Here is a 72089-nt window from a genome sequence, read left to right as displayed (position 1 = left end):
GGTATCCAACCTTATCCATATACTACAAAATATTTAGGTTATCACTTAAACACAATCCACCTGTATGTCTCCACGTACATGTTTAAGTTACAGCAATAAAATTGGATGTTAGTTTATTGGTCTGTGGTTAATGAAATTAAAATATCATATATTTAATAGACAAAGTGAATAAAATATCAAATATTATTAATGACATACAAGTTTATTCATACAAAGTTTACAAAGTACATGACCCTACGAGATTTAGGGCATCAACCCCAACAATTTCGATTACGAGTCTCATCATCCTAGATGGGAGAAGTATTTTGACCATGGATACTCAGGATGGTAGCAGAACTTAGACAACTAAGATTTCACATCACCATACCAGTCGACTCATGCTCAATCTTTAGGGTCAAGTAAGTTTTTAGAGGCTTTGGTTATGAAGCTTGCTGACACTTTTGAGCTTTAGCAGAACAACCTCCGTAGGTAACATAAGTTTGAGTGCTTCCAACAGGAGAGCCTTTTCCTCGAGGCAGAGGCTAGAATTGGCTTGCAAAGTATGAGTGACCTTATTGCTCAACTTGTAACTTCAGTTAGGAGGCTGGACGAGCCTTTGCTAGACCATTCCTTGCATTTCACAGAGGTCCAGAAGCATGAGGTAGTCCACGTCGATGCGGTGGAGGAAGAGGAACCACTTCCTAGAGATTCGTGACCAGGTTGACTTTGAAGTTCCTAATTTCTAAACTTGCTAATAGCTCTCTTCTGTTTCAGCAGGACGTTCAAGCTCAGCTGCAATGCATGGCCAACCATGTTGCTTAGCTGACATAGGTCGTGCAAACATTGGAGAGCGTATCAGAGTAGCCCATCGTCCGTACCTCCAAGAATGAGTTCGATGTAGAGTTCTACTACTTCAGTGATGATAAGGATGTCACTCTATGCTTGCCATTTTGTGAGGTTAGGAGGATCTCGAGCCTAAATTCGACGAGATCCAAGTGATAGAGTTAGAGACCAAAAGACCTCGCCTTGTTCTGACTCCTGGTATTTCATATATATTCAAGTTTTGTTCCCCTCACGAGTTTGTTGTGTCTTTTCTTTCTTTAGACTCTTTTAGTCATTTTAGTCATTTGATTCTTTCTTTTTACCTTTTTTGCTATATTCCAAAAATCAAAATTTGACCTTTCTGGTTCTCTTAAAAAGATAAGGAGCTTTATAGTATTACCGGGCTATATCGACTCATTCAAGAAGGGACAAGAGAAATATGAAAATTTCTTTGCACCTTGACAGGGGACAGGCCACATCAAGCAATCAGCGTTAACAATTTGTCGTTCCTAGAGGGAGCCAGGTGATAAAATTTATTGCTTTCCTTTACTGTTTTGGTAGCCTAGCTTCTTCTTTTTCTTTTGTAGGTTCTCTTCCTTTGCCCTAAAAGAAGAAGAAGATCAATTCATGCACTAACCCTCATACCATTATCCCATGTGCGAAAACATCATCAGTGGAAGTTTTCTGTTCCCTTGACGCTTTTATTTTATTGGGCTTAGATTAGAGATACATTAGGGACAATGTATCATTTTAAGTTAGGGGTGGGGTACATTGTGATAGCTTGGGGTCCTTGAGTGTTGTGCTCGGATGATGTTTGTGTGCTTGAAATGCTTGCTTGCTCTCTTACTTTGTTCGATATGATGAGTAGTTGATGACACACTCTCTTTGTGATTAAGTTTGCATAAAATTATGTTTGAAGAGCATGATAATGATTTTTAGCCTGTTTTAAATTTTTTTTTATGTCTCATGCACGCCTAAGTCCTTTGTCTAGCTACATTAGGTCTTGCATGCTTAGAATTGTATTATGTAGCTTGTATATTTGTTGTCACCCCGAAAGGCCTAGGTGACAGGTGTTAAGTGACTGAAAGCTCAACCTAATGCATGTTTAAGTTTTTGCCAAGCTCTTGTTTTGTATTGTAAATTGCATTTGTTGTAGAAGTCTGTGTGAGATATCATGAAAATCCAAAAGCGAGTCATCTATTAAGTGCCAAATGGATCATTAAATATATTAATGGTACTTGTGAGTATGGTCTTTTGTATTCTTTTGATACTAACAACTCATTGGTTGGGTACTGTGATGTAGATTGGGCTGAAAGCTTAGAAGATTGAAAAAGCACTTCAGGTAGATGTTTCTTTTGGGAAACAACCGGGTTTCTTGGTTTTGTAAGAAGTAGAAATGTGTGTCTCTCTCCACTGCGAAAGCCGAATATGTTGTTGCTGAAAGCAGTTATACTCAACTTCTCTGGATGAAAAAAATGCTCAAAGAGTATGATGTCCCATAAAATGCATGACATTGTACTGTGATAACTTGAGTGCAATAGATATTTCTAAAAATCTTGCCCGACACAGTAGTACAAAACATATCAACATCATACATCACTTTTTCATTCATGAATTGGTTGAAAGTAGACATGTTGTCTTCCATCTGAGAATTAAAGTCCTGACATCTATACAAAAGCTTTTGATGTTAAATAGTTTGAGGACCTTCAAATTGATTTGGGCCTCTATATTATTTATTTGTAGCAACTAATTAAGCTGGTGAAGTGGACAATGAAGAAATTAAGGCCCATCTCACCAAGTCTGGACACGTGGATTTATGCATGCCATGAGGCAGATCAGTGTAAGTTGAAGTATATGTTGGGATTGGTGTCCTAATTCTCCTAGAGTCTCGTAGTTTGTAAACATTGCACACATTATTATGAATAAAATAAGAGTTATTTTATTTTGTATTTACACATATCTAATAAACAAAGCTCCATGGTTATTGTATATAAACTTAAGCATGTTTATGAGATATACAAGTAGGATCATGCCTTAAGTAATAATCTAAAAGGTCTGTAGTATATGGACTAAAAAAAGATACCTTATCCTGGTGACACTATAGATACATCATGCTTTGTAGAGGTTTACAAGTGTTGTGAACTACTACAGATGGTCTGATCCTGATCATTAATGTGGAGACATACGAGTGGGGTTTTCTATACAAAGAGTTTGTATAAGACTGGACCACAAGATGATTAGTCTCTTTATATAACGCCGTTGATACTTGAGACTTACATCTCACCTAAATGACCATAGGTGACACGACCTTAATCCTGAGTGTTTTGGGAACTCTTGCCTTTGAAGGTGGTCCTTTCATTAGTATGGGTGAGAGTGGTTAGATTGCTAACTCAACTAACCTACCTTTTTGGGGATTTGTCTGATTTGGGAGCTAGGAACTCAGTTACACAAGATGGAATTCACTCCTTCCCCAAAGTAGGAGTAAGTAGATAGATTGCTCCCTTTAAGGCTGATTCTGGGTCTTGAACATAGTGGCCACATCATCTCTTTAGTAGAGAGGACTCGATCATAGTAGGACTATGACTTATGTTCATTAGAGGAATCAGTAGTACTTAAGCAATTAGATGTAACTACAGAGGCAAAGCGGTAAATTGGCCAAGCTGTACTTAAGAGCGATCTGTGAAGGTTTATCGCACTATTGATTGGTCGATATGGACACAAATATATATATATCTGTAGTAAGAAGAGTGCAGCTGTTGGTCTTTAGTAGAGTGCTCGACAGTTAACGAATGGTGGATCCCATGACTAAAGAGTTTTGTTAGTCATTCACATATCGTTGGAGCTTCAAGCTACAAGTCCATATGATCCCCTTGGTAGCTTGATGGATTCATGTTGAGAATTATTTCTTGGGGTTGATTTGAAATGTTGAAATTGACAAGAGGAAATTCAATTATATATGATATAATTGGTGTGATGTATAAGATACATCAAGTGGAGGATTAATGTAAATATCATTAGCATTAAATACCATAAAATAGAAAAAAAAAAAAAAAAAACTATGGTTTGTATGTTTCATGAGATGAAATATTAAAACTATAGGTTATAAAAATAATATGGTAAGTTGGTTATCATATTTATTTAATTATCTCATTTTCTCTAATAACTAATTGAGTGAGAGGTTATTGGTAGTTTTATGGTAGCCGTGAAATAAAAGAAAAAATATTTTTCTAAAATTAGGAGTTACTTGATTCGGAAAAAAACTCACGGTAAAAGCTATTAGTGAAAGTGTTTCACTAAAAGATACCTAGTAGAGAGACTAAACGATTGTGGAGTTTAACTATATGATAGTTTACTCAGTTGATCGTAGCTAAACGATCGTGTGGCATTGTCTATACGATAGACTGCCATCTTCTCGACGATTGAGCACATTGTCTATACGATAGATAGCTCTTATCTCCCACTTGCTCAATCATCTACACGATTGTTGTCCTCCAGTCTCTTCCTCGAACTAAGATCATACAGAGCCCACAACTCCTTAATTCTCACACTGAGAATACCAAGGTAACCATTGTGGTGGCGTCCTCACTCAACTCGATTGATTTTGAGGTTCTGGAGGTCGTTCGTTGGGTTCGTGATCGTTGGTCGTTTGTTGTGTTCGTGCTGTTGTTCCGGTCGTTGCATTTGAGGGTTGTGTTGCTGTTTTTGGATGATTGGAGATTGATCGAAGGAATGAAGAATGGTTCTTCAAAAGTATGCATACTCTATCCCTTGACTATTTGTGTAAGCATGCTGTAATTTCTTGTTGTGTATGACCTGTTAATTCCATTGTTGTACTGTAATTGATTATGTTCAATTTCGAATGGAATTTGGAATGATCCTTCCGCTACTCATGGAAATCCACATGTATGATTTCCTTCAGTATATTTACTATTTGTGTTTATTCAATAACTTCCATCAATTGTGTTTTGGTAGGAAAGTTATTTTGAATTTTTACATGCCCACTTTCTTTCCAACTTCCTTTGTGGTTGTGTGTTCTCTGTGGTTGATTCCTATCAAAATGTTGAGTACCCGAAGGGGAAAACATACTTCCAAATAAAAAACTGTTCGTTATAAAGAAAAGGTAAACCAAAAAAAGGTTGATGTTTCTTTTGATGGAAATGTTTAGAAAAATGTTACAAAATCTTAGCCTGTTTCAGACCTTAATGCTAAGTCTTCAAAGAGTGTTACTGCATCTGTTACTAATCCTAAACGTTTGCATGCCCCGACAAGAGGTAAAAGTAAGAAGAAAAAGGGGGAGACCTCTCTGAGACCTCTCTTAGATTGACCATGGAGGACTTTATGGGTCCTAACATTGAAGTTGAATTGCCACGTTTTCCTTCTAAGCCTAAAAAATCCACAGGTACTGATCCTTCTCTTGTTGTCTCTAGGGATGAAAATGGTATGTTACTAGGGATGTGTTGCATGCTTCGAATGTTGATCAAACTCAAATTAATGAAGCTAGAGTTAACGATTCGGGGGTTTCCATCTTTAAGAAATTGTCAAGAGCTAGCCTGTCTGGAAGTCGTCCTTTTGCGGATAGTGAGGAATCTAACTAAAATAAAATTGTCCAAAATGATGAAATTTTTTAAACTGAAGCTTTAAATGCGTTATTAAATGCCATTTCATCTAGTGAGGTAAATGAATCAGAAGATGTTGATAAACAAGTGAGTAAGAGGTTTCTGATTAAGAGCATGAAAAGAGCATCTCAAGTAAAGAGGGTTTGGGGAATGAAGCTCAAAATGTTTTTTTTGATAAAAGCCAGGAGAGTGAAAATTCTTGTGAAAAGGAAGATGCAAAAGAGAACACATCTAACTCTATTAATGTCTTGTCTGATGACAATGTGCCTATTAGTATGTTAAAGCAAAAGGGAGAAAAAAAATTATTAATGAAGAGCCTAGTGCTTAGAATGTTTCTGTCTCTGCTAGTGAGGAAAAAGAAGAAGAGTTAGTGAAAGACTCTCAGTATGTGTCTGTTGAGAATGTTCAGAAACCTAAAATAAAAAGAAAAAGGGAGAAAAGAAGGATGTTTTTGTGGTGCCTTTGGACAATATATCTTTCCACTCTGTGGACAGTGCTAAAATGTGGAAGATGATTGTTAATTGAAGAATTGCTGTTGAAAGGGATTTTTCTAAGCAAGCTCAAGACTATTTACAGATTATGAGTCTTCTTGTGAAAGTTGATATTGTTTACACCTTGTTGAAGCTAGGGCCTTACTACCCTAATCTTGTATGATAATTCTATGTTACTCTTTCACATGAGTTTAACAATGTTGGTAACCCAGACTATTAAAAGTTCTATGTAAGAGCACAATGCTTTGTGTTTTCAGCTTCTGTCATTAACAAATACCTGAATTGCCAGCTACCTGAAGATGTTATTGAGCAACGTCCTTCTATGTTTGATTTGGTCTTTGAGCTTACAGGTGGTGTCAAATGTGCTTGGCCCAAGAAAGGTCAACTTCCTTGCTCTGATCTCAGTGTTAAGTATGTGCTGCTCCACAAGATTGGGATTGAACATTGGTGCCCGTTGTCTCATAAATCTGGTATCTTTACGACCTTGGCGAGTCTCTTGTATCAGATTGGCACAAGGGCTGAATTCAATTATGGTGTTTTCATTCTGAACAAATAAGACACCACATTGCGTCTAAAGCTATCAATGTCTCTTTGTGTTTCCCTAAACTTATCTGTAGGATTTCTCTTACTCAGAAACATGGCCTTCTCTTGGATTCAGATGTTCCTGATCCTCTTTCCCTGCTCTTTCTTTCAGTTATAGGCTGTATTAGGGGAAACATGTTTCTGATATTTTGTACACTGATGGTCCTGTTATTGAGAGTGGTCCTATAAGGAAATTTCTTCTGACTCCCTATGGGAAAAAAGTGATGCATGTGCTGGCAACCGAATCCAAAGATCTTTCTATTTTGGCTCAAAACATTTCTGCTTAGAAATCTAAAGTGGATGATATGCTGAATTTACTTTGTAGAGCTTTGGATGCTCCTTATTAAGGTGGAAGCTATGGTTCACAAGATGATGATGATTGATATAAGTGTTGTTGTTTCTGTTGATGTTGTTTTTCTAAAGTATGGCAAAAAAGGGGATTATAAGAAAAGACGTGGAGTTTGCTGCTTGTTGTTTTTTTTCCCTTACTACAACCTTGTGTTCTTCAGAATATTATGATCCTTTCTACATACTTTGTAACAATGACATTGTTATCTTGCTTGAAACACAAGATAGAAGAAGTACAACTACCACCATTCCTGCAAAGATTGAAAAAGAAACAGAATGATGAAGGAAAGAACGCTAGAGTGACAGTAACGCAAAATACTATGATCCCACAAAAAATGTACGACCCATGAAGCTTCACGATACCATGCTCAATAGGAGAGGTCTACATTGGTCAAGCACTATGCGATCTTAGGGCGAGTATAAACTTAATGCCACTATCAATCTTCAAAAGATTGAATATGGGCAAACTAATGCCTACGACAGAGACTCTCCTACTTGCGGACAGAACCTGAATACATCTCGAGGGAAGTTGAAAGATGTTGCAGTCTTAATTGACATATTCATCTTACCGACAGACTTCATCATTTTGGATTATAAAGCAGACGAAGATGCGCCCATCATATTGGGACGACCATTCCTCTCGACCGGTCGCAGTCAAATTGATGTGCACAAGGGGGAGATTGTGATGAATCTTAACGGGAAAAAGCTCCAGATTAAGGCAATCAAGATCCCGAAGAACGAGAAAAGAAGAGAAAGGCACCTTGGACGTAAGAAGCCCAGATTGAAATAAGCAATCCCTGCCTTACTATGCAACTTAACTCATCAGGGACACAATTCTATTGGAATATCCTTCTTTCTATCAATGATTCATGAACTTTCATTACCCTGCTTTTATCTGTTATCGTATATTTGTCTTTTTGCATTTCTACAAAAAAAAAAATGCGATCGTGGTAAACGATTTTGCAAACTCTGTTTTTTATTTCACCCTCTCAATATTTTCTTTGCAACGATCGTGGTGAACGATTGCGGAGGCACTACACGAAAGACGCAACTAGCTTATTCCGCCACCACAATCGAAGAGAGCAATTGGCCACAAAAAAGGATGTGTTCACAAATAATGCGAGCGACAGAGCAAATTTGGGGGTTGTATCTTTCCTTGACTTTGTTTGTTCCAAATTTTGCTCTATCGCATATCATTTTAACTTTGATAATTTTATCATCACATCCTCTTTAGTCGTCACAATCATTACACAATGACTAATTTAGTAAGTCACCATATTATTTCTCTTTGCCAATTATGATTTCAATGATGATGCATGCCTCTATTTTTTTCGTATATACTAGAGTCAACTTAATTTTAGAACAATCAAATCATGAAATATTTCTAGAACTTAGTGGTCTGTCAGCTTTCTTTAAAACTGACTTTTTACGAAACTTCCTAAGAGCATTGTATGACTTCTTTCAATCTTTCAGCAATGAGGACATTGTTGCATTTAAATTTTGAGGGTGCGGTATCCAATTTCAACCTTGCTATTTTTAGGCAGGACAAAAAAAAATCATAACGTTGTGATCGGATCCTACTCGTAGTTGGATGTCTGCATGACACCCATGGGGGCAAACCAAAACGAAGGTAGGAATCGTGATCAACGCATAAATAAAATGATCGCAACTTCGCTGCCAAAATAGGCATGACTTTAGACTGAGAAAGAGCGCTTTGCTCGTAGTTGGATGTCCGCATGACACACGTGGGGGCAAGCCAAAACGAAGGCTAGGCACTCGAATCAGCGCAAGGTCATAAGAAAAATATATATGTCTAAAATACGCAAGAATAAAAATCATTTGAAAATACCCCAGCTGAAAACAAAAAGTGTTTTTATGAAATAATCATGCGATGCCCTGGAAACAAGTAAAGTCTTTTTTAAGGTTAAACTTGCGGTCCCTAAATTTTAGAAATATTTTAAGAAAAGACCCAAATAAGAATTAAGGAGATTTTTGGTACATAGAATTTGAATAAGGCAACCTCGAGAAATCTAGGAAAGAATAAGGTGGTCGACTTTCTAAAGAAAATCTTTAGTCTATGCTTGAGGACAAGCATTGTTTTAAATTTGGAGGTGTGATAACGGGCAGAAATGCACGTTATTACAGCGCAAAGATATAAAACAATGCAGGATTGCGATGGTAAAAATATACAATATTGCGTCAAAAGAATTAAGTTCACAACATTGCGGTCGCATGCGTCTATCGTATTAAAACAGCTAAGTTATGTATTTTGTGCAGAAATTGCGTTGGCATAAGGCGGAAATGCAATCCGAAGAAATTAACATCCGAGCGCATTAAGAGATTGCGACCACAAGGCTATGCGATCATATGCGCTCGCGAAAATCTACTCAAGAGGGTGACCGCATAAAGCCGGCGCATCAAGTTGAAAGCTTAATAAATCACGATGGGACAGAAAGCTGATGACGATCGACTCCGAATTAAGTTGAAAAGCCATTAATGACATTGTTGCAAGTACACTCAACTTTTCGGTGACAATTATTTGGCGCATCAGATAGAGAATTAATACCATCCCATCAGTGCAATCATATGAGAGAAAAATCTTTTCACCCCGAAGCTCTATAAATACCGAAGATCACATTCATTGAAAGAGTTCGCTCAGTTTAGAGAGTTCACCAAATAGGCGATAGTTAGCCTTGTTCTTAGTTTTCTTATACTTAGAAGGTGGAAGCGAGAAAAGGGAGAAGATGTCGGAAGATTGTCCTGATCAGCTCGAGAGAGTGTCAGGGAGCGTGAAAAACAGAGAGAGGGCCGACTTTTGCGAGAGCAACAATATCTTTTGAGAAGAATAGAGAAGAATAGTGTAAAAGCCTTGGAAGCAAGAAATTGCTACCAGGCTCTTTATCTTTATTTCATAGTGTCATTCTGTACTTCGATTTCATATATAGAATGGAACTTGCATTTCTACATCTGTTCACTCTCTTTAAAATACGCATGAGTAGCTAAAACTGTCGAATGGGTTGAGAAGTACTTAGCTAACATGACCTAGGATCTGCATTGCATGCCATCATCTTGTCTTATGTTGCATCTATCACCCCTTTAGAGCTACTCAAGAGATAGTCTAAAGAAAGAACCTAAGACTTAAGAGAGCTAGATTAGAATCTATACTTGAGAAAGCAAGATTAGATTTGCATAAGCAAGAGTTAGAGACTTAGAGATAAGCTTTGTTTGCCAATATGCATCGCATGCACCATAGAGATAGGTTATGGTAGTATGCGGTCGCCTTGTATATGTGAGTGCCATTCATCATCGCATAGACCAGAATAGAGGCTTAGATGTAAGTCCTATAGACATTGTCGCATTCATTGCATGCGCTCTAAAACTAGAAGCCGTAGTATGTGCATTGAGAGATAACTTGCTGTTGTATGCATGTAACATGATCGCATAACATGAATGCAATCCTAGGAAGTGTTAGCTAAATCCCTTCTCAACCCGTTCCCCTGCATACTCATCGCATCTTTCGTATTATTAACTCTTTTCTCAGATCCACCGCACAAACTTTATACTTTAAAAAACACACCAATCGATGCACTGATTTATTCGTTACCAGAAAGTCATCAAAAATTCTGTGTTTGACCCTGGGCTTACCAGGCAACTCAGTAGGATTTATACTTGGGTCTTGCTGAGAAAACTTGCATGCACAATGCATATTTCACCACCGCATTCTACACCATTATTTCATCACATTAAACATGCATCAGTTTCATATTAACACCTAATATAGTTGCAAACAGAAAAAAAAGAAAAAAAAAAGGTTTGACATATAAGGTTACATAACCAAAACACTAAATCTATCCTAAAAAACAAACATTACAAAAAAGTTCAGACCGACTTCTAGTATGCTTGCCATGAATTGATCTTCATTGAAAGTTGGTCTTGAAAAAAAAATAACAAAATAAAATGTTAAACTCAGATATAGTTATAACAAAAGAGTATCAAAAACACATTCAATAAACTAAATGGCATAGAAACAACTTTACATATATATATATACACACAAAAACTTGATATATTATAAACATCTCAACTTATAATCATGAACTCTTCCATATAATTAAAACTATAACTTATAAAAAAAAATTAAATGAATATAAATAGATATTTATAATAACATGCATGTAAATTTATAAGCATCTCACCCTAACTTTAACACAAATAAAAAGCCATTGTCAACCCACATAGAAACAACGATTCTAAACATTCAAAGTGATTCTCACTCTAATGTTCAAAATCATTTCAACCTACATTTATCATCCTAAATTTAAGAAAAACAACATCTCAACTCACATTTCGTTCAACATTTAAGACAAAGATACAACATAGATCTATCAATGAACATCATTCCCCATTTTTCAGGCAAGTAACACATCCTAACCACATTTATCACCCTACATTTAAGACAAAATAATAACTTATAGATCTAAACTTATAAAATAAATCATAAAACATATCATCCCAACTTCCAACCCATATTTAAGATAAATGAATAACATAGATCTAAACTTATAAACAATCAAATGTCTCACATAATATTTAATATAAAGAACATCCTAGTTGCTACCGTAACTATAGGATAACAACAAATCTTAAACAAAGGTGTATGTAAGCACTCTCTAAAATATTAATGTATTACAATTGCTACATAAATGTACGATAGGAACAAACCTCGAACAATTTTAATATGTAAACACTTCCTAAATATTAGAAAATATATAAAAAATGATAGTTCATACCTATTTTAAAGTTCCTCCTTGTGAAGCTATAAATTGATTGATTAAATCTTTCAAGCCTTCTGCCTCTATCTTTATTGCCATAATTTCTACCTTCATTGCATTCCTTGCTTCTTTCTCTTCTTGAATATTTGCCTTTTGTACGTCAAGTTGCTCTTTTAATTTTATTTTTTTTTATCTCAATTTCTTGTTCCTTTTTTTTTTTTTTTTTTTTTTTTGCATAGATGAGATCCATGTTGACAGCTATGCTTTCTTGGCTTTGATTTTGGATCCCCTGGTCGTCTTTCTAACACCTTCTCATATATTTCTTCCTTTGAAAGTGGTTGACTCCCTTTTGAAGTTGACAACCCTTCCAATTTTATCATTCGATTATGTAATTATAATAAAATAAAAGAGTAATAGTATATAACATGTTTTTAAATGAACATATATTATAGGGGAAAAAAGTTTACACGTGCATCATGGACGATCTGATTCAACCAATTATCATCTCATGAGTGTTTTCTTAAATAGATCAATTAGTCCATACTACCAACCATCTTTCACACTCTATAATTCAAACCCCACAATAGTAAAGTTTATTAGTGATTAAATAACTAAAATATAGATAATTTTCTTGTGTAGCACGTCTCACCAGTTTTTGTTGTATGTTGATGAATGTCTTGGGTCCAACTCGATGATTATATTTTAGTTTTGTCTGATTCCTCTTATTAGTCTATGCAATTTTTTACTTAAAAAATAATAAGTCAATAAATTCAAAATTGTATAAAATGAAAAACTAATGAATGTCATTAAAAATATACCTTGAATTCAGGACTCTCAAACTTGTTGTATAAAAAATGTAAATTTTCAATGATAGATTTAACTTGCTTAGGTGGGTGTGCACGTGCCACTTCTTGAGTGTTATAATACTCGTAGTGTTTATGCAAATCTGACCTGTATTCTCTAAAGGATGTTTGGATTTATTGTTTGATGAATTTTGCCACACGATGTAAAGACATGTGAACCTAGAAATAATTTTGCATACAAAAAAGTATTACATTCTAAAGTTCATATTTATTAATTAAAAGAAAATTATACACTTACTTGAATTCGGCTTTTAAAAATCTCGATCATGTCTAACGACACATCCATCCACATGGCACAACATACTAGTAACCCTTTCCTTACAATAGTACCAATAGCGTTGCTGAATTTTGTAGCCCAAAGACCAATCGACTTCTTCAACTCAATCAGGATCTCGATAGGAATTCTCCCAAAACGTTTGACATGTTTGTCCAACTCAGTATTATGTGAGTACTCATATGATATACGAACCGTAGAATATCTATCTAAGAAAAATTAACCATAATTAATTGATATGATTTTGATAAAATGCATGTGTTTTGGGCCTACTAACCTAAAGTATCCCCTGTGGAAGATCCATACTAAGAGGCTCAACATGATGAAATTCATCTTCCACCTTGTGGTTATCATCCAACCAACCAACCATATATGTATATGTCTACAAGAAAACAAGAGTTGTAATAAAATACTGATAAATACTCGTAAAATAAAAAATTAATTTCTTCAAATTACTTAATTAGTCATAGTCTGGAATCGATTGATCATGATGTTCATCAGAACTTGAGCTAATGTCAGGAGATGAATGTGTATCCTCTGATTCATCGTTTATGAATCCATAATCGTCATCTTGATAATTAGTTTGTTGTTTCATGAGTGTAGGTTCAGTGTCATTTCTACAAAATGTACAATCATCAATGGATTCATCGACTCTAACTCCACCAACAACTTCTAGTTGGTCATTCCTAATATCATCAACTTCTGGCACATCACACAAGCGTTTACTTTTAACTATTTTTTGTGCCATATTTAGGGTCATTGAGATAAAAACATTGTTGTGCTTGCTTGGCAAGAATGAAAGAATCATCACCATATCAATAGTGAGATGTATTAATTGATATGAACCCTAAGTCTAGGTGCGATCTTTTCTTTCTAGGGTCAGTGTCAAACCATCTACACTTAAACATCATAACACACCTTCTTTTTGGATATTGAAAGTCTAACACCTCGTCTAAGACACCATAGAAATTAAATTGATCACCTTCACTTTCTCGAAGCACAAATATTCTATTATTTTGTGTCGTTCGATGATTATCACGATGTGTAGTATGAAACTGTACCCCATTAACTATACAACCACTATACGAACACATATCAGAATCCGATCCCATCACTAATGAATAAATATCATCTGATATATTTTCTCTCTACACCTGTTTAGTTGCATTAGAACATTAAAGTAGTGTATATATATANNTATATATATATGTATATGTATATAGATACCACAACCTGAAAATCAAGTTCTATATATCACATACCTGAGATTTCAACCAAATAGGAAATTGTTGTTTGTGCATTTGTTTGAGATTAGAGGGGTTTTGTGCTTTAAGCCAAATTTTTCTCAAATGTTACCTATGATAAGGTTTTAGGTGCGAACAATCGTTCAATATATATCAATGTGCAATTCGCTTCTCATTTATTGAAAAAGTCCTTAAAGTTGAGGCCTCTATCAATCGTGCATTTTGTGTAAACAGTTCAAATTCACTGCAAATATCACTAAGAATTCTATCATCATTTCATTCATCTTTATTAAATCCCATTAAAATTTCACATAGGTATAATGAACATAAATAAAGTGATTCATTCATTATAAATGCTTCTGCATTAGAACCCTCAAGATGTGCTTGGTTGCGTACGTATTGCTTTAGTGTCCGTAAGCTCTTTTCGATAGAGTACATCCAACTATAACTAATAGGGCCAACCACTTTTATTTCATAATATAAATGAACTAATAAAAGCACCATTATATAAAAGAATGCTGGTGGAAATATTTTTTTCCAAATTACAAAGTATAATTATAATATCTGCTTGTAATCTATCAAAGTCCCTTATGCGTATTTTTTTTGCGCATAAAACATAAAAAAATGTACATAACTGAATGGTAGCAGTTGATACATCCTTCCGTAAGTATGCTCGAATGCCGATAGAAAGAAGTCTTTGAAGTAAAAACATGAGAGTCATGAGTTTTTAACCCCCATATTTTTCCATCTTTCTCACTCACACATCGAGATATATTTGACACAAATCCATCAGACAATTTTACTGATTTCAAGAACTTAAAAAATTCAACCGTTTCATGAGTAGTCAGTGTATATGCAGCATGTCGCTTTACAAATTTAAACCCTTGTTGCAAATGCAAATCTTTTCGTATCTTTAAATCCTGTAAATCCAACCGGGTATTGGTCGTGTCTTTTTTTTTTCCATCAATATTTAACGATGTGCCAATCAAGTTGTCACAAATATTTTTTTGGATATGCATCATGTCCAATTTATGTCGCAACAATAGTCGTGACCAATACAAAAGTTGAAAAAAGATACCTTTCTTAGTCCAATTTAGACTTTGTTTCCTTCTCTTATCTTGTTTTTTTGGATGTTTGCTAAGCATGGAGGAATTTATCGTACTTAATTATTCTAACATCTCTTCTCCATTCATTGTAACTGGATAAGATGTATGTTAAATCATTCTATCATGTTGCTTAATTCTATATTAACTGTGATTTTTAGAAAGATAACGTCGATGCCCCATAAAAGAAATCTTTCCTCTTATCTGAAACGGTGATGTATCTTCCTTACAAATGGGGCATGCTTGGTAATCCTTAGTACTCCACCCAGACAAAGTACCATATGCGGGATTATTAGTCCATAACAAACTTGCACGTAGTTGAAAGTACTCACCACCCATACAATCATAAGTGCAAACACCACTATTCTATAATTCTTTCAACTCATCTATCTATGATTGCAAGTAAATGTTAATTTCTTTTCCAGGAGATTTCAAACCCAGTATAAGTAAAAACATGATGAAATTTTTTTCTTTCATGCATTTTCATGGTGGTAAATTATAAAGAATTAGCACAACAAGCCACATACTATATGAAGTACTCATATTTGCAAAAGGATTAAACCCATCTGAAGTTGATCATAAACGACTACTTCGTGAGTCTGAAGCAAACTCAGAAAGTTTACGATCAAAATGTTTCCACTAGTCTCCATTAGCCAGATGTCATAATGTATCATCTACTACAACACGCTTTTCTTTATGCGACCTCATTTTAGATGCAACGTGCCTCGATGAAAACAATCATTTCAATCTTGGAATCAATGGAAAGTGGTGTAAGACTTTATATGGGATCTTCTTACCTTTTCCATCATTAATTTTATATCGAGACTCATCACTGATAACACCGAAAATGTGTTATTTTCCTCTTTTTAATTTTAGGTTGTTACTACGTTTAATGTGTTTATTTAGTGTTTTATAGATATCGAGCATTTTTTAGGTGGAAGCAGTCGTTATGAGCTGTTCAGGACTAATTTGAGTAACCGGACTTCAAATGGATGTGAAATGATGAAAATGCCCCTGGACAAAGCGTTGCAATGCTACAAGGTAGTAGCAACTTGATGCTGGAAAACAGGGCAGCGTTGCAATGCTACATGTAATGTTGCAATGCTCCAATTATTGATGGAGACGCACGCGAGGCCGCAGCGTTGCCACGCTAGGTTGTAGCATTGCAACACAACGACTGCAGTTTATAGGTCTTCTCTTTGATTTAGGCCAGTTCATAGAAGAATCACCTCCCAATCGGCTCCTATGTCGATTTCCTCCTCTTCTCACCTCTCCATTTGAACTTTCTTCATTTTTTCCCCATTCATGTAATTAGTGAAGACATCACCAGGTTCTTCTCCTCTTAATCTTTATGGGAAGGTAAGATCTAGCTCTCTAGTTTAGGGATTTGGAATAATATAATTTTGGGAGTTTTGTTTGAATATAATTTCTAATGAATTTTGTGTTTATGAATTGCATAATTTCATTATTAATTGACAACTGATAATTTTTCTGTGTAATTTGAATGCTTAGAGATAGTTTATAATATGTGACATGTAATTATAAGCTAATATCAAAGGAAGCAATAGGTTAATTAGGCTTGCAATTCATTGTGTAAAATGAATAGTATTGCTTCCATCAACCTAAAGAGAAACCACATTGAATGCTTGATTAGACGGTGGAAGTCGAACACTCATCCTAGTGTTACCCTAAAACTTAATACGATTTGTCAATTTGTATGGAGTGGATTCGTTTTATGTGCATTTCGATTAATTAGGTAATTAGGTTCATTGATTGGGATTCCAATCAATTCAGCTTGGCATAGTCAAGAACCTAAAAATGTATTTAAATAACTCAATGAACAAGATTGCATTGGTCCATTCCATTTCCCCCCATTTTACCACTTTAACTAAAAATGTGCTTTGAGGAACGAATCTTCCGTGCTTCCCTGTGGTTCGACCCCGGACTTGCCACTTGTACTACCAGTTAGTATAAGTAGCTCGTTCAGTGATTTATGAATATTATTTGATTGACAATCTTTTGGGAGCGACACCAAAAAGATCTGTCCGTCAATCACATACTGACATTGTTGGCAATAAAAAAAAATCCAATATAATATGCAATTGTACTTGCATGTATGAGTTAAGTCATAACCAACCCTAAGTCATATAACTTCTTCTTAGCTTCATAATATGAACTAGATATAGATTCACCTGTTTGAAATGTGTTCTGTTACAATTGGAGTAGCATATCATATGACTTGTTACTTCAATCATTTAGAACTTTAATATGCATTAAAGAGGTGGGGTTAGAGGGGGTGGTGGTAAAATTGAAAGGGAGAAGACTGGGCTGGGGGACGGGTGGGGTGAAATCAAAGGGGAGAGGGCTAGGTTGGGCTGGGCGGTGGTGAAATCAACGGGGAGGGGGCAGGGCGACAGTGAAATTGAGGGCGAGGGAGGGTTGGGCAGAACAGAGAGAGAATTTGAGAGAGTGAGGGAGGGTGAGACGTTTGAGAGGAGAAGGATGGAAGAGAGAGTTTGAGAGAGGAGGCACAACTATTTTGAGGGTTTGGGGGAGGATGTTGGAAGAGGGAAAGGAAAATCTTAGGGTTAAAATTTTAGAACTGCTGACGCTTTAATTCCTCAATATGCTGACGGTGCATAATATGCCATCGATATTGGTCTACTTACGCCGATGACAATAATAAGCCGTCAGCAGAAACACTCCTATTTTGATGGTAAAATATAGGTCACTAGCAAAGACCCCTCTATACCAACGCTTAGATTTTTACAGTCAGCAAAGAAATTTTTTGACGATGGGGATACAACACGTCGGCAAAGACCATTTTTACCGATGAATTTTAATGGCATCGACATTTTTGTTGTTGACAGAGGCAAAATTTCTTGTAGTGTGAGTGACTGTATCGTGTTGACTTGGAAATTTTATTAAATTAATATTAAAATTTAAGGTTATATGTGGCCTATCTTTAATTTTCTTTCCCTCTCCTTGCTGCAATGCTTCTCATCTCAGACCAATGTAGATATCATGGAAGAAGATGGTTTGAAGATGAGTAGACTAAAAAGCGTTTATATAACTTCAATTTTTTATATTTATACTCCTAAGTAAAGTTTTTGCAACAATTTCATAATGGATATATACCAAAAACTAGAGAATGAAAATTTCATAAAACACTCGAGCAAAATGAACAGGGGAAGCAAGAACGTGGGATAGTGAGTTTTTGCTTATATTTTGAGTTCTTGGTTTTCTCTCTCTTTTTTTCCTTTGATTTTTTTGCTATCTAAAGAGGGGAGAATTAAAACTTCAAAAAAAACTAAAAGAAAAATATGGGACAAGAAGTAAAAATATTATTTTATTTTATTTTATTTTATTTTATCGATGGATAACTGTAACTAGAAGTGGTAGGATCTTTCAATGATAGTAGGCTATACCAGTAGTAGAAAAATATCAATGAGGACCTACTATCAGTGATAGATTCCAATCAATGCTAGAGTCTATTATCAATGATAGATACCTATCATTGTTCGAGTCTATCATATCTAGGTAGCAATCTTTCGATGATTTCTATCGATCATGAACTTTCAATCAATAAAGATATTTTACCTTAAATATTAATGATGTTTATATATCTATCGTTATTCTGTCATTCTCATGGTTTCATCTTAGAAAAAAATAAAATAAAAAAATCTTAGTTCATGAGGTAGAGAATAAGTTTAGGTTGGGAAAGAAAATGAAATTTTGGAAATATGCTAAAAAGTATGTGGCTTTTTGTGTTGGATATGAATACCTTATTTCCTACAAACATTTCTAAGACAAGTGAGAGAGAAAAAAAGTGGGGAGAACACCAAAATATTACAAATGCCACTTGCATCTCTTAACTATTGAGGTGTGGGTCTCCTCTCCATAAATTATTTATATAGACAAAAATGTCAATGCATGGTATTAATTTGAAAATCTTAACACTAATTAGATGATTAACTCTTTGAACTATCAACACTAATTAGATGATTAAATATTTATTAAAGAATATTTTTTGATTGAAAGGTCAGAGGTCAAATCTCACACTAAATATTGTTGAATTAATGATAATTAGTTAATAGATAAATAAAAGTCTATGTGCAAATGTTCTATGTTTGAACAGAGAAATATAATAACCATAGTGAAATATATATCTCCCGACTATTTCGAGATGTGATATAGTATGTCCTTTACGTGCATATGAGTGAACAAAAACATTCAAAATTATTAGGGAATAAACTCAATATTACGTCTTCATAAGTAAATTTTCGATCTAAACTTTCAAGTCCATTTAATTGGACATTTACTTTATATTATATGCAATGTTTATCTTCTTAATAAATTTTTATTTGAAAAGTTAGTTTACAAAAATGTTCTCGCATTTGGTTGAATAGATTTAGAATAGATGTTTTACATGAATTGATGTGGTTTAAAAGAAAAAACTATGTTTTTTATAATATGTGCCAAAACAACGAAACCTCCAACTACGAGGTGAATAATATATATATTATGTTAGTTAAATTAGACTCATTTTGATTTAAAGATTAAGTTAAAATTTTGTTTTCCTTTTATTTATTTTTTTCAGTTAAAATACAAATTTGGTCTCGGTAGTAGTACTTTGGATTCTATTCCATTATATCCTTGTAATTTCAATTCTTCTATGTCAATCCTTATTCTTTTAATAAATATCGAATTTAGCTTCTGTACTTTCAATAAAGCTATAATTTAGTACTTCAACAGTAATTTTTAGATAAATTGGTTAATAATTAATAATAATGTTCATGCAAGAAAAGACATTATGCAAATATATGTTTTCATAATTGATAATGGAGTAGTTGCAAATATAATAATGAGACCTGAAGTATTAGCACACATAGTACAATGTAAAAGAATTTGCAGATATAGTAAATTTAGATGCTAATCATTACAATTACCTATTTATTATTATGTAGGGAAATTTTAATAGAGACTAATCATTTTTTGAAAAAAGATCAAGAATAAACTAAACACATGGATTCATTTTAAGATTTAGGGGAAATATCAATTTATACCCCTAAGCTCTAGAAGTTGTATCAATTAAAACTCTGAACTATTTATTAAATTAGTTAAAACCCTGAACTTTCATTATTGTTGATAGCTCCTAAAAGATGCTATCTTACTCCACTTAATACGAGTTCGTTTCATGATTTTACATGTTTATTTTTTGACATTTGTAGATTTCAAGTATCAAGAGGGTAGAACTAAGCATTGGAGTGGAATCCAAGCTATAACATACCCAAACATAGCACTGAAAGCATCAACTGAAGAAAGGAGGCAAAAATTACCATTTTACCTTTGAGGATATTATTGCGGTGCAAAATCTAGTTGCATGCATAAGCCTAAAGCGCTGCAACGCTGATAGACACTCTGATACAATGCAATTTTCAATAGCCTCTGATGGGAGTAGCATTGCAGTGTTGTTCTATGGCACAGTGCTTCGCAAATTGACGAAATGAAGGATCGGGTGCAACACCAAACACAACAGACACAGCACTGTGATAAAGGACCGTCAGCATTGCAGCGCTACGCTAATTTTTATATATTCTACATGACTTTCTAGGTCATAACACCATGAAAATTCCCAACCTCCACGAAGTTCTACAATTTTCCACACGTTCTTCCCCTTTTTTGGTTCCATCTTTTTTTGGTTTGAATATTTCTCTACTATTTTGTTGAATCCAAGAACTATGAGCGGGCTAAGGTATAGTTTCAACTTGGGGATAGGTTTTAGGATATTTTTTTTGGATTTAACTGTATCTCTTGAAATTTTTGTTGTAATCTCTCTTCTTCCATGCTTATTTACAATTAACATTCATGATTGAACTGACAATTCATAATAGTTGTTCGTTGAATCTATGTTCATTTAAACATTATGGTTACGTCAAAGATAAACATCTAGTAGCACGATAAGGAAATGTGTGTTCAATTAGTTGTCTTCACTCTAATTCGATATACATGAACTAATTAGGAATAAGAGTTAATTGTATGTTAAATTTACACTATCAGATTTTTCATATCTCGCGATAGATAACCCTTTGTTCTTATGCGAGCTTCAACGATTTCTATCAACACTTTTGAAGCCAAGTAATTTGAAAAGCTCAGTTTAATTAGGATTTATCTTAATTAATAATTTCGGATGTTTATGAATTAATTTGTCAAATGATAATGTGATTGCATGTCGAGGTCTCTAATCTTTAATTTTCTATGATAAAGAAAGCATCCTAGTTAATTTCTATCCATTGGTCGATCTTTCTTAATAGAATTTTCTAAGCTTTTACATCGCTCGTTTAATTTTTTGCAATCTAATTTTTCATTCGATCAATTTACATTTTACAATTGTTTGATCACCAACCAAATCCCTTGTTACCAACGAATTTGATAATTAATCTAAGAAAATTATGTGATTCATGTGGACATGACCTATTCCTGCTAGCTACAAGCTCGTAAGAGTGGTTAAATTTCATTTGTTTTAAGTCCCCACAAGCCTTGAACAAGTGCATCAGTTTACGCCATTCTCCATATTTTATTGGACAAATATTTGTTATGCTTATAATTTGTATCAATTCAACTTATAATCTTTCATAAGCAGATAAATTTAGATCCTTCTTTATTATTACATTTGAAATCATCTATGCATAAACTTTCAACCTTCGTCAAATTTCGTAGCATTGTGCCGCTACAGAACAACGTCACGACGCAACCCTTGCATCTCTTATGAGATCACCTTGCATCTCTTGATTCGATTTTTACAATAAACAAAATCGTTGTACTAGACGAAATAGACGTAAACTAGCATGCTGTTGGGGAAAGGGTTAGAACGATTATTATCTTTGTAGATTCCCCAAGTGCCATGAATAATCCTCTCCAAGGTTCCCACGAACGGATCTCTAAACAGTTGATCACGAATAACTCCTTAAGCAATCTCAAACACTACCACGAGAGTTACCTCATTATTCTCTAGGATTCCAATAGAGGGATAGGTGGCACTCAACTATTGGGAGAGAGAGGAGAATATAGTTTTTTAGAGTAAAGAGGATTTATGGCAGAGAAAATTCTGCGAAATAGTACTAGGTAGTTGTGTGTTGTCAGAGTTTCTCTATAATGAGAATTGTGTATTCAGTGGAATCCCAAAAGGTCATGGGGAGGTCTTTATATAGATAAGGGTCAAACATCTTTTCCAATGTATTTTCCTTTTCTATAATTAAGTAATATTTATTTAATTAATTAGCCTGATTAAATAATACTTATTTAATTTGTACAATTCAATAACACTTATTTAATTTTGATTTTCACAATAATTAAATAACTACTTATACATTAAACCTAATTTAATATATTCATTTAATTATCATATACATCCCATGTATATGTGCAAAACTTCTCTATTAATTAATTTGTTGTGAATCTAATTCATTTGAATTAATTAATTTGAATCTTATTCAAATATTACTTTCCAATTTGATTATAGATCATATCTATAATTAATTATATATCAATCATATTAATATATAGTTTCCTCAAATTAATTTAAACAATTCAAATTATCCCTCTTAAGTATCCTCTAGTGAACTAACGAGAGGACCTGGTGAACCTGTAGATCAGAAGCTCCAACGATATGAGATTAAATGGTTAAACTCATTAACCAAACTAATCAATATTCGTTAACTGTGGGTACACTCCACCAAAGACCCACAGCTGCACTCTTCTTACTACATATATATTTCTATGTCCATGCATATAGATCAATACTAGTAAGTTAGTCTTTCACGAGTGTTCACAACTCCAACTGGGTCAAATTACCATTTTACCTTTGTGTTACCTCTGGCTTCTTAAGTACCAGTTTTTCTTTAATGAACAACTTGTTTATGGTCGAACTAATAAATATAAACTTCTTTCAGGCCAATGAGAGGGAAGACCCTTTATTCAAGTCCCAAAGATACCACTTAAGAAAACACTTATCTACTTACCCTCAATGAGGAAAGGAGTGAATTCCATCTTGTATTATTATGTTCCCAAAACTCCACTTGGTCTCGTCCCCAAAATTTTAGGCATATTGGGTCGGCGAATTAGCCACCCTCACCTATGCAAATCAAAGGACAATCCTTCGTGAATAGGAGTTCATAATATACTCAAGATTAAGACTAAGTCACCTAGGTCTTCCTATTGAAATAGAAACCTAACTAGTCAACAGTGTTACATCTAATGGTTACAATTTTGCGGTCTAATCAATGCAAACTGCATAGGATACCCCCACTCGCGTGTCACCTACTCGAACGCGTTGGATCATTATGTTTGTATTAAATACAAAGTGGGTCTATCCATAGTATTACCAGGATGAGGTACTTAGCCTTATCCCTATACTGTAGACCGTTTAGGCTGTATCTTGAACATTGATCCATGTATGTCTCCACATACAGTTTAGGACTCATAAGACAGCCTCAGATGTTCGTTTATTAGATTTAGTGTTATTAAGACAAAATAGACAACAATACAAACAATAACATTTATTGATCTAACATCTATAACTCTTTATTGATGACGGTTAATCAATAACATTTTCTATCTACGAGTTTTAGGGCATAAAACCCAACAGCTACTACCTTAGGTGTTCCGTTTCCGTCAGCTTTAATATTTGCCCAATTCACCTTCCAAGTCGGTTCCCAAGTAGAGGTATTCCATTTCTATAGGCTTAAATACCCCTTTCTAAACAGAACCTTCCTTAGACAAAGGTCACTTATGGGAATTATTTTACAAATTTAATATTAGATCGAGGATTGGAGAGGAGAGGTGGAAGAAAAGATTCGGGATGGATTTAGGAGTCTTTGTGCAAGCCGTTTGCGGTGAGAGTCGCACATACGATAACGAGGGGGGTTCGTGTCTATACGTGTAGTGTAGTACATGTTTGATGAATAAAGTATTGTTTTAATTAAATGTATTCTATATGATTGGCTTAAAATAAAATTAAAAAAATAACTAATTATAAATACAGCAACCAATTTTGAGATTTAAAAAACATAATTATAGAAATAAAAAAGAGAAGAAAAATTGTGATATATAGCAATAAAAAATGAAAGGCCAGCCCAAAGATACATAATAAGTAAAAGAACAAGAAGAAAACAATTATATACATATATTTTTCTTTTCATTAGCATAGTTGGGTTCGTAATCGGCCATCTCAATAATATTGTCAACATCAAAGAGATGTCCAAATCTCATTGTTGTATAATTTCTTTACAAGAGAATCTTGATTGCTTTTCCATTTTAATGGATAGAGATATCATAATTTATTGAGAGTAATTATTTTAAATGATAAAACCGTTGAAAATATTTTTAAAGATAATAAAATATTATTGTCTATTAGACACCTATAAACATCTATCAATATCGATGATAAATATTAATAGATTTCTATCCGTGTTTATAACGGTTAATTACTAATAGAAAATGACATTTTGTTATATTTGTAAATGAATTGATTCATTTTTCTATTTTCAAAAATAATCCATTTATTTAGGTACTATTTTGATTGTATTATTTATCCTTTGAGACTTTACTTGCATATTCTTTTTCACTAGTCTGGCATAATATTTTATTATTCTTCTCTTTTATTTCATTTTCTTTGTTTAATTTTCCCTTTCTTCCATTGATTTTTGAAAGTCGTTTAAAAAAAATCATCAATAGTATGTACAAGATAGACTAATGAAAACTATATAAATAGAATCTTCATTTAGTAAACCATGTATTATCGACTCATCTTTACCATAAATAAGTAATACAGTTTTTCAGGTAAGATAAAATAAAATAAATTAGATTTTGTTGGTTAACTATTTTATTTTTTATTTTTGCTTTTTGGTTTTTCAATTTTTAGAAAACAAGAACCATAAATCCAGTTTTGTAAATCTTTCGTTTTTTGTCTTTGTTTTTTTTTTTTTTTTTAATTAAGCCTATATTCAATCATTTTCTTACATGGTTTGAACATTTTTCAAGTACAGTAATTGAATTTTTAGACAAAATGTAAAAACAAAAACAAATTCTTGAAAACTATCTTTTCAGTTTTTAAATTTTGGCTTGATTTTTAAAAGTATAGGTAGAAAGTAGATAAAAAAAACCAAGACGAAAATATACATTTGGTAACTATTTAGTTTTTTTTTATTTTTGGTTTTTGACAATTAAGTCTATTTCCAGACCATTTCTTAAGTTGTTGCATCTTTCTTAAGTATAATAGTTGAATATTTAGCAAAATTTAGAAAACAAAAACATAAAATTACAGCCCCATTTGATAACCATTTAATTTTTGGTTTTTGGTTTTTGTTTTTGAAAAATAAGTCTATATCATCCACATTGCTTATAATGATTTGCGTTTTTCTTAAGTGCATTAGTTGAATTTTTAGCCGAATTACAAAATAAAAACAACTTTTAAAAAGTTACTTTTTTTAATTCTCAAAATTTGGCTTGATTTTTTAAACGGGACAGTTGCAAATATAGACATTAAACTCAAAGTATTAGCAGATTCATAATGTAAAAAAATTACAAATATGACCAAATTTAAATAATCTATCAGTGATAGACCATATTATTGGTAGGAGTTCATATCATGGTAAGAGTATATCCACGATAGAAGTCTATCGCTGATAAACTTGACTATATTTGTAATTTTTTTAAATGATGTTATACACTTGTTTATTATTCCTAAAAATGCTACCAACTACAATTTCCCTTTTTAAGTCATTGGTGAAAAGTAATAACAATAGAAGAAATTTGGATGTAGAAATAGTGTCCATAGACTTAATTTTCAAAAATAAAAACAAAAAACAAAATGGTTACCAAATCGGTCTATTTTTTTAGTTTTCAAAAGTTGGTTTGGTTTTTTAAACTATTAATAAAAACATAGTATAAAGGAAAAAAATTTTAATGTGGAAATATTGTCTAAAGGCTTCATTTTAAAAAACCAAAAAAAAAAAAATCAAATGGTCACAAAGTGAGGCCATAAAGGTGGAAATGGGCCTTTGTAGACTTAATTTTCAAAGAATAAAAAACCAAAAACAAAATATTTACCAAATAAAGCCTAAATGATATACTTTTAGACGAAATATATGATTACATCAGATTAATTTGACTAGTAAAGTTGAAATTTTGTTTTTACTTCATATTTCCTAAAAAGGACCAAATGAAAGATGCCGTTTGTCAGTTTTTTGGAGATTACATAATCAATGTAATCAAATTTTGTTGATAAGTTTGAGATATTTTTCCTTTTTAAAAAAATTGAAACATTTTAACCGTTGTTCTTTTGAGATTTTTTGGTTAAAAAATACTTTTTAGAGAGAAATTAAACATGGAAAGCATCAAAATTTGGCCGACTTTTGTACAAAGGATGAACAAAATCAAAGAAAAACTATAGATAGTATGACTACGCTATGCATAGCATTGTGATGTTGCAAGAGGCATTTGTTGAAGGGATTAACTTATTTTAGATGTAATTTTCCTTTAGTCTTTAAATTTCAAAATATTATATATTAATGCTAAAAAAATGAATTAATTTAGTGAATTTGTAATTTTAGGAGAAAAATAATCCAACTGCACTATAAGACAAATGAAATTAAACACCAGTATGGTATAAGGCTATCAACACTCTGACACTCGACTTAATAAATGGTTGAGATGAGTGAAAGTAGTAGAGAGTACTCGTGAGTATTTTTACTGTACGTTTAACGAAATAATCCTATCGATTATATAGGTTTAGTTTTATGTAATAGAGGCTAAGGCTCATAATTGTCTCTTTTTAATTAGTATCATTGTCTAAAATGGTATTCGATACATCATCTGTTCATCTTCCCACTAACTTCTCTATGAATTGTCCTTTGTATTTTTTTCTTAGGGATTAAAGATGTATTTTTTCTTATAATTTAAGACATTAAAAAGACGTAATTGATTGAAACTTTTTGTAGTCTGAGTAGTAGTTAATGTGTTTTAATTTCAAGCATATAATATTTTCTTTAGCTTTTTAAAAGAATTTTTTTTGAGGAATTTGAAAGGACACATTTGTTGAAGGGAATCCCGTTTTCCATGATTTGGATCCGACCGTTGAAAATTGTGAACCAATTTAAATAACATTTTTAAGCACTTTATTAACATTTAATATTCTATTCTGACATTTTTGGCTATATACAGCTGTACTAGCCGGTCTCTTCTTCTATATATATATATATATTAAAAAAAGCAATAAAATATTGTAATTAAAATGTCCATCCAAACTAGATTATTAAACTTACGGTTATAGGTTGATATTTATATCAATATTTATACATCTCTATAAATCCAAGTATCGACGTACATAAAAGGTAAATTGACATTTACATAATATCATTAAAAAGATGTTTTTACCAGTTCCAACATTTAAAGTTAATATTTTTTTTTGTTTTTAAATTAAAAAAATAAACTAAAATATTTACAAAATATAACAAAATTTTAGAACTATAATTATAGGCGTTGATAGACAGTGATAGACTTCTATCAGTGTCTATCAACATCTATCATTGATAATTCTAAAATTTTGTTATGTCTTGTACCATTGACAATTTCCCGTCATCAAGTTTTTGGCGCCTTTGAAGGGTGAAAGGAATTCTTCCATTGAACTACAAATCGAGGAGACTTATTGTTGCACCTACAAGAGCAAACGTACCACAACTAAGGAAGCAGACATATATCCAAAATAACAATGAAAATAAAATAAATAACCTATACTAAAAAAGCAAAGTAAAGATAGAACAGAAGACATCCCTGGAAAAATAGAAGTGTTGCCACCGCAAGGAGTCTTCCATATAGGAGATGGCTTTCAACTGCTTGGGTCAAGTTGGCCACCATGAGCTTAGAACTGCCTTCAGTTCTTTTGCGACTGATTGTCCTTCTACCTTGGGGTCAACATTGGCTTTCAGCGCATCGCTTACACTTCAATGTTGTTTGCAACCTGGTCGCACAAGCTGTAATACACCCAAGATAAAAAGTTTACTCGCAGAGACACAAAACTTAACAAACATTTAGCTGTCAAGTCCCTAGCAACGGCGCCAAAAACTTGATGATGGAAAATTAGAAGTCAATTCTACTCGACAACCAACTTCCCTTAGACGCGGTATGCGATGCATATTCCTAAGATATGCGTTGATAGTTATGCATCGATGGTCATGCATTGGAATGCAAAATGTGTTGACGAATGTATGCGATGACCATGCGTCCTGCCACAAGTTTTCTTGCATTCACGCCAAGTATAACATGAACGCAAGTTTCTCAGGTAATCCGAGGTCGAACATAGGGACTTGTAATTATATGTTTGCGGTGATTGTGCATGTGACAGTTGAATAAAAGAATGGAGGGGATATTGCTACGTTAATCCTACTCCTACTCCTATCTAACGGACAACGCAATGAGAGTATGCATGAAAGGTAGAGATGCAACAAACCTTGACATGAAATAATGTATGGGAAAATAGGTAAAATGCAGAGATGAATTCATTGTAATACTTAAGAGTGACTGCAAGGGCAACCCTCGTCAACGCAAACTAATGCGATCATGCAACACTCATATAATAGTAAACCACCTCTCGGTGCGAATGCTACGGCTTCTAATGCTAGAACGAATGTGATGTATGTGCAGAGGTGTCTATAGGGCCTACACATAAGCCTCTAATTCTTATCTATGCGATGATATACAAACAAGGTGACCACATATCATCATTCCTATTCCTAGGGTACATGCGATGCAGTGTTGACAAATAGAGCTTATTTCTAAGTCCCTATCTTTTGCTTATGCCGACTAATCTCACTCTCTCGAGTCTAGATTCTAACCTAGCACTCTCGAGTCATTAGGTTCTTTCTTTAGACTCTCTCTCGAGTAGCTCTAAAGGGGTGTTGGGCACAACATAAAACAAGACAAATGCATGAACTTGGTTGACGCAAGGTTGTTACTATCCCTAGTGAACAACGTATACCTTGCTTAATGCGTCCAACCACTTACCCTCTCGTGTAGTTAGTTGTTGTTGACTTTACTCATAGACAAGCAGTGTGTTGTCGCAGCTTCACACTAAGCAAATAAGGTTACTCATACACTCACGCAATGCACACTTCTCGGTGGTTTGCTACATGTTTCATATCCCTAATCCACATGACTAAATATGCAATACCCAAACAATCCCACTAAGTGTTGCAATGAAAGTAAAAATGCTAAGCAAGAAGATGGAGATGGAGTTGAAGGAAACAGAGAAGTGCATTGAAAACAAATTGTATTAATTTCTTAATTCAAAATGTTATACAATACAATATAGAAAAAGAAAGGAAAGGAAATGACCAGCTGGAAGCAAAGATTTTCTCCCAGCGGATGTGCGTCAAGGCTGTCGGTGGTGCCATGGATGGGCATAGAAGCTGAATCTCTCGAGATCTAGCTTCGGTCAAAGGGTCCGATCGTCACTCGAAATGGATGAAGGAGGTGAAGAACTCTCAGCCATCTTCTCACACGTTGTATCTGGATCGCGGGGAAAATCCTCGATTGAGGGATAATCTCTGGATGATTGAATTTCAGCTCTTCGGCCTCTATTTATAGAGCTTGAGTTGTCGGCAGCATTAATTGGACTGCTTAGAGTTTGACATTCAGCGCGTTCGTCCTTTCTGAACCTCTGCCACTAACGGCATGCTATGTGCCTGTCTCTTATACACATCTAGATGTGTATAAGAGACAGGCCACTAACGGCATGGTAGGTGAAATGTCAACATCAGCTTTGGATTTTCTCGAGGTAGATGCGTTGATGCGTTCATTTCACCTACCTTACGTTGATCCATTAATTTGCGTTGTCGCATAGCCGCAATCATTTAATGGCCGCATTCGCTTAATACCGCAACTCTACACGATGACCGCAATCACCTAACGAGCGTAATCCTCATGTGATAGACGCATGTGGCTGATCACCATAACACCTATGCGTTGATCGATGCGTTTGCCTTGTGATGGAGAGCTTCTCCCCATGCGGTCATCTATGCGGTGGTCTTGTTTCCGCATTTGCATTTATTTCCTGCATTAGCTACAAAGATAGAACATTGAACGCATAATTAACACAAAGTAACGGGTTAGCTGAGTTCAACATGCTAATCGACGCAAGCTCATATTCTTGTGAATTCCTATCATGATCGACGCATATTCTACTTAACAACCTTCATAATTCTAAGTAAAATGCCTAAGATGACATGCACATCACTCCTCAATCAGATGAATCCTAAAATTGTAGACTTATTCAGTCGGTGATCTGGTCACTCTCACCCATACAAATCAAAGGACTGTCTACATAGGCAGAAGTTCACAACTTACTCAAGATTCAAGTCATTTCACCTATGCTCATCAATTATGAATGACATTATATAATGAGACTAATCATTTCGTGGTCCGATCTTATACAAATTTCTTTATATAGAATACCTCCACTCATATTTCTCCACATGAATGATCAGGATCAGATCATTTGTAGCACTTTACAACAATTGTAACATCTACAAAGCGAGTCGTATTTGTAATGTCACCAAGATAAGATACCCAACCTTATCCATCTATTATAGGCCATTTAGGTTATTATTTAAACATGATCTACTTGTATGTCTCTACATACATGTTTAAGCTACAAAAATAACTTCATATATTAGTTTATTGGTTTTGTGGGTTAATGCTACTAAATGTCAAATGAAATACCTCAGATTTTATTAAATAAATGAATCATTTGTATATTACAATTACAAACTAAAGAACCCATGAGATTTAGAGCATCAACCCCAACAATCTCCCACTTATCCTAAAGCTAGTGGAGTATACATCACAAAAGTCATACTAATACAAAAGAACACAAAACAAGAAACTAGGGCATAAAATGCGCCCATTACAAAATCTCCCACTTACCCTAGACTAGATATGGCATGTCCCGTAGACCCATACTCTACAGTTGACCCTCAAACACCTTAGTCGTGAGGGCCTTTGTAAATGGATCAACAACGTTGTGTACCAAAGCTATCTGCGTAACGATCACGTCACTTCAATGCACAATCTCACGAATGAGATGATTCTTCCACTCTATGTGCTTCCTGTGTTTGTGACTCATAGGATTGTCTGCTTTATGAGATGATGCACAATCTCTCGAATGAGATGATCCTCTGCAGATTTGTCCGCTCTATGTGCTTCCCTCATTTCCAGTCAAAGATCTTTTAGTCATTTTGTCTTAAAGACATGACTCATATAAAGGTAAATAATTTTCTTCTAACTCGCTCAGAAGTTCATTCTTGATCAATCTTTCAATCCTATTGAGATTTATGTGTCCTAATCTTAGGTATCAAAGATGGGCATTTTCTTTAAGAAAAATTTTCTATCTTTATTGTGAGTTACCACAGTTTTTAAACAGTTCAGTATTTGGAGAGCTTTTGTTGCTAACAATCTTAGCACATAAAGATTGTCTTCTAGCTTAGTAGAACAAATATTAATACCATTTTTGTAAATAAACACTTTATTTATAGAAAAAAAAAGTATAATTTTGTTAAAGTAAACACTATATAGAAATTAAGTTCCTTTTTAAATCAGGAAGTACATATATGTTTTCCAATAAAACATAATTTTTCTATAAAGTAAGTCGGAGTCCTCCCAATGCCGTCACAAAGACAACATGCCCAGTTCCTACACGCATTGTCATCTCCCCAGCCTCCAGTTGTCGCCAGGAACTCATTCCCTGAAATGAAGAAAAAACGTGGTTAGTGGCGTATAAATCTATTATTTAGGCTGAATAATTATTCTCCACTAAACAAGTCTCCAATACAAGTAAATTGCATTTACCTTACTTGGCCTTCTTATTTTTTGCCAAGTACTTGGGACAATTGCTCTTCCAATATCCTTTCTGGTTGCAACAGAAACAACCTCTATTTGCAGCCTTGACCTTCTTGCCTTTTTGGGCAGCAACTAGTGGGTTAGCTTTCCCTTTTTTACCTTTCTTCTTTCTCCACTCTTTGGTGCCGGAAGGGAAAGGCACAAACTTAGTTCCAGAGGTTGAATCTCTAAAGAACTTTTTAGAGGACGATGCCACATTTTCCTTACCCTTCTATTCCCTAACTTTCATCAATGATTGGAAAGTCTACAGCTCATTGAGCAAAGTGGTTAGGTTGTAGTTAATCTTGTTCATAACAACATTGCTACAGAACTGTAAGAAACATTTAGATAAAGTTTCAGGATGAAGCTAACCTGACTTTCTTTGCTTCATCAATGAAAAACTCATTCTTCCCTGCTACATTAAAGTGGACCATCATGTTGAGAACATGTTCTCGAACAGATGTCCTCTCTTGCATATGAGCATTGGAGATGAATTTAAGAGCATCATGCCTGAGTTGTGCGACGGTTGTCCGAACATTCTCTGCAGGGATTCCATGATCTCATTGGCAGTGAGCATAGGCTCATGCTTCTTGGCCAACTCTTCATAAAGGCTTGCCAAGATATACGCTCGAGCCTTTTCATTTTCCTGTACCCAATGCTCGTATGTCTCCCAAACGTTTTGAGTGACATTTTGAGCTAGGACTGGAGGACATTTCTCCACCAGGACAAATCTCAAATCATTGATGATCAGAACTGTATTAATAGTGTTTTCCAGGTGATGTAATTATCACCAACTAATTTTTCGACGATGAGCATATTTAATGTTGCAAAAGTCATTTTGGAAAAATTGTTGAAACATACAATTTATTTATATAAGTATTCATGCATTACCCATTTAGAAGAACCAATCAAATTTACAAAATAATTTAATGCACCCTATGTGACATCTATTTTGCAATGATGTTTCAGTGAGACAAGGTAAAGCCACTGTAGGGTGATCAGGTACCCCTTCACTGAAATGAGACTATCTCAACCAATATGCAAAATAATTCCTTGTTCCTGTAAATATCAGTCACTATTGTTCGGCCCAGAAATTGTTAACTAGCTTGACATTTTCTTGTAAGTGTAACCCCTTATTTTAAATTCTAGAGTTTCGCCCCAATGAGCCAACCGTAGGAAAAAACCGATTGGGGCAAAAAAAAAAGAAACCCTATCCATTTCTAGATTTTGAGTAAATAATCATGCAAATGCCATCCGTAGGGGGACATAAGCAAATGTGCCTCGAGACCAAGCATGAAAATTTACTACAAACTAACGGAGAGATCGCGGGATGTGTTGCTCCCACTTACTATAAATACTCTCTCCATTCACCTTGGTATTGACCTATACAAACACTATTCATAGAAGACACAGATAAAGGTGCCTCAGGTTGAGTATATATCTCATGGTGTGAACTATGAGGGAAAAACGTGAAAATAAAAAATGAAGTATCATATACCCCATTTTCCTCTCATTGAGTATTTTACCTAAGGTTAATTAAACTTAGAAAAATAAAGCTAATTAGTTTTACTAAGTGATTATTTAAATTTGTCCAAAAGTAACACTTATTTTGGATAGTTAAATAATTTTGATTAATGTTCATTAAACATTTCAACAAACTTTAATCAACAATTACATGCTTGTAGCAAATCTATCTAATTCACCTTCTAGATCAGTTTCCAGGTAGGAGTGTTCCGTTTCTATTAGCTTAAATACCTCAGCCTAGACAAAACCAGCCTTAGACAAAAATCCCTTATAGATACATTTGCTACAATTTTAACCTTTTATTAAAACCAGTTTAATCCTATTAAATTGATCTAAAAGATTAAACTAATTTCTAATTTCATTAGAAATGTTGTGAACTTAAGTCTATGTGAATCATATTTTAAAATATTTTAAAAAATGATTTTAACCTAAGTTTGCATGCAATTCTGAATTATTGATTTTAATTTCTAATTTTATTTAATTATAATAATTATAAAATAAATTAAACAAACTAAAACCATACATTACATTTTATGGCATACTTAGTAAAATTATAACATTGATAAAATTATCTAAAGTAGTGTCATGCTTCATGTAATCTCCATTTCATTACTTAACATACATAACAATTATATACTAAAGTAATGAAATAAAAAATTATAATATTCATTCATATATCCAACTATATATTATATCTCTTATAATACAAATGATGCATGTCAACGTTATTATGCATGCAAACATATATTATAACACTTATATTATATGATGCATGAGCATGCTATAAAATAAATCTTGCAACTATATTATAACATTTTATAACATTCGTGATTCATATTAATACATAACTCATGGTGGGATTTTACCATATGACATACATTATGACATATAAAACAATAAAATTAAACTATACATTAAATGCATAATTTAAAGAGAAATTATTGAACCGGGATTGGACTCCCAAATAATTGATTAAATTAATAGAATTTTTATATTAATTTAATTATTTAAAAAACTAACTATTACATAAAAATAGCTTCAAAACTGCCTGAACCGAACCAAAGCCACGAACCAAGCCGCGAACCATTCAAACCAAGTGAACCAGACTGCCTAAACTTCACAAACCGTTCGCGAATCGTGTGAATTTGCTGTCTCAGAGCGTTGCAACGTTGTGACCTAACATTGCAACGAAAGAAATTTCCGTCCACCTCTTCTAAGTGTTGTAACGCTAGGGCACAACGTTGCAACTGATGTACAGTCGCTTACTGTTTTGCAACAATTGCTCTAATTTTGGTCCAATTTGGGCCTCGTTTTCAACAGAATGTCGTCGAAAAACTCACGAACGACACTAATAACGAATTACAAACTCGACTGCAATAGTTATGCCCAAAACAACTGGAATTATAAACCAAATTTGTAAAGAAAAGCAATAAATTCTATAGTCCAATTCTGAAAACATCCGCAATTGCAAAACCTATTCATTCATTCATCATCATGAACAAAAATACATAATGCAACCCATCATAAACTGAATTTTAATTCAGAAAAATTAAAATTGTGACCAAGAACGCCACTCTAATATCAATTGAAGGACTGTGAAGTCCAATGCAAATTAAATATATATAAAAAATCAATAACTCGATAGATTAACTAATTTAGTACATATTACAATCGTTCTCTACGAGTTTTTATGTCTTGAAATCGATTCAAATTTCTTGAATGGAAAAATATAATTTTGAGACTGACAAAGAATTTGTTGTAAGTATGCTTTACGAACTCGATCTTCAATATTATCATTATATATAGAAATTTTAGTTCTTAGACCCAGATCTATGGCTAGTACTCCTAAATTGATTACTATATAAGATCTATCATAATCAGAAGTGTATTTTCTTTTTGAAGACGATGACACTATGGTCTCTATTGTTATGTTTCTTTTAAAATTTCTCTCCATATTATATAGAGTTAACTTTACAAGAGTATTATCAATAAAAGTATTATGATTTATTACATAGATTTAAAAATATGAAAATTAAATAGATTGAGAAAATTTTGAAACTTACTTAGTGAATGGTATGACACATATATTCTGACAAGGAAAAGGGAAAATTATCTTGTAGCTTTAACTCTAAATTCAATTAAAATAAATATATACTAAATAATATAAATTTAAAAATTAGGTAAAAAAAAAGTTATAATATCTTTTCAATAGAAGGTTGTTAAGACTAGAGTGTGAAAATTGAGGTTGAAAAAAATATCTATAAATGTGAAACACGAGGAGGAAGAAAATATCTATAATCAAAAGAAATTTAATGTCTTTTTTTATTATCCGAAATTCCATTTTTAGGCAAGACTTTGGTAATAGATAACATCGGAAGGATTGACCCACAACCTAAGCATCAATAAATGCCTTTGTTCCCGCTGCACCATCTTCATGTCTCCAAGAAATCATTGGTTTTTCATTATATATATATTGTTAAATATTATTAAAAATTTATATAAAAAATACAAAATACGATAAGTTGAAGGGGGCACGTGTCCCCTCTGGCCCCAACGTAGTTCCTCTAGTGGTTATATTCCAATTAATTTAATTGGATCATTTATTAAAACTAGTTTATTATGTGATGCACGTGTTATAAAATTTTAAAATATAACCTCTTTGGTAGAAGTCGATATGTTATTTTATTAAATCTTATTAACAATCTTTATATATGACTATTAATAATTCTTAAAAATAGATCAAATAATTTTCTCACTTATTCCAATGTTGTATTTTAATTTCTTTAATTCCAAATTTTTAATTTAAAAAATAAATATACATTTGAATTAGTTTAATATTTTTAGTCACTATTTAGTAGATAACAGATCTTAAATCTTAAATCTAATTAAAAATGTTATTCCCACATGGTAAAAATCTTAAATAAACTAATTTATTTAAATTTAAATTTAAATAAGATAAAAAAAATTTTAAAAATTCACAAATTTATCTATTCAATTTTAGAGACTTGTTTGCATCTTCAAACTATACCACATTTTAAATTTTTAATAATTTATTTTAACAAATTATTTTATTAACAACAATCTATGTTTACCTTGGAGACATCAATAGTAATTTTAAAACCCTAGATCTGAAATCTCTTACAATTTATGTAATTTGATAATTAAGATAATTTATAATTTAATTAATAAATAACACTTATATATACACATATACATATATATAAATAAGAAAGAGAAACTGATGGGAATAAACAAAAAGAAAAAGAAAAAGAAAAAAATTAGAAAAAAAGTCATTAGAAGAAGAAAAAGTGAAACAAAGGAAAAATTGGAAAAGAATCACATATAAGGAGTTGGAAAAAAAACCTAAAAGCTTAATAAGAGAAAAATTAAATGTGATGCTACATATTGTTAATGACGTTTTTTTATTAAAGAAAAAAACAATACCTGAAGTTGAAAAACGGTAAACGATATATAAAAATAAAAATAAAATAAAAAAACGACACAAAAACGTGAAATAATAGTGAACCAAATTAAAAAAAATAGATATATATAATGCTATAAAAAAATCAAGAACTTTTGAAAAAAAATTCTAGTACTTCCATAATGCCAACTTTTTCCATTTATTATTTGACACATCACTAAATGATTTATTAATTTATTATTTATTTATTTTGTAGATCTCATATAATTTTTAAATGTTCCTATTGTGGCAAGCAATAAATGAAGGTAGTATAGAAAATTTTCCATACTACCACCGTAGTACTAGAAAGAAGAAGAAAGTGAAGAAAAGATACTGAAAATTTGAAGGTTTAATTTAGCTATTTATATATTAATTTTTTAATTTGATTTTATAAAATTAATTTAGATATGGGATTTTGAGATGATGTTTGTTAGAAAAATAAAAATAATAAAAAGATAATGATTATATTATTTTGAAATAAATAAATTATTTAATTAATCTCTTCCAAACTATATATATATAAAAAAGATATCATCCAAAAAAAATTAACTAATGAGATTTTATCTAAAAAAGCTTTTTTTTGTTTTTTTTAATCTCTTTGACGTGATTGAGAGAAATTTTTAGATAGCATAGATTGATCTTTTTATTGTGATTGAAAGAACTTTTACTCAATGTGATTTAGAAATTGTGATTTTTATTTTTATTTTTTTTTCCTTTTAAACGTGATTTAGAGGTTTTTTTTTTAATATTTTCTACATTGCATCTTTTAGATTTTAGATTTAGATAGTATATCGATATGTTTATTTATTTTTATTTTCTCTTTTTAACGTGATTGAGAGACGGTTCCTTTTTAAGTTTTTTTTTTCTTTTAAATGTGATTTAAAATTTCTTAATTTTATTTAATTTTATTAATACTTTGAATGCGAAATTATTCAAGATGACATTATAACCACCATCTAAAAGGGACAAAAGGAAAATCAAATATTTTTCTCCAATAATATTTTTTAAATAGTATAAATAATAGAAAATTATTAGAAGTATAGTTATTTCTCAAATATGTAGTGACAAGGATGACACGTCAGCTTCCTTGACAAAAGAAGAAGTCCAGCGTGGAGCCACCTCAGTAACCACCGTGGCCTCTCTCTCCCCAAACTATTTCTGGTATAACCAACAGATGCCCAATCACCTGCACACCAACAAAGGACAGAAGTTGTTATTTTTTATTCCTTTCCATTTTGTCGTTTTCATATACTCGGTTGATGTATATAATTCCCTCATTCATTCTGTAAAACACACAAGAAAAACAGAAGAAAATATACATACTGATATACAAAGAAAAAGGAATAAGAGATTACCTTCATTACGAAAGCTCCTCTGTCATACTGCTTCATACAACCTTTCATCAACATTTTTCTTCTTTTATCAGCTACTCTAACTTGGTATCAGAGCAATAGCCACTCCTTGCTCTTTTAATAAGCGAATCGATCCCAAGATGGCAAATCCACCGGCTACCCCTCAGCCTATTTTTCCTGGAATCATTAATAGTGGAAATATCACAAGTCCACCCCTCAATCAACCACTAAACCAGGTGACATCCATTAAGAGTGATAGGTCCAATTTTCTCCTCTGGCAAAACCTAGCATGGCCAATCCTCAGAAGCTACCATCTGGAAGGCTTCCTAACCAAAGAAAACCCCTGCCCAAGTCGATTCATTGTCAGACAAGCAAATGAAAATTCAGATGAAAGTTCAAGTGCTGATCCAAGCCCTGCAACTTCAACAGAAGCTGAGCTACAACCCAATCCAGCATATGAAGCATAGATAGCAGTCGACCAACTACTCTTAGGTTAGCTTTACAACTCCATGAACCAAGACATTGCTACACAAGTAATTGGACATCAAACAGCAAGGGAGCTATAGGAAGATGTCAAAGAGCTTGTTAGAGTTCAATTGAGGGCTGAAACTGACTACCTGAAGAGAAGTTTCCAACAAACTCGCAAAGTTTCCCTGAAAGTGAGTGAGTACTTAACTCTAATGAAGAAATATGCTGATAGTCTTGCTCTTGCAGGTTCACCAGTGTCTCCTTCTGACCTTATATCTCAAGTGTTGGTTGGCTTGGATGAAGAGTACAATCCAGTTGTTGTAGTAGTGCAAAGCAAAGGCACAACCAGGTGGTCTGATCTTCAATCTGACCTGTTATCTTATGAGAAGAGACTTGAGTATCAGCTGGCCATCAAGTCTGGTGTTACTGGTATGAAAAATATGTCTATCTCCCTAGACTCTCCATTCATAAATGTAGTATAGAATAGTCCCAACATTCCATCAAATTCCCATTGAAACTCCTATGGATACAATCAATCCTCAAATTACAGAGGTGGAGGAGGAAGAAATAGAGGGCACGGTCGATGAAACAATGCCTCTACAACCAGGCCTACCTACCAAACTTGTGGAAAAATAGGCCACACTGCTGATATCTGTTACTTCAGGTACAATAAAGAGTTCAATAATCCTAGATAGACACATACTCGAGCTGAATCTACTCAGCTCCCATCAAATAGAAACCAATAACAGCCTTCCTCAGCCTTAATTGCTCACTCAACAGCTACCTCCCCTGAAACAGTAGCTAACCCCAACTGGTATGTTGACAGTGGAGCCTCAACACATGTAACCAGTAGCCTAACCTTCCTTCAATCCTCCTCCAGCTACACAGGTAATGACAGAGTTGTTGTTGGTAATGGTACTTCTCTTAGTATATCACAATCAGGACACTCCAATCTACATACTAAGAATGGCATTCTGTCCCTACTAAACATACTTTATGTACCTGCAATCACCAAAAATTTAATCAGTGTATCCAAATTAGCCAATGATAATAATGTTGTGGTTGAATTTCATGCTGATTTTTGTGTGGTTAAGGACAAGGACTCGGGGGTGGCACTTCTGACCGGATGACTTAAAGATGGACTCTACCTTTTGGACAATGTCAACCAGCTAATAAATAAAGCACCTTCCACATCAGGATTCTCAGGTGCTCGCTTGACAAATTGGTCCAACCAGTTTTCCTCACATTCTGCTCTTGCAACCAGTACTTCTATCTCCAAACTACTCCTCCATAGATGATTAGGCCATCCATCCCTTAAAATTTTGTCTAAACTTATTAGTGGATGTAATCTGGAAAATGTTGTTAATGAAAAGTTCTTTTGTGAAGCATGCCAATTTGGAAAGTCACATAATCTACCATTTTCTGATTCTCTGTCTCGTGCTAAACAACCCTTTGAGTTAGTTCATACTGATCTCTGAGGACCAGCCCCAATACTATCAGCAGATGGCTATAGATACTATGTTATATTTGTGGATGACTTTAGCAGGTTCACTTGGTTTTACCCCCTAAAACAAAAGAGTGATACACTAGTTGCCTTTCAAAACTTTCAAGCTCTTGCTCGCACACAGTTTAATAGAACCATTGGAACCTTGAAAATGGATAAAGGAGGAAAATACCAACTTGTTGCTCAAATGTGCACACAGTTGGGAATTTATATCAAATTGTATTGTCCTTACACATCAGCTCAAAATGGTCGTGTTGAGCGCAAACATCGGCATATTGTTGAGACTGGTCTAACACTCCTTGCTCAAGCTAGGATGCCCCTACATCTATGATGGTATGTCTTTCAAACCACTGTGCTTCTTATTAATGGCTTTCCTTCTTCTGTTCTTCAGGACATCAGCCCAATGGAAACACTACTTGGGAGGAAACTGGACCTGACATCCTTCAGAGTGTTTGGATGTGCCTGCTACCTACATCTACGGCCTTATCATTCTCACAAATTTGATTTCCACAATAGAAAGTGTGTATATCTTCACCCCTCACCTATGCACAAAGGGTACCGTTGCCTCACTGATGATGGAAAACTAATAATCTCACGCCATGTGGTATTTAATGAAGAGGATTTCCCCTTTCAAACTGGTTTTGCCAATAACCAGCCCTCCAGCCCTCCTACCTCAGCTCCTCCAATCACTACTTGGTTTCCTCAACCATTAATAAACTTACCCCCATCATGTCAATCACCAGTTCTCCACCATCCTCATCCATCTCAGAACTAACATCACTGTCTTGATCCCTTACTGATTCCACTCACCCCACACTCAAACTCTGGTTTACTTTCCCCAAGCTCTCCACTCATGTCTCCATCTCAGGCCTTACACAACTCACCAAATTCTCCTACAGACTCACCTCTACCAAATTCTCTTCCACAGTCCTCCCTACAACATTAACTAATCTCTGCTCAGCCTTTACTAGGCACTCATCTTATGATCACTAGGGAAAAAGCAGGTGTTTTCAAGCCCAAAATATGGTTTGCAGAGCTTGTTACTGATCTCACTCAAGCAGAACCACACACTGTTTCTCAAGCCCTGTCAGTTCCACAATGGAAACTAGCAATGGTTAAAGAACTTACAGCCCTGCAGCGCACAAATACTTGGACACTAGTCCCTCCTCCCTCTGCTACCATTATAGTTGGTTGCAAATGGGTTTATAGGCTAAAACGTGATGCACAAGGATAAGTTCAATGGTATAAAGCATGTCTTGTTGCTAAAGGCTTCCATCAGCATCCTGACTTTGATTACTTCAACACCTTCAGCCCTGTTGTCAAGTTCTCCACCATCAGAATTATCCTCACACTTGCAGTCTCCCATCGCTGGCCACTTCGTCAAATAGACTTCAACAATGCCTTCCTCAATGGCACACTCAAAGAGACTATCTACATGTCTCAACCTCTTAGTTTTGAAAGTGCAACTCACCCTCAATATGTCTGCAAGCTCAATCAAGCTATTTACGGGCTTAAACAAGCCCCTCGAGCTTGGAATGATGAGCTAAAAGGTTTCCTATGTCGCAATGGCTTCAAAGTAAGTTCCCTTGATACCTCCCTATGCTATATGCGAACCTCATCATCTATTACCATACTTCTTGTCTATGTGGATGACCTAATCCTTACAGGCAATGATCTAGCTCATATTGATCATCTTGTATCCATATTCCATAAACAATTCTCCCTTAAAGATCTTGGCACACTTAACAAATTCCTTGGCATTCAAATCTACTATACACCAACCGGCCTTCACCTTCATCAAGTTCAATACATCACTGACCTGTTAGCCAAGCTAAATCTTCAGCATGTCAAACCTTGTCCAACACCTGCTGCCCCTGGCACCTTGTTATCAATCAATATAGGCAAACCTCTCCCTGATCCTTTTCTCTATCAAAGCACAGTTCACCCTTCAATATCTAACCAATACCTGCCCGGACATAGCCTTTATTGTTAACAAGTTAAGCCAATTCCTCAAAGCTCCAACTGATGTACATTGGTTAGTTGTCAAAAGAGTGCTTCGCTACCTAGCTGGAACAACACAGCTTGGTTTAACCATTCAATCTGATCCACACCTTACCATTTTAGCCTATTCTGATGCTGATTGGGCCTCGAGCCTTGATGATAGGAAGTCCACTGCTGCGTACTGTCTTTATCTTGGTTCCACTCTTATATCTTGGTCCTCTAAGAAGCAAGCAACTGTGGCACGCTCTAGCACAGAATCCAAATATAGAGCTCTTGCTCATGCTGCCACTGAAGTTATTTGGCTTCGCAACTTACTCACTGAAATACGCTTCTCTCTAACCGGCATTTCCGTTCTCTGGTGTGACAATATGGGAGTAGATGCATTGGCTGCGTGACAATATGGGAGCAGGTGCATTGGCTGCTAACCCTGTTTTCCACCCTCGAACTAAACACATCGAAATTGATGTGCATTTTATTCGAGATCTCGTCCTCAGTGATCAACTCCAAATGCGGTATGTTTCTACAACAGAGCAGCTTGCTGATTGCCTCACCAAAGCCCTTCCAATTCAAACCTTCTCTTATTTGCGAAGCAAGCTCGACCTAACTCAGTTAAGCTCTCGCTTGAGAGGGGATGACAAGGATGACACGTCAGCTTCCTTGACAAAAGAAGAAGTCCAGCGTGGAGCCACCTCAGCAACCAACGTGGCCTCTCTCTCTCCCCAAACTGTTTCTGTTATAACCAACAGATGTCCAATCACCTGCACACCAACAAAGGACAGAAGTTGTTATTTTTTATTCCTTTCCATTTTGTCGTTTTCATATACTCAATTGATGTATAATTCCCTCATTCATTCGGTAAAACATACAAGAAAAACAGAAGTAAATATACATACTGATATACAAAGAAAAAGGAAGAAGAGATTACCTTCCTTACGAAAGCTCCTCTGTCATACTGCTTCATACTGCCTTCCATCAACCTTTTTCTTCTTTTATCAGCTATTGACTTGTAGTGATTAATTAATTTTATCAAATTAAAGATTCAAGTAAAGCATTTATTATTATTATTATTATTATTATTATTTTCAGATCACTAGCTCCCTTCAAACTATGTTCATCCACTTGGCACACAGTTCGAGCATTCACTTTTTTATTAGATAAATTAAAATTAGACCAAGCAAAAGAAAGAAAGTAAAATAATAAATCATAAATAAAATAATTTTTTCAAAAAGATATTTTGTTATTTTTTATAACATGAAGAGATGGATAGACCCTACATCCAATTATTACGTAGAAAGAAAAGACGCCTATTTTTGGGCATTATTCCGGAGAAGAACTTGAGAAATGACTCGATCGAAATTTGTAGTTGACGTCCCACCAAGCTTACAAGCCTCTTCCGCTTTTCTCTTCCACTCTTTAGCATTCCTCCTCATGTCTTCACTCTTTTCTCCTTCCATCAACTGTCTCACAAGCTTCTCCACTTCCTCCCTCTTCACATCACTCTCAATCTCCAACCCATTTCCCCACTCCGTCTTACAGTAACGGCAATTGGTTTGTTGCTCTGCAAAGAACGGCCACGATATCATGGCCACTCCTCCCGCAATGCTCTCCATCGTCGAGTTCCATCCACTGTGCGTCAAAAACCCTCCCACTGCACCATGCTTCAAAACCTCTTCTTGATTACACCAATTCCCCAGCATCCCTCTTCCTTCTGTCTCCGCCACAAACTCCGCCGGCAACACCGCCGTCTCCCCTTCCACCAGATCCGGCCTTATGATCCATAAGAACGCCTTCCCACTGTTGGCAAGTCCCCACGCAAATTCCACCAAGTGTTGAGGTGACATCACAGTTATGCTTCCAAAGTTGACATAAACCACTGAGTTAGGTTGCTGTGAATCGAGCCATTCCATGCATTCTGATTGCTCGTTCCATAGATTTGAACGGATGTTCTTAACTTTCTCGTCTTGGATCAACTCGGCAACTAATGAGTTAATTGGGCCAATTGTGTAAATGGGAGGGAGCTTGGAGGAAAGTTCTTCCAAAACGTGGTGCTCTAAGGAATCAAATGTGTTTATGATTATTGCATTGGTTTTGGGAAGTGTTTCTAATTGTTGGATGAAGAAGTTGAGCATTATGTCGTTTTTGTCGGTTGTTCTAATGAAGCTTGGGATATCTCTCAAACGGATTTTCCCCATTGGTGGGATCCATTCTATTGTTGTTTCCAGATCTCCATTTGTCAAGAATTTTTCATCTACACCAGGCAAACAAATAAAGTTATGAGTAGAAACTAAATTAAAATTAGAGAAAAATAATTTAGAAGAGAGAACAAACAAAATTATTATTATTATTATATTTACTTATTAGGAAAAAAATTAAGATATTATATTTGGTTTAGAGTTTGGATTTCTATACAGTCTATATATGATGGTAATATTTTGAAACATACGAACTAAATTACAATCAAATTCAAAATTCAAACATTAAAAATATATTATCTTAAAACTTATGGGTGAAATAACTGAAAATGTATTATCTTGAAACTTATGGGTGTAATAAAAAGTAGACTCTAAATCTATTATCCAAAAAGATATTTTTCTATTAGGATAATATTTGGGTACATCTCGGAGACCACTCATTTTTGTGCGTCCCTTTTCACCACTTACATCTAAAAAATATTAAAATATTTTAAAAAGAGAAAAAGCAAAATTTGTCACATGAAGTTATGATTAGATAATTTAATGGGATGTATAAAGATAAGTGTTGTCTAAAATACATTTAAATATTTTTCTTCCTATTATTTAATTATATAATTTAAATAAATATTAAATCTTAAATTTAGTTCCTAAAAACCATGTTATCAATTTGGAAAAACATAACTTCAAATTTACAAGAAGAAAAAGTACATGAAAGTATAAATTGATGTGTTTCAATAGATCTCTACCCAAACACATTTGAAAAGTTACAGAGCTGGTAGTAGGTTTAAATATGGCATCATACCTTTAAAAGGCACCAAGCCCTGTTCAACAAGCTTTGCATACTGCATATATCCAAGGCACCCACATGCGCTTGCCGTCCAAAACGTTGCAGCAGGAATCCCAAGTTGGCGGGCAGCGAAAACAGTGAAAGTCATGACCCCATCGCCAACAATACACGACACCGGCGGAACGGCGCCACTCGAGTTGATCTCCAAAATGAGATTGCAAAGTGGGGCCAAACAATTGCGGGAAGTGGAATAGCAAAGTGAAGGAACATGTTGGGTGGCGTTGCCATCGGACGGCGGGAGGCCGTCGGGAATGGCTCTGAAGTGAAAGTCAGGCAAGCCATCCAAGGAGTTGGGACCTCGAGATTTGAGGAGGCGTCTATGGTTGTATTCTGTGTTGACAAAAGTTATGTGGAAGCCTTTGTGGTGAAAGAGCTTTGCAAGCTTTAGCATGGGACTTATGTGGCCTTGTGAAGGGTATGGGACAAACACGGCATGAGGTTGTTGTTTCTCTCGATGTCCTTTGGAAAAAGAACCCATTTCTCTTAATTCTCCTGAGATGATTTGTTTTGAGAAAGGAAGGATTGGGTTTTAGCTTTCGTTATGCTTCTCTTCTTTTTTATAGACCCAAACCGATGAAGATAGAAACCACCACATATTTCCACAATCATATAATATTATTCATTTTTTACATAAATTTTAATAATTTTGTATTTGGTTTCGTGTACTAAAATGCCTCATATGTTGGGAAAAAAAATCTCTCACTACTATCGTAGAAACTCTTTCTCGATCCAAGATCCCAATTAAATGAAGATTCTCTCAAATCTTGTTAGTACATTCAAGTTTAAAGTATTTCTCGATCTCACTACTACCATAAGAACTCTTTCCTAATCCCAAATTACACGAGCACTCAAGTTTAAAGTGTTTTTAATAGTATTGAAGTCCATAACTTTTTTGAACATTTTCGATGTAGGATAACTACACTTCTAATATTTTATCAAAACTTAACATCATATACTAATGGAAATAATTCTCCTTACTTACATATTGATAATAACTAATTTTTCTAATCAATATTATACTTTGTTTGAGATGTGACAAACGAATGGGCTCTTATCTCAATAATGTTGAAGATACTGAAATGATATGAAAAGCAATAGTCAACTAATGGGCACCACCACGTGAAATTGGTGAAAGACTTGGATGGAAGGGATCTCGTTACCAACTTCAATACCATGTGGAGTGAAAAAAATTTACTTCTCCCGAACAAGAGGAATGAAATTACGTGTTTATACAATTTGATTTAGTTCATTGCTAACTTTTGCAATGGGAGTTGAGGGTAAAGTTGTAAATGTGGGAAGTAAGACCTCTCTCAGACAAATGACAGATAACTATAAGAGTTGTCTCTTTAGAAAAATGAGTGAAAAGGACAAAATATCAGAGGAGATGACAAAAGAAAAGAAAAAATCAAACATCAACTTGCTTAAAATATCTAGGGGTTGAAGAAAGGAAAACAAAATTAATCTGACCAAAATTAATGAGGTTGTAAAAAGACTAAAAAGTCCATCAACCCATAAAAAACCCTCACCCTCAATAGAATTTTGTGTGTATTGAGCATATCAATATTTATCGTTAATGGATTTTTGTAATTGACGATTTAATTATTTGATATATTATATTTATATTAGTAATATTTTTTTTTAATTTTATTTTTTTTATGTTTTACATATAATTTTTTACGATAAAATAAAAATGTTGATTAAACTCTTCCTATGAATATTGAATCCATAGAAAATGTGAAAATTATCATGGAAAATGCCGATATGTGAATGATAAATGTTGATAGAGTTAGAATTTTATGTAATTTTTATTCTTCAAAGTTGTTCAAGGAGGTGATTGTCCTTATTTGGAAGCTGTTGGAGGTTATCAAAGACTTTACCAGTTCCATTCTGATTTTGAATTAAAAGTTATGTTGATGTGTGGTCTTCTATGTGACTCAATAAAACACTGTTCGACCCCAAAGTAGGTGGCGAAGAGTTCAATTATTGTGCCTCAAAACCAATTAATATTTTTGTAGTCGGCAGTGCCAGAGCTATGGGTGCAATCTGTGGTGCATACCATATTAAGGCACCTCCATTTTGGCGTTGAAGTCGAGAGGGGAAGAATTTTATAATATTGCTAACTTATGAGTAATGATTTGGTTTATGTCACTCTAAATATTTTGTCCTCTAAAACAAAATCGGGACACAACGATAGTCAATTGCTTCTACTTCGGGGTATTTCAAACCTTTTAATTGGTATCGGAATCAGGTTGTCTGATAACTTGTAAAAATACAAGTAATTTTTCTCTTAAAGTTAGAACAGTTAGGATCAAATAATGAGAAATACATTCATTTCAGTAGAAAAACACATAAAATTACATATATACATTCCATACGTACAAAAGCATCATTTTAAAGAAAAGTGCACTACTAACGCTTGATAACGCTAGAATCTTGGAATCTCATAAAGTGTTGCAGAGAAGCCAATGCAGGAAGCACGCGTTGGAACAAAGTGGACACAAAAAGATACATTGAAGCACTACTAACGCTTTTGTATGTTCATTTCAGTAGTATGGGCAACCTAACAGGCGGCATCTGCACTCAACATCAAATCTCAACTTGCAGTATGGGCAACCTAACAGGCGGCATCTGAGCATATCAGAATAGCAGGCAGCTACAATAGGGTATGAAATTGAATGTTATCACATCACAAGTTGCTGAGTCCAGTGCCTATAAAAGGAGATGCTGCCTACCTGAAGAAGAGTTAGTTAGTTAGAAAGTAAAAAAGTTAGACACTTAGGAGTAAGCAGTAATATCTTTGTACAGAATTAGTTCCTCAACTGCCTATAAGAAGAAGAGTAGTCCGACCACCATTTCCACCGCCAATATGGAGGTTCTGCTGAAGTTAGAGGTTGAGGGGGACAATCTTTAGCACGTCCTCACCCCAATCACAACAGCAAGCACCAAACACCAAGCCAAAGGGAGAGGTATTGACCCTAGCAGCTTAACACAATTTTCTTTCCCTTACTTAGCATTTTCTTCCATTATTTGTCTTAATTAAACCGAGATTCTATAGAAATATTTTATTAATATTAATTCAATCATGATTTCATCAATTTCCATATCCATTTTCTTACTTTCTTTCATCATGAGTAGTTAAATCCATCGTGGATTGGGTGGAACTAAATGTTAATCTGCTAAGTACATATATGTGCGTCTAGCTTGCTTGATGTATACCTAAAACGTTTATTGATCTGTTATTTTAGTAAACTCATGTACCTTAGAGATAAGATATGTGTGCCAAACGCATCAAGAGATGTTGAAAGACTTAAGTGGAGAATAAAACCTGGACGCATCACAAATGTATACTTATAGATTACTAGATAGTCTTTCCAACCCCATTTCATTCCATTGATTTCATACAAACTTGTTGTCTCTTACTGAGAAATCCTCACATAACATTCCAACGCATTACATATTCTATCAACGCATCCCAATTTCTCAAACCTCTTTCTCTTACATGTATGTTGGCTTAGTGATAGCACTGGAAATGTGCTATCTTCTTCTACTTAACTCGGGGTTGTTTAGCTACTTAATTTGGTTAAATTGATTATTTTGTAGGACTCGAGTGTACAAGTGGTCGAGTGCTTGGATCACCGACCGTTGAAAACCCTCATTATGCCTGATAAACTCTCGGTTGAAATTTATGAAGGAACTCTTATGAAAGAAAACACATGAGCAAAAGCAAGATCTTTCCAAGCCCATCGTGACAGAATTAAAGGCATTCACAAACATACAAAACAGTTATGAATCTTAGAATAAATTACAACATGCTTTAGAAATTAAATACCACAGAGTGAGAGACTTGCCTTTGAAGAATGCTTCTTTTACTAATCTCTCGCTCTCATGAAGACTGGAACAATAACCTCTCGCTGTCACTGCAATCATCTAGCCAATCTCTCGTTGTCGCTTAAATCACAAACAATCTTCTCCACGAACAAGAAACCCCTTAGACACTACCACTCGACAACCTTGGTATTCTCTAAGTGAGAATCCAGGAGGTGTGGGCTCTGTTGGATTTGGTAGAGGGTTGGAAGAAGGCAACGATCGAACCAAATGACCAAGCAAATAAGAGAAGGAATTGTCTATCGCATAGACTTTGTGTACTTGATCGTTTAGTAAATCTCGCTAGGTACACGATCGTTTAGTTAAACACTCTTGATCGTTTACACGATCGTTTAGAGAATCTCGCTCAGCACGCGATCATTTAGTAAATCGCTTTACACGATCGCTTAGAGAAAGACGCTTATACGATCGTTTAGGCTCTCGCTTAGAAGGCTATCGTGTAGTCTCTAGTTAGCTAAACGATTAGTAATGCTCTTAATGAAGCAATTCCTTTCAAAATGAAAACATTTTTCATTTTATCCTTTAGTTATGAAAACTAAACATAACCTCCTACTTTCATGCATGATTAAAGGAGAGACTATCCACAATTATCATATAATTTTTTTAATTATAAATAAATATAATAACTAACTTATCATATTATACTTATAACCTATAGTTTTAATATCACATCATATGTAATATTTAAACCATAGTCATTTTCTCCTTTACTCAATATAAATCATATTTATATCAAATTCCTCCAATTAATGTATCTCATACATCATATCAATTGTATCACATATAATTGAACCAGTTTAATCATATCATATATAATCAAACTCCCTCTTGTCAATTTGAACACTTCAAACTGACCCAAAAACTGATTATCAACTTGAATCCATTGAGCTACTAAGGGGACCTTATGGACCTGTAGCTAGAACCTCCAACGGTACGTGAATAGCTGACTAAACTCTTTAATCACAAGATCCACCATCCGTTAACTGTCGGGCACTCCACTAAAGACTGACAAATGCACTCTTCTCACTACAAATATATTTATATGTTCATCGGATATAACCAATCAACAGTACGATAACCTTTCCCAGATCGCTCCTAAGTACAACTGGACCAATTTATAGTTTTACCCCTGTAGTTACATCTAACTTCATAAGTACCACTGATTTCTCTAATGAACAATACATTATAGTTCTACTATGAGTGGGCACCTCTCGGGCCATGAGAAGGTGTGTGATACCACATCGTTCAAGCCTCGAAATTAGCTCTTAAGGGAGCAATATATCTACTTACCCCTGCTTCTGGGAAGGAGTGAATTCCATCTTGTGTAGCCGAGTTCCCAGTTCCTCAATCAAACGAATCTTCAAAGTGGTAGGTTTGAGTCGGCAATCTGGCCACTCGCACCCATGCAAATCAAAGGACCGCCCTCATAGGCAGGAGTTCCCAACTCACTCAGGATTAAGGTCATATTACCTATGGCCATCCTAGGGAAATGAAAGTCTTTGTCATGAACGACATTATATAACGAGACTAAACACTTCGTGGTCCGGTCTTATACAAACTCTTTTGTATAGGAAACCCTCGCTCGCATGTATCCACATGAATGATCAGGATCAGACCATCTGTAGCACTTTACAATACTTGTAACATTTACAAAGCGGGTCGTATTCGTAGTGTCACCAGGATAAGGTTTCTCTCCTTTATCCATATACTACAGACCATTTAGGTTGTCACTTAAAGCATGATCCACTTGTATGTCTTCGTATACATGCTTAAGTTACAAAGACAACCAGGGTTCTTAGCTTATTGGTTTGTGGTAAATGCAACTAAAATATCTCATATTCCATAGACAACAGTGAAGAAAATATATCATATTATTACATCACAAACGTTTGTTCATAAAGGTATTTATAAACTACAGAACCCTACAAGATTTAAGGCATCAACCCCAACAATCTCTCACTTATTCTAAAGTGAATGGGTGTTCAAGATAACAACAAGTACAAAACAATAAACTAGGGCACTAAGGCCCAGTACAAAATCTCTCACTTGCCCTAGTCCTGCCGCTGGCGGTCCCGTAGACCCATGCTCTGAAAGTGACCTTAAAAAACTATAGCAGTGAGAGCCTTCGTATACGGGTCAACAACTTTGTGCTTCGAAGCGATCTTCAAAACTATCACGTCCCCTTGATGCAGTATCTCGCAGATGAGATGATACTTCCGCTCTATATGTTTGTCGTGGTTGTGACTCCTAGGCTCCCTGGAGTTTTCCACAGCACCACTATTATCACAATAAAGGGTGATGGGCCTAGACATGTAACAACTTCTAGCTCAATCAGGAACTTCCTGAGCTAAACGGCCTCCTTAGCAGTTTCACAAGCTGTCACATACTCGACCTCCATCGTGGAGTCGGTGATGCACCCCTGCTTAGTGCTTCGCCATACTACAGCTCCTCCGTTAAGAGTGAACATTGAGCCTGAAGTGGATTTTCGAGAATCTTTATCAATTTGAAAGTCAGAGTTTGTGTATCCAGTATAGATCAAATCCTTAGATCCATACACGGGCCTGTAATCCCTCGTTCTCCGAAGATACTTAAGGATATTCTTGACAGCATCCAGTGACCTTGTCCTGGATTAGACTGATATATACTAACTATCCCCACAATGTGGCAGATGTCCGGTCTAGCATACATCAAACTGCCAACGGTAGATGCATAGAGGACCCGTCTCATCTCCTCAACCTCTTGAGGTGTCTTAGGACACTATTTCTTAGACAATGAACTCCATGCAGAAAAGGCAGTAGGCCTCTTTTGGAGTTCTGCATCGAGTGCTTGAGCAACATCTTGTCAATGTACGATGCTTGAGACAACGCTAGCACTTTGTTCTTTTGATCTCGAAAGATCTGAATACCAAGAACAAACTAAGCCTCTCCCAAATCATTCATTTGGAATTAGGTCGCTAGCCAGTTCTTAACTAATATCAGTAAACCTGCATTATTCCCAATGAGTAGGATATTGTCTAAATACAACATTAGGAAAACTACTGAATTATTGATGATTTTCTTATAGACACAAGGCTCATCAACGTTTTGGTCAAAGTCGTACGATTTGATCGCAGTATCAAACCTAATGTTCCAAGATCAAGATGTCTATTTCAGCTCATAAATGGACCGATTTAGTTTCCAAACTTTTTTCTCTTGACCTTGGGCTATGAATTCCTCGGGCATGGTTCTCAAGATTACCATTCAGAAAGGCAGTCTTGACATCCATTTGCCATATCTCATAGTAATAATATGAGGCAATGGTTAGGAGGATATGGATAGACTTCAACATGGCAACAGGCGAGAAAGTCTCCTCATAGTCAACTCCCTCTACCTAGGTATAACCCTTTGCAACAAGTCTAGCCTTTAAGGTTTGCACCTTTCCATCGGCACCCTGTTTTCACTTGTAGATCCATTTATAACCTATAGGTTTAACCCAATTAGGTTGATCTATAAGATCCCATACTGAGTTGAAGTACATAGACTCCATCTCCAGATCCATGGCTTTGACTCATTCATCCCGGTCAACATCCTCCATTGCCTTCTGATAAGACAACGGATCCTCAACCTCCCCATCGGTTACCATAGCCAAGATTTCAGTTAAACCCATATAGCGAACAAGTGGGTTCGCAACCCTCCCACTACGTTGAGGTTCCCTCAACTCTTGAGGTGGATCGGACCTACCAGATGAACTTCTATCAACAAGAGTTGGGAAACGATTCCATGTTCTATTATATAGTTCTGGAACTTAGAATCCAAAAAATCTCCACCCCAATCTGATCGAAGTGTTTTAATCTGTTTATCCAATGCGTTTTCAACTTCAGCCATGAACTCTTTGAACTTTTCAAAGGATTCTAACTTCCATTACATGAATAAACATACCCATACCGGGAGTAATAATCAGTAAAAGTGATGAAATACTCATAGTCTCCCCTGGCTCGCACATTCATCGGACCACAAAGGTCTGAATGCACTAACTTTAGAGGATCTTTGGCTCGATAACCTTTTCCAATAAAAGGTCTTTTAGTTATCTTGCCTTCAAGGCATGACTCGCACACAAGTAAAGAATTTTCAACTAACTCGCTTAGAAGTCCATTCTTCACCAACCTCTGAATTCTATTGAGATTGATGAGCCCTAATCGAAGGTGCCAAAGTTGGGTATTTTCCTTAGGAGAAATATTAAGTCGTTTACTTTGAGTTACGACAGTTTTAAACATCCCTATGTTATGGAGGGAATTTATTGCTAACGGCCTTAGCATATACAAATTGTTTTCCAGTTTTGCTGAACAAATCTCAACATCATCTTTCAGAATAAATACTTTATTCACCGAAAAATTGAGAGTATATTTATATTCAATCAGATATTTTACAGAAATTAAGTTCCATTTTAACTTGGGAACAACATAAACATCATTCAAAATGATAAATTTCTTCTGTAAAGTTAACCGGAGTCCTTCCACTGCCACAACTGAGATGACGTGCCTGGTGCCTACTCACATCGTCATCTCACCAGCCTCAAGCTATCGCAAGGATCTAATCTCCTGAAAAGAAGAACAAACATGATTAGTGGCCCCAGGGTCAATAATCCAAGAAGAATTATCATTCTCCACTAAATAAGTTTCCAAAACTAGTAAATCATGTTTACCTTGTTTTATCTTCGCTTTAGCTTTATTCTTCTCCTTTATCCAGCGAGGATAGTTCTACTTCCAGTGCCCATCCTGGTTGCAATGAAAACACTTTCCTTTGTCAACTTGCGCTGGTCGCCTTCCCCGTTATGCGGCAGTGGGTTAGTAGGTGTCTTCCACTTTCCCTTACCACCCTTCTTCTTCTTCCACTTGGAAGTGTTAGAAGTAGAAGGTGCATACTTAGTTCTTGAGGTCAAACCTCGATGGAACTTCTTTGAAGATGAAGCAACATTTGTCTCACCGACCTTCTTTTCCTTACTTTTCAGAAAAGATTGGAATGTCTGCAACTCGTTGAGGAGAGTTGTAAGGGTAGTCAATTTTGTTTAGTAAAGCATTACTGATAAAGTGCAGGAAGCTATTTGGCAACGAGTGCAGAATAATTCTAACCTGGTTTCCCTCATTGATGTGTGACCCATTCATCTCCGCTACACTGAAGTGGACCATCATGTTTAGAACATGTTCTCGAACAGATGTACCCTCCTCCATTTTGGAGTTGAAGATGCATTTGAGAGCTTTGTGCTTAAGCTAGCCAAATGGTTGTCCGAACATTCCCTGCAGGGACTCCATGATCTCACGCGCTGAGACCATAGGCTCATGCTTCTTGGCCAAAACGTCATTTAGACTGGCCAAGATGTAAGCTCGGACCTTCTCGTTCGCCCGTGTCCATCTCTCATAAGCCTCCCGAATAATTTGAGTGGTGCTTTGAGTCAGAATAGGAGGATACTCCTCCGTAAGGACAAACCTTAGGTCATCGATGTAGTTATAATGTGTTTCCAACTAGCATAGTTCTCGTCATTCAACTTATCAACACTTAAAAGAGCTAATATGGCTGTAGCCGTTTTACGTTGCTGAAAAACATGAACAAACTTAATAAGTCTATGCATTACCATTTTTAACACCAATTTTAGTTTTAGCAGAATAGTTTCCATGTACCCTAAGTGAAAAGACATCTATTTTGCAATGATGCCCCAGCGAGGCAGGACAAAAGTCACTGGTGGGGTGATCAAATTCCCCTTCACTGGGATGAGACAATCTCAACCATTAGACAAAAACAAATCTTTTAACTGACTCTAACAGTCATAATTTTTCGGTCCAAAACTGTTAACCTTTAACAATTTTGCGTAAGTGTAACCCTTCATTTTCGGCCTTAGAGTCCGCCCTAATGCGCCCATTGTAGGAAAAAAGCAGATTAGGATAAGAGTCTAAAGTGACCTTATCTTATACAGGAGATCAGATAAAGAGTCGTGCAAAAATGCCATTCTTTAGGGAGACATTCCTAGGGTGTCTCGAGGCGATGCACAGAAATGTTATCTAACCTAATGAGAGAGACCGTGGGATATGTTGTCACACGTCTCGCTCCCACTTACTATGAACATTCTCTCCATTCACCTTGGTATTGTTCTACCCAAATACTATTCTTTAGGGGGACACTCCCAGGGTGCCTCGAGGCCGAGGATAGATCTCATGGTGTGAACATAAGAGAGAAACGTGAAAAGGTTTAAGTGAAGTATCATATACCTCAAGTACCTCCCACTGAATGTTCTACCTAGGGGTTCATTAACTTAGACAATCCGACTACTGATTTTATCTACGTGTGTTTAATTTGCTTAAAAACAACTCTTTTCTTTGATAATTAAACAAGTTCAAATCAAGTCCTATTAAACTCTTTAACAGACTATCATCAAATTTGTATGCATGCATCAAATCTATCTAATTCACCTTTCCAGGTAGGTTCCCAGGTAGGGGTGTTCCGTTTCCGTTAACTTAAGTACCCCAGCCTAGACAGAACCCACCTTAGACAAAAGGTCCCTTATAGATAGATTTGCTATATATTTAATATTTTATTAGTCAATTTAATCCTATCAAACTGATTAAAAGATTAAATCTTAGGTTTCTAATCTCATTAGAACCGTGATCTTAGGTCTATCTCCATCAAATTTTAAAACTCTTTTAAAAAATGATTCAAGCCTAAGTTCCCATGCATGTCTTTCTTATTGATTTTAGTTCTAGTTTTCCTTATAACACTTATAAAAGAAACAACCAAAACTATTCACATTGCTAAGAAAAACTAGGTATTTATAACTCTTATAAATTGAACCTATGTGTCATGCTTCATGCAATGTCCATTCATTACTATATATAACTCTTATATACTTGTAATGAACTAAGCATACATGCTTCCATGCACCCTTATACTATAACACTTATAATATAAAGATGATGCATGAATATGCTTAATGCATGCATAAATAGAACTTTTATATTATATGATGCATGAGTATGCTCTTAAGTAATTAATCATGCAAACTACTATATCATAACTCTTACAATATAGAGATGATGCATGACCAATGCATAACCTATGGTGGGATTTAAAACTATATGACATACCATATAGTATATAATAAAACATACATCTCATGTACATTCACAAAAAAATAATGGACCGGGATGATTAGCTTAAAAAATGGAAATTAAATTCTATCTATTACATAAAACCATCGAGCAAACTGGTTCACAAGCAAATCGGGTCTTGAACCGCCCGAGCGAAGTCTTCTTCCTGATCGTTTAGTAAAATGGGTAGAGTAGGCACGATCGTGTAGCAATGATCAAGTGCCTTTAACTATGCGATGAAGCATGAGGCCACTCAATCGTTTAACGCACTAATATTAAACGTAAGTCTAAATGATCGTGTAGACGACTACAATGCTGTGAAGTATGATCGTCTAGACGATCATAGAACAAGCGCTAAGTAACTTTTACTATGCGATCATGTAGTCAGTGACTATGTGTGCTGACCTACACGATCGTTTCACATACCTTCTTCTCCTTACTTTTCAGCAAGGATTGGAATGTCTACAACTCGTTAAGGAGGGTTGTAAGGGTATAGTCAACTTTGTTCAGTATAGCATTACTGACAAAGTGCAGAAAGCTATCTGGCAACGAATGCAGAATTATGCCAACCTGGCTCTGATACCAATTGAAGAAACTCTTATCAAAGAGAACCTATGAGCGGAAGCAAGATCTTTCCAAGCCCATTGTGACAAAATTAAAGGCATTCACAAACATACAAAATAGTTATGAATCTTAGAAATTAAATACCACAGAAGTGAGAGACTTACCTTTGAAGAATGCTTCTTCTACTAATCTATCAATCTCGTGAAGATTGGAACAACAATCTCTCGCTGTCGCTTAGATCACGAACAATCTTCTCCATGAACAAGCAACCCCTTAGACACCACCATTCGGCAACCTTGGTATTCTCTGAGTGAGAATCTAGGAGGTGTGGGCTTTGTTGAATTTGGTAGAGGTTTGAAGCAAGGCAACGATCGAACCAAACAACCAAGTAAGTAGGAAAAGGAACTGTCTATCGCGTAGACTTTGTGTGCTTGATCGTTTAGTAAATCTCGCTAGGTATATGATCTTTTAGTTATACACTCTTGATTTTTTTACACGATCGTTTATAGAATCTCACTTAGCATGCGGTCGTTTAGTAAATCGCTTTACACGATCGTTTAGAGAAAGGCACTTACACGATCGTTTAGGCTCTCGCTTAGAAGGCTATCTTGTAGTCTCTAGTTAACTAAACAATTAGTAATGCTCTTAATGAAGCGATTCCGTTCAAAATGAAAACATTTTTCATTTTATCCTATGAAAACTGAACATAACCTCCTACTTTCACACATGGTTAAAGGAGAAACTACCCACAATTATCATATAATTGTTTTAATTATAAATAAATATAATAACTAACTCATCATATTATATTTATAACCTATAGTTTTAATATCACATCATATGTAACATTTAAACCATAGTCCTTTTCTCCTTTACTCAATATAAATCATATTTATATCAACTTCCTCCAATTAATGTATCTCATACATCATATCAGTTATATCACATATAATTAAACCAGTTTAATCATATCATATATCATCAAACTCCCTCTTGTCACTTTGAGCACTTCAAACTGACCCAAAAATTGATTCTCAACTTGAATTCATTAAGTTACCAAAGGGACCTTATGGGCTTATAGCTTGAAGCTCCAATGGTATGTGAATAGCTGACTAAACTCTTTAATCACGAGATCCACCATTCGTTAACTGTCGAGCACTCCACTAAAGACCGACAGCTACACTCTTCTCACTACAGATATATTTTTGTATCCATCGGCTATAACCAGTCAACGAAACGATAACCCTTCACAAATCGCTCGTAAGTACAACTGGACCAATTTATCGTTTTACCCCTGTAGTTACATCTAACTCCTTAAGTACCATTGATTCCTCTAATGAACAATACATCATAGTCCTACTATGAGTTGACACCTCTCGAGCCATGAGAAGGTGTGTGGCGTCACATCGTTCAAGCCTCGAAATTAGCCCTTAAGGGAGCAATATATCTACTTACCCCTACTTCTGAGAAGGAGTGAATTCCATCTTGTGTAGCTGAGTTCCCAGCTTCTCAATTAGATGAATCTCCAAAGTGGTAGGTTTGATTCGGTAATCTAGCCACTCGCACCCATGCAAATCAAAGGACCGCCCTCATAGGCAGAAGTTTTCAACTCACTCAGGATTAAGGTCATGTTACCTATGGTCATCCGAGTGAAATGAAAGTCTCTATCATGAACGACATTATATAACGGGACTAAACACTTCGTGGTTCGGTCTTATACAAACTCCTTTGTATAAGACACCCCCGCTCGCATGTCTCCACATGAATGATCAGGATCAGACCATCTGTAGCACTTTACAATACTTGTAATATCTACAAAGCAGATCGTATCCGTAGTGTCACCAGGATAAGATTTCTCTCCTTTATCCATATACCACAGACCATTTAGTTGTCACTTAAGGCATGATCCACTTGTATGTGTCCACATACATGCTTAAGTTACAAAGACAACTAGGAATCTTACTTTATTGGTTTGTGGTAAATGCAACTAAAATATCTCATATTTCATAGACAGAAGTGAAAGAAATTAGATATGAGGATTTCTATGAGAAGGAGAATGACCGTTCCAAATTTCATTCAAAATTGAACATACACAATCACAGTCAAGAAACGAAAACTTATAGGTCATGCACAATACAAAATTATAGCATGCTTTACAATGAGATCAAGGGTTAAAGTATACATACCTTTGAAGACTCCACGAACACTCTTTCAGTCTCCCAGACAGCAACACACGAATGCTCGAACACAACGACCGCAACACAGCACGATCAACAACAAACAAGAACTCAACGATCTTTAAGATCACGAACCCAATGAACGACATCTCAAACCTCGAACTCAGTCGAGTTGAGTGAGGACACCACCACAATGGCTAACTTGGTATTCTCGGTGTGAGAATTCAGAAGTGTGGGCTCTGTGTGGACTTGGTTAGAGGAAGAGATCAGAGGAATAACAATCGTGTAGATGATAGAGCAAGTGGGAGATGAGAAGCGTCTATCGTATAGACGAATGCTCAATCGTGTAGACGAAGGCAATCTATCGTATAGAAAATGCTCTGCGATCATTTAGCTACGATCAGCTGAGTGAACTATCTATAGTATCACTCCACAATCGTTTAGTGTCTCTTTCAGCTATCGTTTAGTGAAACAATTCCACTTGACAGCAAACCGTGAGTTTCTTTATGAGAATAGCAACTCTTCTAAATTTAAGAAAACATTTTCCTTTTTATCTCACGGTTATCATAAAACCACCAATAACCTCCCACTCAATTGATTATCAGAGAAAAAGAGATAATTATCCAATAATTAATATTATTATAAATATATATGATAACCAACTTACCATATTATATTTATAACCTATAGTTTTAATATTTCATATCATGAAATATATAAACCATAGTTCTTTTTTTATTTTATGGTATTTAATGTAAATCTCATTTACATTAATCCTCCACTTGATATATCTCATACATCACACTGATCATATCATATATAATCGAATTTCCTCTTGTCAATTTGAACATTTCAAATCAACCCCAATAACTGATTCTCAACTTGAATCCATTGAACTACCAAAGGGATCTTATGGACCTATAGTTTCAAGCTCCAACAGTACGTGAATAACTAACTAAACTCTTTAGTCACGGGATCCACCATCCGTTAACTACCAGGCACTCCACTAAAGACCGACAACTGCATTTTTCTTATTACAGATATATTTTGTGTCCATATCAACCAATCAATAGTGCGATAACTCTTCACAGATCGCTCGTAAGTACAGCTGGGTCAATAATCGTTATGCCCCTGTAGTTACATCTAACTTCTTAAGTACCATTGATCTCTCTAATAAATATAAGTCATAATCCTACTATGAATAAGTCCTCTCTTCCAAAAAGAAGCCTGACCACTATGTTCAAGACCCGGAATCAGCCCTTAAGGGAGCAATCTATCTACTTACCCCTGCTTCGGGGAAGGAGTGAATTCCTTCTAATGTAACTGAGTTCCCAGCTCCCAAATCAGACAAATCCTAAAAAAGGTAGGCCTGTTGAGATGGAAATCTGGCCACTCTCACCTATACTAATCAAAGGACCACCCTCAAAGGCAAAAGTTCCCAAAACACTCAGGATTGAGGTCATGTCACCTATGGTCGTTTAGTTGAGATGTAAGTCTCAAGTATAAACGACGTTATATAAAGAGACGAATCATCTCGTGGTCCGGTCTTATACAAACTCTTTGTATGGGACACCCCTGCTCGCATGTCTCCACATGAATGGTCAGGATCTACCATTTGTAATAGTTCACAACACTTGTAAACCTCTACAAAGCGGGTCGTATTCGTAGTGTCACTAGGATCAGGTATCCCTCCTTAATCTTTATACTATAGACCTTTTTAGGTTATTACTTAAGGCATGATCCACTTGTATATCTCATATACATGTTTAAGTTTACATACAATAACAATGGAGCTTTGTTTATTGGATATGAGTAAATGCCAATAAAATAACTCTTATTTTATTCATAACAATGTGTACAGTTTACAAACGACGAGACTCTGTGAGAATTAGGATACCAATCTCAACAACGATAATGCATCACAAATCGCTTGTAATTATAGCTGGGCCAATTTACCGTTTTTCCCCTGTAGTTACATTTAACTTCATAAGTACCACTGATTCCTCTAATGAACAATACATCATAGTCCTACTATGAGTGGACACCTCTCGGCCATGAGAAGGTGTGTGGCACCACATCGTTCAAGCCTCGAAATCAACCCTTGAGGGAAAAATCTATCTACTTAGCTCTTCTTCCGAGAAGGAGTGAATTCTATCTTGTGTAGCTGAGTTCCCAGCTCCCCAATCAGACGAATCTCTAAAGTGGAAGGTTTGAGTCGGCAGTCTTACCACTCGCACCCATGAAAATCAAAAGATTGCCCTTATAGGCAGGAGTTCCCAACCCACTCAGGATTAAGGTCATGTTACCTATGGTCATCCTAGTAAAATGAAAGTTTTTGTCATGAACAGTGTTATAGAACGAGACTAAACACTTCGTGGTCCGATCTTATACAAACTCTTTTGTATAGGACACCTTCGCTCGTATGTCTCCACATGAATGATCAGGATCAGACCATCTGTAGCACTTTACAACACTTGTAACATCTATAAAGTAGGTCGTATCCGTAGTGTCACTAGGATAAGGTTTCCCTTCTTTATCCATATACTACAGACCATTTAGGTTGTCACTTAAGGCATGATCCACTTGTATGTCTCCACATACATGCTTAAGTTACAAAGACAACCAGGGATCTTAGTTTATTAGTTTGTGGTAAATGCAACTAAAATATCTCATATTTCATAGACAACAGTGAAAAAAATATCTCATATTATTACATCACAAGCGTTTGTTCATACAGGTATTTACAAACTACAGAACCCTATGAGATTTAGGGCATCAACCTCAACAATTTATGCCTAGTAAACTTCCAAATGGCTTGGCCAATTTGGTGTTTCTCATGTTTATCCTTATGGTGCAGTAGACATTGTTAATCTTGAGACAGGAAAGGTTATAAAAGTTAATGGGCATAGGGTTGAAGGTCTTCCATGATGGCGAGTCTTGGTATTACTTCGACACTGCCTATCGGTTGGACTCACCGGTCTACATCTGAAATTAAGTCTTCACAGTTGAACAACCGACCATAAATATTTGCACTTTCTAGAGGTATCCGGGCTTTAAATTTTCTTGCTTTCTTATTTTAGATTTCAATTCAGTAATTTTTTATTTTAGTTGAGCCTAATTCTTTCTATCATTCTTGTTTTGCTAAGATTTTTTTGTGGAAAGGAGTTGATTCGAGTGTCTGACATCCTTTCTTCACTCCATTGTTTAGGAAAGTATTCTGATCCATCATGCTTCATTTTAATCACATCGAGGACAATGTGCATTTTAAAAGTTGGAGGTAGAATGTGTGGATTTTTTGGCGATTTTTGGGCTGAATTTTTTTTTATGATGATGGTTCTTGAGCATTGTGCTCGGAAAATGTTTGCTTGATTGAGTTTATTCTTGTTGTTTTGTTCCTTGCAATGACTAGTCTATGACGCACTCGTATGAATCGTTTTTGCATTAGAATAGGTTGGATGAATGAATTCATAATTTTCATGATGTTTTGAAAATTCTGCTTAATTTTTTATTACATCTCCAAGCCCTTTGCATATCTATCTTTACCATGTATTCTTGCTTAGAATTGAATTATGAGACCTAAGTTTGTTATCACTCCGATAGGCCTTGGTAATAGATATTAGTCTTTCCAAGATTCAATTTAGTAATGCATGCTTTGAGATGTAGTCGATTGATATCACTGTCGCTTAGTAAAAAAAAAAAAAGAATTTTCATATATGCATGTGTAGAGGTCTACTCCTCTTCTTCAAAGGTATGATTAACCTGGGACGGCCATGACACCCATGGTTTCTCTCTAAGCTAAAGTATCCTAGAGGAATAAGTAAGCTTAAGCACTTTTGAAGGGAAATTGGTCTGTAGTTGGATGACTTGCATGACACCCGTGTAGGCAAGCCAAAACGAAATTCGGCTTCCTAGATTAAGTTTCTCCTTCGTTTGAAAATGAAAAAAAAAAAAGTAAGAGAAAGAAAAGCATGTAATTAGGGTGATGAATGTTTAGATTTTGACAGATCCATTGTGATGTCATTACCACTTTGAATTTAGGAAAGTAAATTCTGAATCCTTCGCACCAGTGTAAAGAGAAAATAAATGGAAGATTCATAAGGCCATTCTGGGCTCGCTCTTGTTCAAAATAAATAGCTTTGAGCTTGAACATGCATAACAAATCTTAAAACGAATTTTCAAACCATTCTTGAAATGATAGAATGCTTTTTGATTACCTAATCGAATGTGAATTTGATTCTAGTTCACTGTTGAGAGTTGAATAAGGAACATTCTAGTTTGACGAATAATAAGGAACATTCTAGTTTGACGAACTGATTATTCTTGCATGATTGTTTGTTTTAACTTGTTCGATGATGATCAAGAATTAAGTTGGGGGTGTTTGATAGTACTGGAAATCTGCTATCTTATTCTACTTAACTCGGGGTTGTTTAGCTACTTAATTTGCCTAAATTGATTATTTTGTAGGACTCGAGTGTACAAGTGGTCGAGTGCAATGTTCAAGACAAAAAGGCGTTAAAATGATGAAGTTAGGAGCTAAAATGATCAAATGAAGAGAAAAGAAGGTTGCTGCTCTGCCAAGCATTGCAACGCTCTCTTTAAACCTAAGTACAACTCTAGCTCAACACTATTGGACAAAATACTCGAATGCAGGATAACGTTGTAATGCTCTGGAGATGCCCCAATGCCACCGTCGCACCACTCATCAAAGTTGCACCTCCAACGCTCTCGAATAGAATAGAAACACATGATCATCGCATACACGCTTAACGCATGATCTCGTTTTACTTGGTGAGAGAGCAAGAAAATTTGTGACAGGAACGCATGATCATCGTATACACGTTTAACGCATAACGCATATTCTTCAGACCATCGCATGATCATCAACAGACCAATTTATTCCCCACCAAGTTTTGGCGCCATTGCTAGGGACTTGGCATCTAATAGTTTGTTTAGTTTTGTGTTTTCGCAAGCCACATTTGATCTTAGGCGTATTGTAGCTTGTGCGACCACATTGCAAATAGTATTTGAGTAAAGGTGTTGCGCCTAAATTCAATATTGACCCTGAGATCGAAAGACTATTTGTCGCATAAGTTGGAAGCAGTCTTAGGAGCCTGGTAACCCTCATGCGGCCAAAGATTGCTCGAGGCTCTGGTGGTCGAGACAACGAGTCCCTTGACCTAAACAGGCAAGTTCAATCCCCTACGTTGAAGAGTTCTTGTAGTGGCTTCAATCCAAACTCCTTCAGGGACGTCCTCTATTCTATTTCTACTTTGCTTTCCTAGTTAACTTTTTTAGTTGATTTATTTGATTATTGTTGTTTTGGATTTACGGTTGTTTTTCTTGGATGTGGTATGTTACGATCACTCCTTTTTGTGCGATAATAATTTCCTTTTAATGCGTTGTTTCAAAAGAAGAATTTTCTCCTTTATTGTCCTTTTGCCACAAACAAGAAAATATATCAACGCATGATGATTTCTTCTGCATGAATTCTAAGTATGATGTGATCACCATTCTGCCTGTATTTATTCTTTTCTTGTTATCTTTCATGTGTTATCCTTTTGAAATTACCTTTTTCCTGTCTGCCTTCTTTTGTGTTGATAAATTAGCATCCATGATGATACTTATGTAAAATTTCTTAACCCACTCGCTAAAAGTCGCATGGCTCACATCGCTTTAGTAGCTTCTTCAATAGTTTGACATTCTAATTTTTATTACGTGCAAACCTCTGCTCAAACCTCTTTTATCGCATCTCTGAACAATTTTGTCTTTAACTTTTTGGCAAGGACCTTGCCACTCTCTAAATTTAGGAGTGGGATCGACTTGAGCAAATGCGTTCAACATAAACATTGCGATAACGATAAAAAATAAAAAAATAAAAACTCTGCTGTCAGCACAAAGGGGAAAACCCAAACTGATAATAGTTAAGTTGTGAAAGGTACTTATGCATAGTTGGATACTTCGCGTGACACCCGTGCAGGTAAGCCAAAACGAAGAGCATAACCAGCTTCAACGTCTTACCTATAATCTAATAATAAGTCGCAAGCTTTGAATCATTTTGAACGATCGCATTGCAAAAAGCTGAAAAACAAAGCTGTCTGCGATGAGTAAAAAGTTTTGAGTGGAGGCTTGCCAGAATTAAATTTAGAAAATATTTCTTAAAAGAAGTGGCTAAGTTTGAGGAGAGTACTACTGCTTAGGCTAGAAGTGCATGTGAATTATATTCTGAGAAGCTAGTCAACGTAGAGGAAAAGGTAGAAGGCAAGTTTTGAATTTCCTTATTATAAGACATGCTTGAGGACAAACATGATTCTAAATTTGAGGGTGTGATAGCTTTTACTTAGAATAATGAAGGTAGATGAGTAGAATATGCGTTGATAATACTAAGAATTCATGTGAAATAATGAACTTTCGTTGATTTACACTAAAAATCCCAACTAAACCCCATATCACACGTTATCTTGTGCCAAAATATCTATTTTGTAGTTATCGTAGGAGTCGATCGTATGCGTTGATTTCAATGAAGAAAAGTTGGTCGCATGCACTACCCAATGATAACCATGATAGAAGTCTAATCGCAAAGAGTGGGTGGAAAGCGTTAATCATCACAAAGAGTGGGTGGAAAGCGTTAATCATCACAAAGAGTGGGTGGAAAGCATTGATCATCGCAAATAGTGGGTGGAAAGCATTGATCCTTCATGAGAAATGAATATGAACGCATGCCTCAGGATTTCTGAAATTGTACAGCAGATATTTCTGACATTGCTTCACATCGTTGCATGATGCAGCGTTGACATTCTCACCTACCGCATCAGTGATGGTGGCTAGTCAGAGTGGGATTATCAAAGCTGTCATCGTTTGGCTCTATAAATAGAGCCTTGATGCCAATGATCAAGGCATCTGGGACTTCTGCCTTGGGCAGATTCCTGTGATCACATACGAGAGCATGACCAAGAATTTCTTTGGGAGTTAGTTCACAACTACCTCCAATTGACGATCGGAACTTCACTGAAGATGGAGCTCGAGAGAGCCTATTCCACCACTCCTCCATTGCACCACTGGCAGCCTTGACATACACTTGATGGACGCAAGAGATTGCCTACATCGAGCCTTTCACCTTTCTTTCTCACCTATGTATTGTATTACATTTTGGCTTAAGATATTAATACACTTTGTAATCAATGCATTTCTCTAATTCCTTCAGTATTATTTTCGTCATCTCCTTCTATTTTATTATCTTTTTCTTCACCGCCATGAGCTAAGTGTTGATAACAAGTGTCACCGCGACCTCAATCATGCGTCATAGAGATATGATGCATGTAGCAAACCACCGAGAGGTGTGCGATACGCGAGTGTGGCAAGTCAATCCTGTTGGCTTAGTGTGAGGCTATCGCAATGCTTGTCTATGATTGCTCATAGAAACAAGTAGTTATAACCAACTATTTGAGAGGGTAAGTGGTTGTGGACCTCACTAAGCAAAGTAAGAAGTGTTCCTAGAGATAGAAATAACCTTATGCTCAACGCAACATCAATCATGCGTCATGGATATATGACACATGTAGCTGACTACCGAGAGGTGTGCGATGCACGAGTGTGGAAAGCTAGGAATGCCCTTGCGACCAAACTTGGGGACTTGGCATTATATCCTCCCTAACCCCACTTCTCCATACATCTTATTACGCGTTAACAACTGCCGCTCTCTAACAACTATTATAGTTAGACTTCAATTGTTGACTGTTTGTTTAGTTAGAGTAGGAGTAATGCATAGTTAATTAGCTTCTTTCTTTTTATTTTTATTCTCCACCGCAAACTTATTACTTTACATTCATCATTTAGTTGCAAGTCCCCGTGTTCGACCTCGAATCATCCCGAGAAACTTGCGATCTCGTTATACTTGGCGAAAGAGCAAGAAAACTTGTGACAGGAATGCATGATCATCGCATATACGCTTAACGCATAATGCATATTCTTCAGACTATCGCATGATCATCAATTTATTCCCCACCAAAACCCTAAAAGAAAATATTCAATATTCTATATCTCTAATTTCTCTATACATGAGCATAGCTTAACTAGCATAAAGATTATATTACATCAACCTTGATCAAATTATTTATTCTTCCTACCTCACATATTGTTAAAAAGAAAAATTGCATCTAAAAGTTGGATACAAATATCTTTATTATTAAAAGAAAAAAATATGTATTTAGTCTTGAGTTCTAAGGACTAAATGTATTTGATTTCTAAGATTTCAATTTGACCAATTTAGTCATTAAATGTTAAAATCCTAATATTTTTATGTTATTTTAAATAGTTCTTCTATCCTCTTTTTTGTTCGTCATTATTTCCCTATCAATCTACCTAATATTTTGGATGGAATACAATTCAAAATATAGACTTTCATGAAATTTGATTGTGAACTTAAATTTCAATGTAAATAAAATGTTTATTTATAAGAATGGTGTACAAATTTGTTTTGCAAATCTCGAAGATAACCTTTATGTGCTAAGGTCCTTAGCAACAAAGACCTTCCTAAATACTGAATTGTTTAAAACTGCGATAACCCAAAACAAAAGATAGAAAATTTCTCATAAAGACAATGCCAACTTTGACACCTAAGGTTAGGTCACATAAATCTCAATAGGATTGAGAGATTAGTTAAGAATGGACTTGTAAGTGAGTTAAAAGAAAATACTTTACATGTATGTCTTGCCTTGAAGGCAAAATGACTAAAAGACCTTTTACTGGAAAAGGTCACAGAGCTAAAGAACTCTTGGAACTTGTACATTCCGACCTTTGTGGTCCTATGAATATTAAGGCAAGAGAAGGGTTTGAATATTTCATCACTTTCATTGATGATTATTCAAGGTACGAGTACGTTTACTTAATGCAACATAAGGTTGAAGCCCTTGAAAAGTTCAAGAAGTACAAGGCTGAAGTTAAGAATGTATTAGGTAAAACAATTAGAACACTTCGAAATGATTGAGGTTGAGAGTATATGGATTTGAAATTTCAAGACTATTTGATAGAACATTGAATTGTATTCCAACTCTTGACGCTTGGTACACCTCAGCAGAATGGTGTATCAGGAAAGAGAAATCAAACCTTTTTGGATATGGTTTAGCCTATGCAACCTATATTTTGAATTGTATTCCATCGAAGAGTGTTTTTGGAACACCTTTGGAGTTATAGAATGGCCATAAAAATAGTACTTAGGTTTATTTCAAATTTCACGTAAGCCTATATTTTGAATTAATTAAAATCACTCCAATTAATAAAAACTAACAACCATTTATTTCTCTGTTTTTTATTTAGGTAAAGGTAGATTGGAATGACCATAAAGGTAGTACTAAAAGTTTTTTTTCTTGCTATTAGGTAAGATTGTGAGAGAAAAATAATTTGATTTTTGTTATTTTGATTTTTTCATAAATGGAATCAAGTATGAATCACTTATAAAAGATCTAAATTGATTCACTTTGAAATTGACCTAAAATTAATTTATTTATGAAAGTGTATAGTTTAAATTGATACAATCATATTTAATTTGGAGTTTTAATTGATAGGACCTCCAAAATTTAAGTGTATAAATGATTTATTCTTTTTTTTTTTTAAATATCAATTTCTTCTCTATCATCTTAAAATTAACTTTATATTTTTTAATACATCATCGGTGGTGATTAGACCTTTGATCACAATGAAAGAATATCATATTAATTACTGTTGAGCTGCTCCCATCGATTAAAACTAAAAATTTTGACAAATATATAATGCAATGTTTGAATGTATGTCAAATCTAAGTAAAAGAACTCAACTAGTTAATGGAAATACCTTTCACCAACACATCAAGGTTGGAATCTCTAACCTTCACAACTTAATTGAACTAAAAACATAAAATAAATAAATAAACCTTTGAATGTGTGTTAATATTTTATTAAGATTTGTACTTAAACTACATAGAAAGGGTTAATTAAATTGAATCATATGAGCAGTGTTTTCTTTAATAATATTGTACTCTGGATCTGAAAAAAGATATAATTTAATATCTTAAAGAACTTAATTGATTGAAAATTTTGTTATTCAAAGGGCTAAATTATATAAAATATCTCTAATCTTTACATTTTGCGTCAAAAATACCTTGCAATTTCAAAAATTTCAAAAACACCTCTAAAGTTTCAAAAATAGTTCAAAATATCCTTATCGTTAGTTCTAAATGAAATATGTTAGTGTTTTGTTTTAAAAATACCTGTGAACTTTCAAAACTTTAAACAATATACTTAAACCTAAAAAGAACTTCAAAAATATCTTTATTGTTATTACATGAACACAAACTAACAATACTCATTTCGATAGTATCTTTGAACTTTCAAACATTTCACTAAAAATGCTTCTACTATTAATATAATCATCAATTTGTTTGAAGTTTTTTTGGTTTTGAAAAGAACTCATTTTAACATAAATTACATAAATATTTGTTTTGTTTCCATAAAAAGATCTCAATTTTCTCTCAATGGTCCAATTCTTAAGCCAATTTTATCACAAGAAATATGAACCAAAAGTTTAAGTTAAAATATAAAATCGTACAAAATTCAAAATAAACTGTAAGAGCTTATTTTATTTTATTTTTTTAAGGTAAAGGTATTAATGTAATTTTTAAAAATTTAGATGTATTTTTATAACCAAGTATCAATAGTTTTTGTTCATACATTAATTGTAAGAGTATTTTTTTAATTTATTTTTGAAACTTTTGGAAGTTAAATATATTTTTAAGAATATTTTTTAAAATTTTAAAAATTTAACGACACAGAATTCAAGACATTTTGTATAATTTAATCTATTCAAAATTAATATACAGCGTGCTTGAATTTCGACCGCAAAATATTTTATTTGATTTTTTAAAAAAACAAAATTTTCACCCATTATGATTCTTATTTCCTAGGCTCCTACCGTTGAAAATTGTCGCACTAAATTAAATATTTGAGATTCTATTCTCCAACATTTTTGGCTAGATTTATTTTAAAAAAAAAAAAAAAAAAACATCATTTTAAACTAGAGTATTAATTTTATGTCTACATATATTTACATTTCTATCCATATCTTTTCATATTGTTCAAAATTCGAGATATATAAGTGAATTGACATGTCAATACATTAAAAGAAACATTTTTTGTTCTAGTATTTGAACTTAATAATGTATTTTTTAGCTACATATGGAGAGGAAGAATTAAATTTTTAACCTCGAAGTCAATTATAGTCAGTAGCAGAGCTAGGATATTATGCAAGGGATACAAGTTCAGCTAAATATAATTTTAGATACATCGACATAATATTCAACTTATATAATATGGTCAAAATGATCATAACTAACTAATACACAAACAGTGGTAGATCCAGAATTACATGTTAGGGGACATAACTTTATATAAGATTAAAATTTTAACTCATTAACATCTAAATTTGTGTCATATATAGTTCTTAATTTAAAAAGAAAAAAAATTATACTAGACGACTAACATCTCGATAACTATGTATAATATGTAGTACTAGATATTTTTTCTAAAAAAATAATGTAACTACGGCTACAAAATTGAAATTGTGAGGTTCACTTAGAAAAAAATATATTTTTTTTATCTAATAACGATTAATTTTTAAGCATTTCAAATATTTTGTGAGATTTTTATACACTAAATTTAAAATTTATATATCTATTAGACATTTGTAAGGGATTTATTAAAGTTAAAATTAAAAGTTTAGATACTTATTGATCATAATTTTAAATATTAAAAATTAAGCTAGATTGACTTTAACGTGATTTTAAAATAATAGTAAAGTAAATAACAAAACAAAAAAATTATATGTAAAATTGGTGTTTATATGTCTTAATTTTTAAAAACTAAAAAGAAATAATCAAATAGTTACCAAAAGAATCTAAAATTTTAAAATCATTTCAATTTGTCTCACAATGAAATCGAACCATGGTTGCAAGTTTATTGAGCTCCTCCCTACCGCTGAGGCAAAATACCATTTCACCTTCTAGGGCATGTGTTAATATATGTTCAATATATAAAGAAATTTTTTTATATTTAATAAAAAATAGTATATGTATATGCAATACGATACGATACGATGTGAGGGGACATGTGTTCCCGATCCCTTCATATATCCACTCTTGATTATAGTATTAACTTTATGTTAGTTGAACCAGCGATAGTCATTTTGACGTTGGGAGTATAGGGAGAGTAATTATTTGAGTTAAATATATTATGTATGATCGCTTGCAAATATTGGAAAAAAAAACTAATTATAAATATAGTAACCACTTCTGTGATTTAAAAAAGTATAATTAAAAGAAAAACATGACAAGCGGCTAACCACATTTTCAATTATAAAAATAGCTCAAAGAATATATCAACTATGTTTTAGTCGATTTAAAAAGACTAAAGTACTTCTAGTAACAAATCCCTATAATTAAGAGGTATTTGGGAGGATATCAAATTAATTAAAACTATCTGGAAAACAAAAAGTTAGAGTCTACTTAGTAATCATTTGATTTTTATTTTTGGTGTTTAAAAATTAAGTCTATAAACATCTCTTACGTCTTTAGATTTTCTGATTTGTTATCTACTCTCTACCCATGTTTTTTTAAATCAAGTCAATATCTGAAACTTAAAAAATTAGTTTTAAAAAAATTAATTTTTGTTTTTAGAATTTTGTTAAAAATTCTACTATTATGCTTAATAAGGATGCAACTCATTATAAGAAAATGAGAGGAATACGTTTAATTTAAAAAAAAAAAAGAACTAAAAAAATGGAATAGTTATCAAATGGGGGCTAAGAAACAAAATCTCAAACCTTAATAATCCTAAAACAATGGTGAAACTAAAAATTCGAAAAAACAATATATCTGTTGTGAACTTGAGGAGCACAATGGGAAAACATATACCAATAAAATATAATATAATATAATAATAAAATAAATAA

General features: G+C 34.5%; 1 protein-coding gene across 1 annotated transcript; it reads right to left on the bottom strand.

Moving 5' to 3' along the window:
- Positions 1-43524: 43524 nt before the first annotated feature.
- Positions 43525-45986, bottom strand: LOC120077908 (7-deoxyloganetin glucosyltransferase-like). The gene is made up of 2 exons (XM_039032010.1): positions 45330-45986; positions 43525-44583 (listed from the first exon to the last, which is right to left on the bottom strand). The coding sequence occupies exons 1-2, from the start codon at positions 45850-45852 to the stop codon at positions 43640-43642; spliced, it is 1467 nt and encodes a 488-aa protein (XP_038887938.1). The 5' UTR covers positions 45853-45986; the 3' UTR covers positions 43525-43639.
- Positions 45987-72089: the final 26103 nt, after the last annotated feature.

This window comes from Benincasa hispida, chromosome 5 (assembly GCF_009727055.1).
Source record: "Benincasa hispida cultivar B227 chromosome 5, ASM972705v1, whole genome shotgun sequence".
Lineage (NCBI taxonomy): Eukaryota > Viridiplantae > Streptophyta > Magnoliopsida > Cucurbitales > Cucurbitaceae > Benincasa > Benincasa hispida.
The sequence above is the reverse complement of the archived record's forward strand: the minus strand, read 5'-3'. Positions and strand labels throughout refer to the sequence as shown.

Bases quoted from the DNA above. Each gene is read 5' to 3' on its own strand.
- LOC120077908 (XM_039032010.1), bottom strand. From the start codon at position 45,852: ATGGGTTCTTTTTCCAAAGGACATCGAGAGAAACAACAACCTCATGCC. The intron at 44,584-45,329 runs GTATGATGCCAT...TGCCTGGTGTAG, and splicing joins GGGCTTGGTGCCTTTTAAAG to ATGAAAAATTCTTGACAAAT.